At 40.8% G+C, this 66384-nt stretch overlaps 2 protein-coding genes across 3 annotated transcripts; one reads left to right on the forward strand and one right to left on the reverse strand.

Moving 5' to 3' along the window:
• Window positions 1-24930: 24930 nt before the first annotated feature.
• LOC104589809 (LRR receptor-like serine/threonine-protein kinase RGI3) lies at window positions 24931-29651 on the forward strand. The gene is made up of 2 exons (XM_010248249.3): window positions 24931-27892; window positions 29015-29651. Exons 1-2 carry the CDS (start codon window positions 25066-25068, stop codon window positions 29479-29481), a joined length of 3294 nt encoding a protein of 1097 aa, XP_010246551.1. The 5' UTR covers window positions 24931-25065; the 3' UTR covers window positions 29482-29651.
• Window positions 29652-30743: 1092 nt separating this feature from the next.
• Window positions 30744-50498, reverse strand: LOC104589810 (regulatory protein RecX family protein). 2 transcript variants are annotated; one of them, XM_010248250.3, is made up of 6 exons: window positions 50219-50498; window positions 49803-50068; window positions 47004-47229; window positions 45509-45601; window positions 31907-31994; window positions 30744-31477 (listed from the first exon to the last, which is right to left on the reverse strand). In XM_010248250.3, exons 1-6 carry the CDS (start codon window positions 50284-50286, stop codon window positions 31187-31189), a joined length of 1032 nt encoding a protein of 343 aa, XP_010246552.1. In that variant the 5' UTR covers window positions 50287-50498; the 3' UTR covers window positions 30744-31186. The 2 variants fall into 2 exon arrangements, with proteins under 2 accessions (XP_010246552.1, XP_088755630.1); XM_088899504.1 differs by having other exon boundaries at window positions 31405-31520.
• Between the last annotated feature and the right edge of the window lie 15886 nt (window positions 50499-66384).

Consider the following 66384-nt stretch of genomic DNA (forward strand, 5'->3'; position numbering starts at 1 on the left):
TGCTTTTCCATCATTTTGATGTTTCCTATTGTCACTCCCCCAAAAGCTTAACGTACTCTTTGAGGGGAGGTAGGTAGTCGAGTGAGCTCATAAGCGTGTAAAGGTTAAGCACGAGATCCCCTCGACACTGTACTGTGTGCTTTTGCTTACCACTGATTAATGCAATACAAATAGCCTTTTGCTAATTCGTGTGCCTTCTTGTTGCCTTTGTGTGTGTGTTTGCTTTGTTTCTTAGGCTTACTCGCCCATTTCGAGTGCCGCACGGGGCCAACGATTACCCCCGTGACAGTTGGTATCAGAGCAGGTGCTCCTACAAATACTCTGGACCGTCTTCGTCCTTACATCAATCCAATGAAGAGCAATCGGGGCGTTTCCGATGACACACCACATGGGCGGATTCAAGCCCACGACACTGACGAAGTTCCACTTGACGAACCTACCAAGACACAAGCCCCAAAGGGGCGTACAACCAAAGCTAGCAAGCACGACAAATCAGTCGACCAACTAGCTACCGTGGACATGCGCCTCCTACGTTGCGAGGTGACAGTGGGAGAAACCCGAGATCGGGTTGATGAACTCCACCTCAACCTAGAGACGGTTGAGAATGCAGTGGCGGAACTAGAAGGACGTTTCAATGGCGCCTTCAGAGACATGCACACCACCATACAGAATTCGGGAGCTGGGCCTTCCCAAAGCAGCCTACAGGGCTTGCTAGACAGATTCCAAGCGCAATTGGATGAGATGAGAGATGAGATGACTCTCCTAAAGAGGGCAGTGGCCAATACACCAAGCATTCCCTCCACCCTAGCTTCCATGAACATCAAGATCCGAGAGCCAACACCTTACTCGGGTGCCCGGGATGCTAGGGAGCTTGACAACTTCTTGTGGCAATTGGAGCAATATTTCTCTGCCACTGGCATCATTGACAACCATACTCAGGTACGTACAGCTGCTATGTATTTGACTGATATAGCAATGTTATGGTGGCGTAGGTGTTGCCAAGACATTGAATGTGGAACCCGTACCATCGACACTTGGGTTGGATTCAAGCGTGAGATCAAGCGGCAGTTCTACCCAGAAAACGTGGAGTACTTGGTGCGCCGAAGAATGAAGAATCTCAGACATCAAGAATCACTACATGACTATGTCAAGGAGTTTTCGGCCTTGACGCTGGAGATCACGGACATGTTAGACAAGGATCTTCTGTTCAATTTTATGGACGGTCTCAGGCCATGGGCTGAGCTCGAACTCCAACGACGCGGGGTTGAGGACCTCGCCACCGCCATGGCCATAGCTGAACAGCTTGTTGATCTGAGAACACCTAAAGAAGATGTGCAAAGACCATCCAGCCCAGGTACCATGAGTTTGAGTGGGGGAGATCCACAATCAACCCCTACAAAGGAGAAGCCAGTGCCTGTGAACAAGCCCTACACTTACCAACAAGGGAAGAAGCCACAAGGAGGCCCAAGCTACCAGGGCCACCAATCCACTAGAAGACCTCCTCCTGCGCCGTGTTACCTTTGCAACGGGAAGCATTGGACGAGTGATTGTCCAACCCGAAAGAAAATAACTGCCCTCATCGCCAAACTCAGCGATAGTGAAGAGAGTGATGAGGAGAAACCCACAGCGGTGCCCAGAGTAGGCACCCTCCAACTCATCAATGCCATGGTCAAGAAAGAGGCCACATCAAAGCGGCCCACCAAAGCCCACAAGGGGCTGAGTTATGTAGACATCACCCTCGGCGGGAAGCCGACCCAAGCCTTGGTGGACACTGGGGCCACCCATAACTTCATTTCGCTTGCGGAGGCAAAGCGACTCGGCTTGACCATCACCAAACAAACTGGGTGGGTCAAGGCTGTCAACTCTGGGGCCAAAGCAATAGAGGGCACGACCCGTGGAGTAGAACTCCGAGTTGGACCATGGAAAGGACCCATCAATCTATCTGTGGTTCCCTTGGATGATTTTCAGGTGGTTCTTGGAGTGGAATTCCTCAAGCAGGCGGAAGCAGCACTTATGCCACACATCAACAGTTTGCTTATTCTGGACGAACACTCCCCTTGCATGGTTCCTGTCTCATCAGCCTTGCAGATACTTGGGAAGCAGCTTTCAGCCTTGCAGTTGTACCAAGAAACTATCAACCATGAAGACAGCTTTGCGTCAGCAAGGAAGAACCCCTGTCAAGTACCTCTCATCGACACTAGAACTGGTTGGGAAGTCGTCACCAGGAAGAAGTCACCCCCAAGACAGTTCCATTTTCAGCGCCAACACCAATTTCAGCGCCCAAGTCAACACCAGCAGCAGCATCAACTTCAGCGCCAACCACATCAGCAGAAGTCGACTTCGCAGCAGAAGCCGCAAGTGCCCGCAACTGGTGGGCCCAACAGAAGAAGACCCAAGGCCGTGTCAAACCTTGCCCACATCTACTACCACAACCACCGGGGAGAGCGAGTGCCACCCAAGCCATTCAGGGACCACATTCACATCATCCCTAAGGCTAGTTCCCGTAGTAGCCCGGTGAGATACCCTTGGGGAAAAATGCATGGGAATCCACACCTTAATAATCCAAAACACCATTTTGATCCTTACCTGGCCCAAACCTACCCCTTAGCCAAATAGAACCAGCCACTAACATACCTTGAGGCTGCCAGGAAAGGACTTAGCCATAGGAAACCCCTACAGATTGAGCCAACCCGACCATGCCACCAAAATATACACCTCGGCCTTGGACGACAGCCGGTTCGAGGAGCAGCAGAAGAACCCTCCTTCTGCAACAGTGACTCTAAGGGACCAGTCGAAGCCGATCTCCGAGGACGTAGATCGAATTGAGTGGGGGAGAATGTCACAAGTGACTCCTTCGTCGCGCCATCAAGCACCTACAGTGAGCCATCCGAGTGCCAACCGCATGCCTTCATGGTGTCAACATGTGTGTCATGGGTGGGCTTTACTTATATTTTGTAAGGGGGACCGCTAATGGCGTTATTGTAATTACTTAGTATGTTTTTCCATCATTTTGATGTTTCCTATTGTCACTCCCCCAAAAGCTTAACGCACTCTTTGAGGGGAGGTAGATAGTCGAGTGAGCTCATAAGCGTGTAAAGGTTAAGCACGAGATCCCCTCGACACTGTACTGTGTGCTTGTGCTTACCACTGATTAATGCAATACAAATAGCCTTTTGCTAATTCGTGTGCCTTCTTGTTGCCTTTGTGTGTGTGTTTGCTTTGTTTCGTAGGCTTACTCGCCCATTTCGAGTGCCGCACGGAGCCCCAACGATTACCCCCGTGACAAGGTGGCAAGGCCGCCTCCAAAACCCAAACCAATTCCATCCACCATTCACTGACCAAAGAAAGAAAAAGACGGAACGAAAAGACAAGCTAACTTTTATAGAAAACTAAAGAGAAAAAAGTTACAATGCGACTAGATTCGAAATACAAGGATAAACCTACTAAATCTTAAACAAACATTAAGTTAAGGAAAAACCAAACTAAAATCTCAAGTAAGCACACTAAACCAGAGACAAGAAAAGAACCAGGATAGAAGATCTTGTAATTAATGAAGCATGAAAAAAGCAAATACTCCGTATAAATGAAAAGACAATGCATTGATGGTGTTGCTTTGGCATGATTTTGAATCTGGCAACTGAATTGTTACAGTCGTGTAGCTATGAACGGTAAACATAACCAACAACCCTTCAGGGTTATAGAGAAAACTTAAGTCAGTGATGTTTGCCACACATATATAGATGGAATCACATATCCATATTGAAAATCAACTTTATCAATATGGTGGAAACCAACTTTTTTTTCATCCTTTGAAACCTCAAGAGTAGAGGAAGACTATTCATGGTTTCCACCTCTTTCTTCAGGGACTGAACAATTGGATCAAATCCCCTCCATCTTTGCCCATAACAAAGAAGCCCAGAATCACAAAATAAGCCTCCATCTACTCCCTCACCCTTGACGAGTTCCAACACACACACTATGTAAGAATGAGAAGAAGCACAAGAAGACTCTAGAATTGCTTGCATCAATAACATTTGAGGGTAGTTGCTTCTATCAAATCCCTCGTGTACAACCCTTTTGTTAGAAACAAAAGAAGACTCTGGCATTGCTTCCATCAACAATATCTGAGGGCAATTGCTTCCATCAAATCCTTTGTATATAATCCTTCTATCAGAAATAGAAGAAGACTGGAATTGGTTCACCGATGTAGATGCAAAGCTTGAAGCAAAAACAGAAGCAACAGGGATTGGGGTCAAAGAGGGATGCTAGATTAGGGAGGTTTTCAGAAATTTTGAACTTGAAAATTTACCTAGCCTGGTCTACCCCTCCCTTTGATTCTTCTTCTTCTTCTTATTCGGTGTAGAAGTAACTATGCTTTGGGGTGTGATTAAGCTTTCACCGATTTTGCGTTCTTGGCTCCTTTAGGTGCTCACGTCCCTATATAGAGGTTTGAGTATTGGACATCTTGCTCCCAAGCTTCCATAACAGGCTAAATCGAGTTCGAAAGGTGCTACCTCTATCAACAACGACCTCCATCAAACATCTGTAAAGGCAAAGGTAAAAAAAAAAAATCTCCATCATTTCTTGTCCTATTATCGATTTATTTCAATCTATAACTCAATGAGATTGATGATAACTGTTGGTTCGGTCAACTGATGATGCCAGCTATAGTTCTACCACCTGCAACGACGAAACCACATATGGGTATTCTTACCACCAGAGCACCGAAAACTGCATAGAAGGCGGTGTCTCAATGTACCAAACATTTCCACAAAGTGGTCCAACACAACCTCAAATTATACAACAAACTATAACTATAAAAGGGTATTTTATGAATTTTCAATAATATATTAGTCACGTGATGTTACATGTGAACGGAGTGCGATGGAAAGTTAACCTTAGACAATTATCAGGAAACTTAAAAATACTTTAAGATAATATATAAATAATAAGGGTAGAATTAGTCAATTTCCTAACCCATAGGGGTACTTTAAGAAATTTATCCTTAAATAAAAGGCTAAACAACAACCATTTGATAGAGGTGTGCAATAGAGGTGTGCAATAGGCTAAACAACAACCCATTTAAGACTTACTGCCAATGAATTGGTATCATAAAAAATGATTGATCAATCCATCAAAATTCATGGGGTACTAGACTACTAGGTACCATGGACCAACAGACATTTCTTTAGGATCAATCTCTCTTATAAAACTGCTATGTAGAGTTGGGCATCATGGCTTTGCGCTCTCCTGTTTCCGTTAGGTACTAATCACTTATAAGTGTCACCACTGGTAAGTGATAACGAACAAATCTAAAATAATGCTTGTAATTCGTTTGGGAGGGCATTTGGGGGCATATAGAAAGGGATTTTCATGATGGCATGTTTTTCCAGCATTTTACGTTTGACAGAGTTTGAGGCATTGAAAACTTTGTTTCATTTTAAAATTTTACATTAAGGCCTTGTTCGTTTCCGCTTACATGGGTGTAAGGCAAGTTTATTTGGGTAAAAATCACCTAAGTAATTTTGGTGCTGGCGTTCTTCTACATATTCACTTATATTATCTCGATAAGAGAGGTGGGGGATTAGCATTTTTGGCAGGTGGCCCCACCCTCCAAGAGGGTATCCAATACTCTTTGGAAAAATCGCTTACCATGGGACCCATTATAGTGGTGTAAAAATGTGGAGAAATTGGTCAATTACTCGGTTGACCAACTTACCCCCCTCAAGATATTGGCAAACGAATGTGGTCTAAAAGGCAATAATGCCTTTGATTTTTTAGTTTTTATTCCGTTTCATTCAATTTTATTCTTGAAATTGCAGTTGATCTTTTCTTAATGATAGGAATATGCAAATGCTTAGAAGTTACAAAACACCTATGGATTTCTTTAGTTGTTATTGTTAAGGGGTCATTTGATTAGGAATGCGAACGGATTGGATTGTATATCCAAATCTGAATCCGAATCCAATACTATAAATCTTACATACACGATCTGATTAGACCCCCAAAAAGGTTGATTCAATTTGAATCTATTATGGGTGTGGGGTATCTAAATCTGATCCAATCTGATTTAATTTCTTTAAAATTTAATAAATCATTAAAAGTAAAAAAATAACAATTTATATAAAGAAAAACAAAATATATAAATATTTTTTCAAATATTTTTATCATATATATATACATGTCTTTTTGTAAAAAAAAAAATAAAGGGTAAATTGCTGAAACCTCCCCTGAAGTTTGGTAATTACAATCACCTCCCCTGAACTTTCTGACATAATTGCAAAGAGACCCCTCTGGTAGAATTTTCTAAAAAAGGCTTGAAAATGTCCAAAATACCCATGCAATTACTTTTAGCAAAAATATTTGTTTTCCAAATTTTCTCTTCGTATGAATCACTACCCCAAACCCTTCAAATCTCTTTTTTTTTTATTAAATTGATTTATTTTTTAAATTTGCCCTTCATATCAATCACTCAAAGCTAGAGCTGCAACTTTAAATTCTCTTTCTGTTTTTGTTGTTCATAAAGTTGTTTGTTTTTTTTTTTCCATAGAAGCCAGCTTTCAATAGTAATTACATGGGTATTTTGGACATTTTCATGCCTTTTTTCAGAAGATTCTGCTAGAGGGGGTCTACTTGCAACTGCATTAGAAAGTTCAAAGGAGGTGATTGCAATCACTAAACCTCAGCAAAGGTTTCAGCATCAGAAACTTCAGGAGAGCTTTCAGCAATTTACCCAAAAATAAATAATATAAAAAATTAGGAAAAGGCAATCCTATAAGGGTGGGTAATTCAAATACGATCTGATCGATCCAATGCAAAAAAAAAAAAAAAAAAAAAAAAAAAGATGGATAAGGGGATATCCAAATCCAACAAAATAGGATAAATTCAAATTCGAATCAGATCCATTTACACCCCTACATTTGATATGGGTTTTGCCTTGATGCAGGCATGTGGCTAGGGATGTCAATTGGATTGGATTTGGTCCAATCCGATTCAATTCAATGTGAGTCCATTATAAATGGACCAGGTCCAATCCAATCCAATGAATGTTTTGGAGAAATTTGGATCGGTCCAATTCAATGTTTGGACCGTCCAATCTGTTCAAATTCATTTTGATTTAGATTGGTTTCAACCCAAACCCGATCCATTGACACATATATTCTTATATTTTATTAATGGACCAGATATTGGCTTAACCCAACCCAATCCAATATAAATTTGTTACGAATGGACCAGGTCCAATCCAATCTAATAAATATTTTGGACTGGACTGGTCCAATCCAATATGTCTTGTTGGTCCGTCCAATCCATCAAAATTGATTTTGAACTGGATAGGGTCCAATCCAAAACTGGTCCATTGACACCCTTACATGTGGCTGAACTGAATAGCTCCAGCCTTTTCTTTTATTAAAATAAGTGGTTAAGTAGATGGTGAGCTCCTTAATGGTCAAAGAACATGTCAGGTTCGTAATTTCAGGCTAAATATTATGACTATTTTATCTACTAAAAGACAAGCTAAAAGGCATTCAGTTCAGCCAAACCAGCTATTAGAAAAGTGCAGTACAAGTTGTCCAAAAGAGGCCTTGACTCTACTTTGAGTTCTATGGTTTATTGTGTTAGTGCTACAAATGGATGCCCTTCCAGTTTTCTTTTTCTTCTTCTTCTTCTTTTTATTCTTTTTCAATCAAATTTTTCTTCTTCTTCTTTTTATTCTTTTTTGATCAATTTCTTCTTCTTCTTCTTCTTTTCTCTCTCTCTCTCTCTCTTACATATATAGGCATGTTCGCTTTTTAGGAGGGCATAAATTGGTCAATGGGAAAGTTGATCAACTTTCCTACATTCGTGTATCAATAATTGTGAGTCTCTTGGTAAATCAATTTGTTGATGACTTGCAGGTGGGTAAAAAACTTTCTCACTCGAGGAAGGTTGTCAAAATATTACAGGGCAAAATTGCTATTTATAATAATGAAATATATGGGAAAAATGGTCAATTGTGTAACTTGGATAAATTTTATGATCAAAAAAGAACATGAATAAATGGCTTCTGGAAAAATGAATATGCCCATAGATGAAGCTCAACTTTTTTATAAGACACGCATGGGGACTACTCACTTATCATTCCTTTCTTGAGGATGCTTTACAAAAACAAAAGTGAATCTCCAAGCCCCCTACCTAAAAGGATTTGAAGAATGAAACCAACTATATAGGGCTGTCAACGGATTTCAAAAGTCCAATATTAGATCTGACATCCAAATTGATTATCTCAGATTCAGATGATATGTTTATATAATCAGGTCAGATTTTTTGCATTTGATTAATAATTAAGTTAGATATAAATTTGATTACATTTGATCTGATTAAAATCTAAATTCGATTATATTAAAATATTTATTAATTTTAATATATAAAATTTATATAATTATATTTGAAATTTTAAAAATATAATTTTATATATTATACCATATGTGAATTATATAGAATAAGTTTATTATTTTATATTTATATTAACTTATTATATACAAAGGTTGAAAAGTAATGAACTTTTTAATTTTTTTTTGTATTTTAAAAAATTAAAGCGCAGTTAGATTAAATCCAAATCCAATCTATTTATAGCCCCACTTCTATATACAAATTAATAATTAAATAATGAATGACAAAAGAGGTACTAGGCCCATGTGTATGGAATATTGGTGTCTTCACTCTTGATTATAGGGATGCAAATGGATCGGATCGGATTTGAACTGGGATATATCTGAATTTGATCTGATTTGGAGATCTGATCAAATTTCACAAGTGTCGATTTGAATCCAAATCCGTTAAGGATATCAGATATTCGAATATGACCCAATATGATTTATTTTCTAAAACAACTTAATAAATTATTAAAAGAAAAATATAACAGTTTATATAAAGAAAAACAAAAAAACACAATTATTTTTTTCAAATAGTTTCATCATATATATACATGTCCTTTTATAAAAAAAATAAATAATACAAAAATTATAAAAAAATGCAATATAAATAGATAGATATAGAGAGAGAATCAAATTAGACCCAATTTTTAATGGAATCCTATTATACGATCCAAAAATCCGATAGGGGATATACAAATCCAACAAAATAGGATTGAATTCAAATTCATATCAGATCATGATCCGATCCATTTGCACCCCTATCTTTAGGTTAGCCATAAATTTCTGTTTACACTAATTTAAATAAATGGGATATCCAAATCCAACAAAATAGGATTGAGTTTGAATTCATATAAGATCATGACCCAATCCATTTGCACCTCTATCTTTAGGTTAGCCATAAAGTCGTGTTTACACCAACTTAAACAAGTTACCTTATGAATTTCCATACATCTTTTTATCACCAAAACTTAAATTTTGTGGCTTTCATGCTTCTTTATTCTTTACCAAATAGAACAGGAAAGATCATGACTCCTACTATCACACCACAAAGAGCCATCAGACCCAAACCTACTACAAAAATAGGGTTTTGGAATATATGGATCTATTTTGGGTTACTCACTCAACCTTAATTGGAAAAGGTTGTGTATAAATAGGAGATCTCATGTTGGTCTATTTGACAAGTTTATGTAAAAGTACCTTAATTTTTACTAATTTGTCACTGATGCTGCGCAATCCGGGCACTCCTAGCTGGCAGTTGACTGGCTCTTCGCTGGCGACGGACGGTACCTGAGAAGAAGACGGTGAAGGATTCCCGGGGGACTTGCCCGGTGGGAATACTCTGATGCTTAAGTTAGAACGCTGAAAGAAATAGTAAATAGTGCAAAGAAGGCTAAGAGTGCAGGTCGCGCTAGATCACTGAATTAGCTCGAGAGAAAGTTTGAATAAGTTCAAGATGTTCAAGATAAGATATATGATATATGATATAAGATACTTTTTCCCCTTCAACCATGGGACTCTTAAATATGACCGTTCTTGTCAAATCAGGCGTAACTGCCACTGGACCTCTACCGCAGCCGTTATCTGCCAGGACTGCGCAGGTGACCGTTGTAGAGTACTACCCAATCGGATGAGTGACATGTCCCGGAAGGACAGACACGCCACCATCTGTCAAGAGACGTGGGTGCAATCTATCGGGCTAGCAGGGACTGTGTCGCCAGTCAGGAGACGTGGTGTAATCTGACGGGTACAGTCTTGTTAGATAGAAGCTTCTTGAAAACATCGCGTCGCTTAGAAGCGAGCTGCTTTGTAGCGAGCTATCCCATAGCGAGTTGCCTTGTAGCGAGCTATTCTGTAGCGAGTTGCCTTGTAGCGAGCTATTCTGTAGCGAGTTTCCTTGTAGCGAGCTATTCTGTCGCGAACTACCTTGTAGCGAGCTCCCAGGGGTACTTCGAGGTGATTCCTCTTGAGGTTGCCCTTGAGACAGTTTTTCTGCCTAAGTATTGGAGCGAGCTGGTTATCCTAGCTCATGAGCTGGGATAGACTTGCCTTGGAGTATTCCCTTTCAATACATCAGGGGTCCTCGAGCTCGCACTGTAGCGAGCTGTGACGTAGCGAGCTGTCTTGCGGGCTCGTTACTTAGTCACGGTGAGGATGTTGTGCTGAGCTGTTACTTGTGCTGAGTCATGTCCACGTGTCACCATCCCAAGGGGTCGGGTCAAATCACCCTCCATCAATTGCCCCCCACTCCTCGGGCTAAGGGTGCTACCTTAGCGTGAGAAGTTCATGAAGCGTGATGGGTGGATTTGACCCGAAGTTCAAACTTGATTGACTACTCGCATTAAATGCGCGCACAGAAGTCAAGGGGTCTCTGGACCTTTTGAATGCCAAAAAGAACATGCAAAAGCGGCTCTCAGTTCTGGAAGACATGCAGCCGTCATTACCTCAATCATGGGAGACGTGCAGCCAGTCTCGTTTCAGCTTCAGGAGGCGTGCGGTCAACTTGATTGTGAACCGTCATATTCGTTTTAATTTGAGCCGTCGATTTGAGGGCACGATGGCTATAAATAGGAGGGCCTCAGGCCTCATTGCTTTTTACGCTAACTTGCCTTGCCTTCGGATTCTGAGGACGCGTCTTCATCTAGCTACCCGAGCTCTTCTTTTGTTTACACCATCTTTTTGGTTTTTCCCTAGTGAGTCTTATCATTTTGTCAGTATGTCTGGGTATCCGTACCACGTCTTTTTTCGGGGTGACGACCAAGATGACGCCCCCTCGAGCTCAGGGGGAGCTTGGGAGCAGGCCCCGGAAGCTCGGGAGGCTTCTGGCGAGACTACTTCTACCTCTCGGGGCAAGGAGCCCGACAGCTTTGGTCCTTCCTCCATCTCCATGGAGAGACTTAGGTCCTTAGTCCTTCAATTTAACCTCCCTAGAGACCTTGTCTATAGTCTCCCTTCCGGCAACTATCCCTGGGAGCTTAGTCCCAATGAGATCGTGATCTTCCAGGAACAGCTCGTGGCTAGCCTGCGTCTTCCTCTGCATCCTTTGATAGTGGGGGTTTTGAATCACTTCAACGTCACTATTGACCAGCTTCCCCCCAACTCCATCTGAAATGTAGTTAGGACTATCTCTTTGTTTTATGAGTACTGTCTTCCCCTTAATCTTGACATCCTTTCCACCATTCTGTGCATTAAGAATGCTTCTTCTGGAGTGCCTCCAGAAGGCGTTCCTACTATTTTTCTCCCCACCGCGCCTTCAAGCTCTTCTACGAGCAGCCGAACAGGATCCCGGCCTGGAAGCGGGACTCTTTTTTCTTAGTTCGCAACCCCGAAGGGTGGCCCTTCCCAACTCACTGGAGGGCCGCCATCCAGGATTCTGGGGTTGAGTTGGACCCCGAAGTTCAGAAAACGCTGCAGTCCTGGGCAGCAATTGGCTTCCATTGGTCGGACTACTTGACCGAGGAAAAGCTCGCGCAAGCTGGCTTGAGCCCGGGTAGGTTGCCTTTTAGGTCCTGTAGTGCCTGGTAAGATTTTTTTTTACTGGACTAATACCTTGTGACTTTTGGCAGCCATCATGTCTGGTGTAGACGCACGCCACCTTCTATCCAGCAACCAGAAGTGCAAGGTGAAGATGTCGCGTCCTGACTGAGCTTCCAATTCTGGGGGTGCTGAGTTCGAGTCTGCTGACCCGGCCTTCGCTTCTCCACCACCTGAGGTTCCACCGGTTCCATTTGAGGGAGTTGCCACAGAAGGTGGCACAAAAGAGCCCGAGCTCCTGGCGCAAGGGCAGTTTCCTTTGTCTGGGTCATCCAACCCCTTCCCTTTCCAGCAGTTCCCTACCAGGAACTAGGAGGGTGTTAATGACTACATCGTGGCTGTACGAAAGAGCCGAAGGGCGGTCTGCCATGAGGAGGTCACCAGCTGGGGAGAGATGGACCCCAAGGAGCTCACCAGGTTTGCCTCCGCTCACTGCATGGTGGTAAGTGTCCTTTCTCTTCCTTCTTCTTTTTTTCTTTTCTGAACTTAGTCTCCTGTTGGCAGGTGAACTCCACCATCCACGCCATGGCCCTCCAGACTAACATTCACTCCGGCGATGCTCGTGCTCAGAGGTCAACCGTGCAGAAGCTCCAGGGCAAGCTCGACTGGGCCCGAGGTGAAGTCCTTCAGGCTCAAAAGGGAGGAGGCCCAGGAACTGCTCGTCTGGGACCAGGAGGCGCAGATCGCCCTGCTATCTAAGGAGAGCGCTCGCTACCGGGAGGAGGAGTCGAGGGTGGCAACGGAGAGGGAGCTTCCTCGCTAGCAGGTTTGGGACTTGGAGTCCATGCTTCAGGACCGAACTCGGAACTTTGACACCATGGTGGAGGCCGAGCGGGCTAAGGCGGTGTGGGACTTCAAGGACTCCCAGGAGCATCACGACCTCCAAGTGAAGTATGGCTCGAGCTCCTATCGCTCTAGATTTAAGCTCTGCCGCTGGCTGGTCCGAAAGAAATTCTCCAGGCTCAGCCTCGACGGCATAACCATGAAGGGTCTGGATCTTGAGACGGCGGACCTGGCAGAGGAGGAGGAGCCTGACTCTCTGGAAGAAGATGACGAGGTGGAGGCGGTGGATCCCTGAGGCCGATTGCTCTTCTGCTTTTCTTCTCTGATGAATTCCGGTGGTTCCTGGGTGTCAGAACCCGGTTTTAAATATCTTTTTCTTGGACGGTTGGGCCCTTATTTGCTTTTGTTGAACTCTTCCCGGGCTGTTAAGCCTTGTTTTTTATTTATATAAACTAGTAATGGAATTTTTATCTTCTTCTACTAAGTATGGTGTGCTCTTTACTTTCTACCGAAGCGATTTTATCACCCGCCTATTAGAGCTACATACCCGAAGTAGGATTTTTCGGTAGTTGTTACCCCGAGCTATCCCTTGATGCTTGAGATATTTTTATAGTATACCCCGAAGTAGTTATCATGCATGCTCGAACTGTATCTTCACAGGTCATTCCTCATTGGGTTCAACTGGTATACTGAGACGAGCTACACTCCATAGGGTTCACCCCCGAGCTGCCCACGCCTCTGGTACCAATACTTAGCCTTTACCAGTGAAGTGGTTAGGTCTTTCACAGTGCTGAGGTCTTAGTTAGCTCGGTGTTTTACCCCTTAGGCCGAGGGAGTGACTTATAGTCCACTCTTGGAGTTTGCCCATGCCATGGAGGCAACTGGGTCTTATAGCGCCGAGGTCTACGTTAGCTCGGCATTTTGGCCCTTATGCTTTGAGAGCGACTCGTGGTCTACTCAGTAGTTCGCCCATGCCATGGAGGCGACTGGGTCTTATTGCGTTGAGGTCTACGTTAGCTCGACATTTTGGCCCTTAGGCTTTGAGAGCGACTCGTGGTCTACTCAGTAGTTCGCCCATGCCATAGAGGCGACTGGGTCTTATCGCGCCGAGGTCATTGTTAGCTCGGCATTTTGGACCTTAGGCTCTGAGAGTTACTCGTTGTCTACTCAGTTGTTCATAGGTAGTATTGCCTTAAGTTGACAATATTCCATGCCCGAGGTACTTGTTTCCCTTCTAGGATTTCGAGCTCGTATGTTCCTTCCCCGAGCACCCGTTTCACAAGGTAGGGTCCTTCCCAATTCGGTCCGAGCTTGCCAACCCCGGGCTCAGGTACCATAACTTTACGAAGGACCTAGTCGCCAATGTGGAAGTTTCTCTTCTTGACCCTAGCGTTATAGTACCGAGCTACTCTTTGCTGGTAGGCTGTGGTCCGGATATATGCAAGGTCCCTTACTTCGTCGAGTAGGTCGAGGTTGGTATGTATCTCGTCTTCCTTTGCCTTGTCGTCATACACTTCTAGTCGTAGCAAGGGAACCTCGATCTCGGCTGGGATAACTGCTTTTGTGCGGTAGGTGAGATACTTGAGGTCGGCAGTGGGCTGATGGTGGATGTTAGCATGCTTCTAGCACTTGTCACACTTTCTGACAAGCTCAATAGCATCTGATTTCATTGTTGGCTAGTAGTACCCCTGTCGTAGCGCATTTTGGGCGAGGGCCCTTCCCCCCAAGTGTTCGCCACACAGGCCCTCATGAGTGTCATGGAGCACGAGCCCGGTTTCGGAAGGTCGCAAGCAGCGCAGGTAGAGGAGCGTGTAGGATCTTCGGTACAGCCATTCGTCTATCATGACGTATTTGGCCGCCTGACGCTCTACCCTTCTGACAGCATTGCGATCTACAGGGAGGGTCTCGTGTAGCAGGAAGCTCGCAAGTGGGTCAATCCAGCTTGGCTCTGCTTGAACGACAGGAGCGACCTCCTTTGCCCCCCCGAGAATGCTAGGCTGAGGCATGTTTTCTACGTACACGGTTCTCATGGTATTATCACTAGTGCTGGCTAACCGGGACAAGGCGTCGGTCTCAACGTTCTCCGACCTCGGGATTTGCATGATGAAGTGTGACTGGAAGTTGAGCAGAGCCTCTCTTACTTTGGTTAAGTAGGTAATCATAGTTGGTTCGCGAGCTTCGTATTCGCCTGTGACTTGATTGACCACGAGCTGGGAATCGCTGCAGATGATGATATGCTTGACTTTCACTTCTTTGGCTAGAGCCAGCCCGGCTATCAACGCTTCGTACTCTGCTTCATTGTTGGATGCCGCGAACTCGAAGCATAGTGCGTACTCCAACTTTGTGCCACTTGGGCCGTACAGAACGATTCCTACTCCGCTGCCCTACTGGTTTGAGGAGCCATCTACGTTAAGGATCTAGGGCTCTTCATCCCAGTTCACTCTTGGCCTAACTAGGAGAGATGCCGCACTGGTTGCTACCTCACGATGCTCGGACTCAACCGGCCTGGGAGCTTCGGGCTCACCCGAACTGGGGGGCCTCATGCTCAACTGGCCTGGGGACTTCGGAGCTGAAAGTGCATTCCGCGACGAAGTCTGCTAAGGCTTGGGCCTTGATAGCAGTTCGTGGCTTGTATTGGAGGTCATACTCGCTGAGCTCAATGGCCCACTTCGTCAGTCGACCAGAGACCTCGGGCTTGAGCAGAACTTGCCTCAGAGGTTTGTTGGTGAGGACGACAACAGTATGAGCTTGGAAGTACGAATGGAGTTTTCGGGCTGCAATAACCAGTGCGTAGGCCAGGCCAGCTTTTCTATCTCTGGATATCTCGTCTCTGCACCCTACAACACCTTACTAACATATTAGATAGGTCGTTGGACCCGATCTACTTCTTTTATTAGTACCGAGCTGACCACTTCGTCACTTGCCCAGAGGTACAGCTCTAAAACATCGCCCTCCTCGGGCCGGGTTAAGACCGGTATGCTAGCGAGGTACTTTTTGAGCTCGTCAAACGCGAGCTGGCAATCTTGGGTCCATTCAAACCCTTTGCTTTTAATTGCTTTAAAGAAAGGTAGGCAGCGGTCTGCTGACTTGGACATGAAGCGGCTCAGAGCATCTATTCGGCCTCTGAACCTACTTCATTTTTCAGGGTGGTCTCATGTCTAGGATGGCCTTTACTTTGTCCGGGTTAGCCTCAATGCCGCGCCGGTTAATGATGTACCCTAGGAACTTACCCAAGGTGACACCAAAGACGCACTTATTTAGGTTCAACTTCATGTTAAATCTACGCAGAATTTCAAAAACTGAATTCAAGTCTTGTATTAATTCATGTGAAAACTGGGTTTTGATGACCATGTCGTCTACATAGCACTCTATTTTTTGGCTAATCAATGGCTCAAACAAATTATTTACAAGTCTTTGAAAGGTTGCCTCGGCATTTTTTAGCCCAAAGGGCATGACCTTTAGCAGTACAGGCCAAGCTCGGTTATGAAGGCAGTCTTTTCTTCATCGGCTGGGTCCATCCTGATCTGGTTGTAGCCCAAATAGGCGTCTAGGAAACTCAGCAACTCATGCCCCGAGGTCGCATCCACCAGACAGTCGATCCTAGGGAGTGGGAAGCAGTCCTTTGGGCAAGCTCGGTTTAGGTCAGTGTAGTCAACGCACATGCGGCATTTACCGTTAGCCTTTTTTACCCGAATGGGGTTGGCCACCCAGCTCGGGTAATGGACTTCCCTGATAAAATTGGCTGCAAGGAGCTTCCCGACCTCCTCATCGACTACCCTCCATCGCTCTAGGGCTAGGTTGCGTTTCTTCTGTCTAACGGGCCTAACTACAGGATTAGTATTAAGCTTATGAGTTATAATGCTGGGGTCTATTCCGGGCATTTCTGTTGCAGACCATGCAAAAACATCTAAATTTTTAAGTAAGAAGTGTACCAGTTTAGATCGTAGAGGCTCCTCAATGAAAGCACCGATCTGAAGTGTCTGGGTCGGGTCCTCTGCCGATGCCGGGTTGGAGACGGTCTCTTTCGTGGGTGCAGCTCGCTCCTTGCACTGCTCCGTAGGTCGCTCCAGCTCGAGGTCCTCGGCCACCTTGGCTTTCCCTTTGAGGGCGGCGACGTAGCATTTGCGAGACTCAAGTTGGTCACCTCGCGCTATCCCGATTCCGAAGTCCATGGGGAACTTCATAGCCAAGTAGTAGGTGGATACCACAGCTCGTAAGGCATGGATGATCGGCCGACCTACTATGGCATTGTACGGGGAGGGGGTTGCGAACACTAAGAAATCGTGGTTGAGCCTCACTATGCTAGGACAAGTGTCGACTTCGACAGGTACTGTAATCCTTCCCAGGGGCTTGACTTCCTCTCCGTTGAAGCCTACTAGGGGAGTGTTCGTGCGCTTCAGGTCATTCTCTTGGAGCTGAAGTTGGTCGAAGGCTGCTTTGAAGAGGATGTCTGCTGAGCTGCCTGAGTTGACGAGGACGCGCCTGACTTCAAAGTCATTGATCTTCATCTTTATGACGAGCACGTCATCATGGGGGTAGTGGACCCCGCGCGCGTCATCTTCTGTGAAGAAGATCGGGTCTTCCATCCTTGGCCGGTTCGGGGGGTTCTGTTCCTCCCTGGCAGCCTCACGAGCTGATGTCCGAGCTGCGGCTGAGGTGCAGCCCGCCACAATCGATCCTCCGACTATCATGTGGATGGTCCCCCGAACTGGTCTCTCTTCTGGGGGCTGCCTCTGAGGTTGTTCTGCCTGTCTACTGGATTCGGGAGCAACGCTATTATGCTCCCCCTGCCGACCTGCTTTATTATTATCATTATTTTGTACAAAATTTCTCAAATACCCGTGACGAATGAGCTCCTCTATCTCATCGCGGAGGTTTTTACAACTCTCGGTGTTGTGACTGTGATCTTTATGAAAACTACAATACAAATTTGTATTCCTTACATTAGGATCGGCCTTCAGCCGAAGTGGCCACTTTACATATGGGGCGTCCTTGATCGCCATGAGGATCTCGGCCCACTTCGCGTTGAGGGACGTGTAGTCCCTTTCTGCTGCTAGAGCTTGGAAAGGCTGATTTGGCTTTGCCCCCCGAGCTTGGTCCTTCTTCTTCTTGCTGTTGCCCTGAGTTGGGGGCTCTGGTTCCCTCTTTCTTTTCTCGAGGGCCTGCTCGCCCTTCTGGTTGATCTCTTCCTCCGTCCCTATAAACCGGTCCGTGAGCTTGAGGAACTCGGTCACGGTCTTGGGCTGATTGACGACCACGTGCCACTTGAACTCTTTGTGGGTAATACCTCGCTTGGCTGCGGTGAGGCAAACTGCGGGGTCCAAATCGGGTATCTGTAGATAAGCGTCATTAAACCGCTTGATGTAACTCCGAATGGACTCCCCTTCCTTTTGAACTATGTCGAGGAGGCTTTCATGAGTTATTGGGCACCTCTTGCTGGTGACAAAGTGGGAGGTGAAAACTTGCACAAACTACGCCCAACTTCTTATCGATCCGGGTGTGAGGTTTCGGAACCAAGTGCGGGCTACCCCTTTGAAGGTGGTGGAGAAAGCCACACACATACAGGATTCACTAGCTCTTGCCAGGTGCATCTGGGACTAAAAAGCATCCACATGATCATTCGGATCGAAGGATCCATCATACTTGTCTAGTGGAGGGAGTTTGAAGTCTCTTGGCATGGGGACAGCAAGAAGTTCTAGAGACAGTGGGGAAGGAACTGAGAGGAGAGGAGTAGCTTTTACTTCATCTGAGCTTACCTCTTCCTTGCCTCTGAGCTCGGGCAAAACGTGAGTAGTAGTTCGGCAAGCTCGTCGACGTCTCCGCTGCTGCTTCGTCGGCTCGGCGTTGGTGCTGCTTGCTTCAGTGTTACCGAGCTCGATGGGCTCAGCCTGTAGTCTGTGGCTAGGACCTCGAATGGGTTTTCTGCGAGCGGGAGCTCGAACTGAGAGTGTTGAAGCGATGCGGGCTTGACCGGCTGGGAGGCCCCCAACCTGCCCACAGGCTGCGAGGCGGGGGTGGCTAGCCTCTCCTTTCTACCATGGGACGAGACTTGGCTCTTGGAGAGATCCTGGGCCTGAGAGGTTTCTCCCCGGCGAGGTTGTTCGCTCCGGCGGGAGGGCTTGGTTCGCTTCGTGGCCGGGTGCCTAGGGGGAAGTGGCTACTGGGCCTGAGGCAAGGAAGGGAACTACTGCTGATAGTGGTACTGAGAGACCTGATTTAGCACTTGTTGCTGGTAGAGTTGGAACTGTTGCATTCGAGCTTGCATGGCTCACATGCACTGCACTAGGTCTTCCAACTGATTCTGGTTGGTCATTGGGGGCATAACCGAAGGTTCAGCAAAGGTCGCTCCAACCGTGGAAGGGAGTGGAGCGTTCATGGGTGCCACTATGAGAGGCACGTTCAAGCTAGGGATTCCGTCCACAGAGAGGGGAACGGTGAACTGTCCGATACAGACAGTGGGAAGTTGGGGTTGCTCCCCAGAAGCGTTCTGGTTGGCACCACGTTCGACGTTGTTGGAGGAGGCCATGAATGCTAAGTTCTCAAAAGGAAAATGTAGAAACTTAGAGGAAGGCTTTTTTGAAGCGTTTCCCACAGACAACGCCAAATGATGTTGTGCAATCCGGGCACTCATAGCTGGTAGCTGACTGGCTCCTCGCTGGCGACGGACATTACCTGAGAAGAAGACGGTGAAGGATTCCCGGGGGACTTGCCCGGTGGGAATACTCTAATGCTTAAGTTAGAACGCTGAAGGAAATAGTAAAGAGTGCAAAGAAGGCTAAGAGTGTAGGTCGCGCTAGATCACTGAATTAGCTCAAGAGAATGTTCGAGTAAGTTCAAGATGTTCAAGATAAGATATATGATATATGATATAAGATACCTTTTCCCCTTCGACCATGGGGATCTTAAATATGAGCGTTCTTGTCAAATCGGGCGTAACCGCCACTGGACCTCTGTCGCAGCCGTTATCTGCCAGGACTGCGCAAGTGACCGTTGCAGAGTACTACCCAATCGGATGAGTGACACGTCCCAGAAGGACAGACACGCAACCATCTGTCGAGAGATGTGGGTGCAGTCTATCGGGCTGGCAAGGACTGCACCGCCAGTTAGGAGACGTGGTGCAGTCTGACGGGTACAGTCTTGTCAGATAGAAGCTTCCTGAAAACATCGTGTCGCTTAGTAGTGAGCTGCTTTGTAGCGAGCGCAAGCTATTCTGTAGCAAGTTGCCTTGTAGCGAGCTATTCTGTCGCAAGCTCCTAGGGGTACTTCGAGGTGATTCCTCTTGAGGTTGCCCTTGAGGCAGTTTTTCTGCCTAAGTATTGGAGCGAGCTGGTTATCCTAGCTCGCGAGCTGGGATAGACTCTCCTTGGAGTATTCCCTTTCAATACATCGGGGGTCCTCGAGCTCGCGCTGTAGCGAGCTCACCCTATGGCGAGCTTTGACGTAGTGAGCTGTCCTTATGGACTCGTTACTTAGTCGCGGTGAGGCTGTTATGCTGAGTTGTTACTTGTGCTGAGTCATGTCCACATGTAACCGTCCCAAGGGGTCGGGTCAAATCACCCTCCATCATTCACAATTCACAATCTATCTGAAATGTTTTCTTTGATTTTAAGTTTTTCTTTTCACCTCTTCTTTTAATTAATGAATGTATACCTTTTCAAAAAAGGGAAAAAATCACCATAACAGTAACATACATATACTTTATCTATTCAAGACTCAGAGCCTAAACCCATATGCCCATTTTTGTCAGAAAATTATCCTAAGAATGCCACCAGCTCCACCATTAGCCACCTTCATGCATCAATAGGAGCTTACATAATTATTTTATCTTTGATTTGGTTATCAATGTGTTGTGCATGTGATAAAGAGCTGATTTCCAGATACCTATAAACAACATCATCAAAAAGAGGAGACTTTTATGGCAACATCCTTCATCACAAGGTTAGTGAATCCTATGGTTTGAGAAAATTCTCCAGAGAGTAGGAGACTACAAAACTGTATTGGGTAATCCAGTGTTCTGAGGGGTTTGGGGATTTGGACATCACATTTCAGGTATAGCAAGCCTACAGGAGACAAGAATTCCAAGGCATAAATCCTAACTTGACATCAAGGCTTGACACTATGCTAGTCTTTGAATCCAACAAGAGTGAAGTAGAGGGTGACTGAAAATTGGTGATATGGTGGACAACAGGAGACATTATTTATGGTGCCTTAAACTTGTAGACATTATTTCTGGGGAGCCAGATTTCGAGATAATAACCTAAAAACCTCATTTAGATGGATAAACCTTCTTTGTGGGATTTTCCAAATAAAAATTAGAAAGTTCATATGCAACAACATTGACAATAAAGGAGGTAAGAAAAATAAAAGATGTAGAGGAAAAAAAGAAAACAATGGCCAAGGTTAGTGTAGGGAGACATTGATAAAAAAAAGTTAGTGTAAAGAGTCTATACATTAATGGGTTATGATCTGGTCATCATTTTTTGATAATAAAAAATTATTAAAATAAGAAAGAAAGACACAAGGAGGCGAAGGTAACCATAGGTCACCTAAGGCTATGTTTGGTTTGAAGGAAAAGGTAGGGAAAGGAAGGGAAAGATAGGGAAACCAATACAAGGGTTGTAAAGGTTTCTCTATCTTTTCCTTCCTTTCCCTACCTATTCCTTCAAACCAAACATAGCCTAAGAAAGAAAAAGAGAATATCCAAACCCACTTACTTAACATCAAATCCCCACCTAACAATACAAAAGATTAGATGCCAAATAGCAGAGCTTTACCAACGAAAAAAAAGAAAGACGAGAACCAAACTAAAATCGTCCACCATGATCCAATTTGATAATAATAAAACTCAAAATAAACCCATCCATCCAAATATAAACAAACACACAAGCCAAAACAGAATTCTCGCATCCAAGATTCCAAGAGGAAAAGAACACATCTTGCTACTTCTTTTGGACATTCATGTATTTCATTACCTTCTTATTTGGTCCAATCCCAAATAATCCTCCTTGTAATCCAGCAAATATATTTGACACCAAAACAGGTTGATGCCTTTTTTGACTTTGAATCTTCTAACTGCAAGATTATCCTTACAGAGCTGGTGCCAACCAAATAAGGGGGAAAAAGACTCAGACTGAACCAGAACCACCCCTAATTCAACCACCCTGCTTTCTTTGATAATTAGCTCTTTGGCTTGTTCATTTAACTTCCATTAATTGCAAACATCTCCTCTGCAATCAAATATGAAATAGCAGGAGAGGTAGACCAGTTTTCACTGATTAGGTGAGTCATAACCATCCTTGCTAGAATAATCCAAAGTAAATATGCATCCTTTATTATCTAAAATGTATAGACTATAGAATAATCCTTCATAATCTGAATTTTGTTTTGAAAAATTCCATAAAAATGAACTAAACAAATGAAAAATAGTTTATAATCTAAATTTCATAATCTTTCATTATCTATAATTTGTGGGTAGTTATATTCTATCAAAGAAAGAAACAAAGTATACATTCAATCAAAGAAGGAGATAAAGCATACCGTATTGTGAGAAAATAAAAAGAAAAACATTGCATAAGAAAACCCAAAGAAAAAAAAAGGATAGATACAATGGTGGTAAACCCTAGACCGTTTTGGATGATCTTGAAGAAGAAGACCAAACACATACACACACACACACAAAAAGCAGAAAATAAAAAAAAAGGATACCACACACGCTCGAATAAAGCCCACAATAGAAGAAACCTTCGAATAGTTAAAATCTAAAAGCATAAATACCATGGTTTTCAAACCGTCGTTGACCCCGATGGAAGGACATTTCATCCCGGGAACTGTCCAAGTAATTGGTTCCATTTTACCCTAATCCCAGTCCTTGGCAAAAAACCGTTGAATTGGTCAATGACCCATTGACCCGGGCGGTCGAACCATCGACCCATTGACCCATTCAATGGTTTTTGGTCATTTTTTTATTTTTTAATTGGGAACCGTCCAAGCAACCAGTTCCATTTTATCCCAATCTCAGTCCCTGGAAAAAAACCATTGAATCGGTCAATGACCCATTGACTTGGGTAGTTGAACCGTCGACCCGTTGACCTATTCAATGGTTTTTGGTCATTTTTTTATTTTTTTAATTTTTGTTGTCAAAACAGGCCATCTGTTCAAACCGGACGGTTGAACCGTCGACCCAAAAACCGATGGCCAGAACGATTCCATTTTTGGGTCGTATGAGTCACACACTCGAATGACATAACACGTATAATACTACTTAATGGACCTCACACACTCAATTTTTTACCTGTAATTTTTGTTGTCAAAACAAATCGTTTGTTCGAACCGAATGGTTGAACCATCAGTTGTCAGAACGAACCATCCATTCAAACCAAATCGAATCTTATATATATATATATATATATATATATATATATATAAGATGTTGATATATTGATTATAGGAGTTCACATCTGCACTCCCTTGCAAGTTGCTACCTCCAATGAAACATGAACAGACCATAAAAAGAAATATATTCAAAACATATCACATTAACTTTTTTTATTTTAATCACCGAAGTGTCCGTATTTCATTGGCATTCACAAGGGAACGGTCGCAGCAAATATGCTCTGCTTTTATTATAGTAGCATTTTGTGATAGCATTAGCGAGTGTCGAAACTTTGTTGAGTTTTATAACTTTAATATCAGATTCAAGTGTATGTATCGGGAAATAAATCAGTTCACTGATTGCTTAAAGTTTTTAATAATCGAGAGGGTAGTAATGAGTTTAGGACATGTGATTTTAATTTTATTTGTAAAGTGGATGTAAGGGGAAGAGTTACCCTTAGACTTGTGTAGCTTATCTTTTTCCATAAAAAAAAAAGAGTAACAATTGCAAGCATGATTTTCAAACTATTGTTGACCCAAACGGACGAACCATTTGGCTTGGAAATCAGACAGGCAATTGATTTCGTTTCACCCTTAAACCGTTCTTTAGACAAAAAAACTGTTGATTTAGTTAATAATCTGTCAATCCATTTAACCCGAACAACAGTTTTTGACCATTTTATTTTTTGAATTTCAACAGGCCAATCCATTTGGACTGGGAGGTCGAACCGCTGACCTGAAAATCGGTGGCCAAAACGGTTCCGGTTACATGTAGGTTGGTTTTTAAAACATTGATTGCAACTTGTGAGTTCATGCTGGTGCAGATGTTCCTTGCACGTAAGTCCATCAATATTTTTTGCAGGTTTCTTCTTTCTTACATGAAAAGCAGCCGGACAACATGATCAGCTTTGCATTTTATGAAAGCTATTCTTTGGCTGTTTCTCGCTTCCATGTGCAGCACTTCACTGGATTCTGTAGACCCGAGACACTCTATAGTCTATCCTGGTCCATGCCATAAAGCAATAGAAAAAATCCAATTCTTTTATAGATTTACCCTAACAGATCCCTGACTTTGAGCTTTGTTCATATTATAATAAATCCTATCGGACCTGTCCTATGTTTTTCTTTTGCAATCTACAATCAAGACCCATTTAACTTAACTTCTCCAATCTCTTCAGTCTAACGAAAAGCTTATCTATTTTCTAAGAAGCATGTTCTTGTGGTTGATGCATGCTCTCTAGTATAGTTATTACCCTCCTGAACACATATAATGGAATCATGGATCATCAATCACCAATTGTTCCAATGTGGGGTCACCTCAGTCTTTCACTAGACAATATATAGCCTTCAAAAAGATGGTCTATTGATGAAAACAATCCCAATTTGTCTTGATAGAGAAACATCTTCCGGGTCTTGTTAGCTGAAGCCAAAAGTTTATCATCCTCTCCCTTTTTTTCTGTTGGTTCCAGCTCTTTCTTGCTTATTTAAATCATTCCATCACTAAAGTTCAAGAAGAAAGCATCCACCTTCAACTCAAAGATAAATTTTGCCTGCCCAACAACAAATAAAAATAAAATAAAAACAAATGCCTGCATCAATCATCGAGGCAAACAAATTTGACAAAACAAAAGAACCCAAACAGTGAAAAAGTAGAAAATAGAAGCCCTGTTTTTTTATAGAAAATCCAACTTCCCCATGTGACAATTACCCAATGGTGAACTTCCCACATTTCATACTTGCTCAATTGACAGGAGCAAACAAAGAACCCACAAGCACCTCCATAAACTAAACAGAAAATCTATCTGCATCACCAGTTCTCAATTGACAACAGCAATAGCAATAAAAATAATATTAGAAAATAAGTTGCTATTGGATCTAAATCTGCTGCTTTCTTCTATAAACAAAACATGGGGTTCACTCCTCTACAATCCCAAAACAGATCATCACCTGTTTTCTATCATCAGCAATGCCTGCAATTCCAAAGAATCTCCTTCTTTCTCCCAATATCTTGTCTATCACCTTTCTTGTTTCAATAAACTCCCTCTTCTTCTTTAGTTGTTTATCCATTGATGAACAGGGCCAAGCTCTTCTCACATGGAAAAACAGCTTAAACAGCTCTGTGGACGCGCTGGTAACATGGAATCCTTCAGACTCAAAACCCTGCAACTGGTTTGGGATCATTTGCAATGCCAATGGCGAAGTAGTCCAGCTTAATTTGAAGTCAGTCAATTTGCAAGGCCCATTACCTTCAAATTTCCACTCTCTCAAGTCTCTGAATACTCTTATCCTCTCAACAACCAATCTCACAGGCCCAATACCAAAAGAGTTTGGAGAATATCAAGAGTTGAATGGCATCGATATCAGCAACAATGCCATCTCTGGAGAAATCCCGGCTGAAATTTGTAAGCTGAGCAATCTGCAAAGTCTCTCTCTCAGTTCGAATTTTCTGGCAGGCAGTATCCCTCCCAACATTGGAAACCTTTCAAACCTTGTCTACCTTGCGCTCTATAACAATCAACTCAGTGGCGAAATTCCAAAATGTATTGGAAGGTTAAGTAAGCTGGAAGTCTTTCGAGCAGGCGGGAATCAAAATCTCAAAGGGATGCTGCCTTCAGAGATAGGAAATTGTACTAATTTGGTCATGTTGGGACTTGCAGAAACCAGCATTTCAGGAAGCCTGCCTCCTTCAATCGGTTCACTGAAGAAGATTCAAACCATAGCAATTTATACATCTCTTTTATCTGGTCCTATCCCGGAGGAGATTGGTAGCTGCAGCCAATTGCAAAACCTGTATTTGTATCAGAATTCTATCTCAGGTTCAATACCAAAACGAATTGGGGAGCTGAGAAGGCTTCAAAACTTACTGCTGTGGCAGAACAACCTGGTGAGTACGATCCCTGATGAGCTTGGACGTTGTAGAGAGCTCTTGGTTGTGGATTTTTCAGAGAATATGTTGTCAGGCAGCATACCAAGAAGTTTAGGGAACCTCTTGGAGCTTCAGGAGCTTCTGTTGAGCATTAATCAGTTGACAGGTACGTTCCCTACTGAAATCTCTAACTGCTCAAGTTTAACACACCTTGAGGTCGACAACAACAACATTTCTGGTGAGATCCCAGCTGTTGTAGGCAAACTAAAGAGCTTGACACTGTTCTTCGCCTGGCAGAATAAGCTTACAGGAAAAATCCCAGAGAGTCTAGCAGATTGTAAGAATCTTCAGGCTCTTGATCTATCATACAACCAACTAATCGGACCAATTCCGAAACATATTTTTGGATTGAGAAATCTCACCAAGCTGCTACTGGTATCTAATGATTTATCTGGTTTCATACCACCGGATATTGGAAACTGTACCGACTTATATCGGTTCAGAATAAATAACAACAGGCTCGCAGGAGTGATTCCAGTCGAGATTGGGAATTTGAAAAATTTGAATTTCCTTGACATGAGCAATAACCGGTTTCTTGGTGGAATTCCACTGTCACTGTCTGCCTGTGGGAATCTGGAGTTTCTAGATCTCCACTCCAATGGTCTTACTGGATCTATGCCGGAAAAACTTCCAAAAAGCCTTCGATTTCTTGACATTTCAGATAATAGACTAACAGGGCCATTGACTCCAAGCATTGGGTCCCTGACAGAGCTGACTAAACTCATTCTCGGCAAGAACGGATTTTCTGGTAGAATTCCACCGGAGTTGGCGTCTTGCTACAAGCTACAGTTATTGGATCTCAGTGACAACGGTTTGTCAGGCGAGATACCCAAGGAATTGGTCGATCTTCCTGCACTCGAGATATCTCTCAATCTCAGCTGCAACCGCCTGTCAGGTGAAATCCCAGCTCAACTCTCCAGTCTTCAGAAGCTCGGAATCCTTGACCTTTCCCACAATGCGCTCGTGGGGAAGGTTGACATGCTTGCTAGCCTTCAAAACCTCGTCGCCCTCAACATCTCCTACAACAGCTTCTCCGGCGAGTTACCCAACACGTCATTCTTCCGGAAACTCCCACTGAGCGATCTAACCGGGAACCGGGCACTCTACATTACCGGCGGGATCGTGACTCCCGCCGACCACCTGGGGTCCAATGGGCACACCAGATCGGCATCAAAGCTGGTGACGTCTGTGCTAGTCAGTGCCAGTGCAATGTTACTCTTACTTACAGCATACATCTTAGTACGTGCTCGTGTAGGCAGCCTTGGGGATACAGAAAACGATGCTTGGGAAATGACCCTTTTTCAGAAGCTCGACTTCTCGATCGATGATGTTGTTGGAAATCTTACGTTGGCCAACGTGATCGGAACTGGAAGCTCCGGTGTTGTCTACAGGGTGGAAATCCCAAATGGGGAGACGTTGGCAGTGAAGAAGATGTGGTCGACAGAGCAACCGGAGGCATTCAAGTCTGAGATTCGGACACTGGGCTCAATCCGACACCGGAACATTGTGAGGCTGCTGGGGTGGTGTTCGAACAAGAGCATGAAGCTATTGCTCTACGACTACCTCCCGAATGGGAGCTTGAGCGCGCTCCTTCATGGCTCCGGGAAGGGTGGAGCAGACTGGGATACAAGGTATGAAGTGGTGTTAGGAGTAGCGCATGCGCTTGCCTACTTGCACCATGACTGTGTCCCTGCTATCGTGCATGGGGATGTGAAGGCCATGAACGTGTTGCTGGGTCCAAGATTTGAGCCGTATTTGGCTGATTTTGGGTTAGCCAGACTTGTGGATGCATCTGATGCTGGTGATGAACTTTGCAAATTGAATTTGAAACCTCAGCTTGCTGGATCCTACGGGTACATGGCCCCAGGTAATCAAACTATTCATCTCCTTTCCTTTCAGAACTTTTTTTTTTATTTTTGCTTTAATTCGTGAAAAATACTTGGCTGCTCCCACGTTGGAAGGATATGCATCTTACCATAGTGTAGGATTTTGGGGTTTACAGTTTAGAATTTAGGTTTTAGATTTAGGGGCTTAGGGTTTAGGATTTTGGGGTTTGGGGACTTAAGGTTTAAATCTATAAATCAGGAGGTATAGTGTTGCCTGTAGTTGGTGAGCCTCAGTCTGGTGCATGAATAGTCTATTAGAATTAGGTGTTTTACTTGAAATAGGTTTAACTGAACACAACAGCTGTTGAAGTGGAATCATTACTAATACTCCACACTAGTCATAAAATGGAACGGGATCTGCTCCTCATACATGGGCACCTAACAGGCACATCCACCGTGCATTGGGAACATCTCCCATGAATGATAATTTATCCCAATGCATGGTAGGATGTGCCTGCGAGGTCGGTGTGAGGTGCCCTGTGTGAAGAGTAGATTCGGTCTCTCATAAAATACATGGAACCTACAACCATTTACCCTCTCAATGAAAGTCCCATGTATTTTTTCACTGGTGTGGATCCACAGCCTGCTACATAGTGGCATTCATGTGAAATGAAATCTGGTGTGGGGCATTATCATTGATCCCACACCAATCATAAAATCAAGGCCATTTTTTATTGGTGGGTACCACAGTAATAAATCTAAGGCCTTGATTTTCGATTTTACCCTTGAGCTAATGACAGTACCGTAGCAAAAGTGAACTCATTCAAAGTGGAACATCAGACCTGTTTCACCTAACCAGTTTGGGGAGAGTCGACATCTCTGCCCCATGACGTCCTACAACACATCCCCGCCGTGTATTGGAAACATCTCCTGATGATAGTACCAGAACCGATGATGTCATCATCAGGAGATGTTCCCATGTGAACTCAAGGAGGGCGGATTCAGTCCTCACACCATTCTGTCATTTCCAGTTGTGCATCGGGAATATTCATGGAGAGATACTCCCAATGCAGGGGCTGAAAAGGGCCGTAAACCTGATGTGAACACAACTTTGTGAGCATCAAATCCGATTTCACTTCTCTAACAATTTTGGGTTTGTACAGAGCATGCATCCGTGCAACCTATCACAGAGAAGAGTGATATCTACAGCTTTGGCGTACTATTGATGGAGGTCTTAACTGGAAGACATCCCCTAGATCCAGCCTTGCCCGGAGGGGCGCATTTGGTTGAATGGATCCGAGACCACTTGCAGAGTAAGCGTGACCCCATGGAAATCCTCGATCCAAAGCTTCAAGGGCAGACCAACATTCAGATACACGAGATGATTCAAACACTCGCAGTTTCATTTCTGTGTGTCAGCACTCGAGCACATGACCGCCCTATGATGAAGGATGTTGTAGCCATGCTCAAGGAGATCAGACATTTCGAGATTGCAAAGATTGAAATGGACCAATTCAAGGGTGGAAAGGGAGCTTTTTCATCAACAGCACTCGCATCCTCTCCTGCACAGACTAGGGTCTTGCAAGTATCTTCCAATTGTTCTTTTTCTTTCTCTGACTCCTCGATTTGAGGGAAGAGGAAGACAATCATGGGCTTGAATGCTTGCTGTAAGTTTTCCAAGTTGGCGGAAAAATTCCCCTAAAGGAAGCGCACGCCTCTGGATTTACTCCATTAAAAAGAATAAAAAAGAGAAGAAAGAAAAGAATTTGAATTTAGGGTTATACAAATCCTGTTTCACCAGTACATTGTATCAAGGGCTATATATCCTTCACCTTCTATCATTAAAGTTCCATCATATACATACACAGATTATAGCAACTAAGTTCAACCTCTTAATTTTTTCCACTCTAAGCTTACGCTTAAAACCAAAAAATCCTAATCAATTTGAAGATTCAAATGTTCATATAAGACCTCAAATTAGTGGGGTAATTCATACAATCACTCTCAAAACAACGGAAAAAAAAAAAGCATCCACTTCAAGAACATTTTTTTTGATGCACAATTACCTCTATCAAGTACTCACTTCAAATGATACGAGAACCCATATTAATAATGTCGAACCTTTCTCATTGAAATTTAATCAAAGCACAAAGAGTTAAACTGAAAATCAACCAATATCATAGAAGTGGTAACCAATCAACTGGTAGTCGTCAAAATTCACCCAGGGCAATCTAATTGGTCAACCTCATGTCATACGTTTCCAGCATCATTGACATTGAGAAGCACAACCCACAGTGTAGAACCCAACCAATTAAAATTTCGCTTAAGTTGAGATATCTTTCTTAACATCTAGTTTTTCAACTCAAATAAAAGCCCCAACCCCCAACAAAGGTTTTTTAGTCTTAACAAAAAATACACAAAAGCTTTCAATACCTGGCATGGGGATCACATTACTCTAGATAGAGTGTATTATTATTCACAAACAAAACCTGATTTAATCTCTTAAATCAAATAAAGAAAATCTAACATGAATTTATCATATGGATAATTGGTCCTAAACAGGTGGCCAACTGCCCATTAACTAGTATCCTAGATAGGGAGGAGTGGACTGCCAATACGATGATGGGTATGACCAAGAGAAATACTCTGTACCCAAGGGTCAACTTCCCTGGGATGAACCTCCTAAATGTATAGATCGACACAAAAATCTTGTGCATTTAGACTTCCAATCAAGCTGACCTTCACTATCTTGGTGAAACCGTCCCAATTCCAATTCACCAATTGGTAATCCCTCGGTCTTATTTAGATTTTAGAAACGCCTCAGTCACATAGCTGCTCATCATCCATAAATAATACAAGTATGGCTCATCAAAAAGCCGATGCCTACACAAATTGCAAGAAATGGTGTTTCCATTAGCAATATCAAAGATTACATAAAATAAAGAATTCTTCATTCATCAAGAAATGTGCAGCCAATCCAACTGCCAATAAACTCCAAAGGTGATGTCTGCTTGATATTACAGTTGACTCTGCAACCAGATCATTTTAAAAAGAGCTTGTCATACAAGATGGCAGCAGGTAGGTTGACATATAACGCAGCATGGAGAGCCATGTGTAGCTTTAGTCTTGGCTACTTATGCAACCTTTTATATGATGAACAGATTGCCAGAATGTAGGGCATTGCAATTATCCCTGATCCAGACTGTTGCATGGAATCCCTGGTCCACCAAATCAAATTTTAGGGAACTAAACATGGAGGTACCAAGATGGTCTCTCCTTTACATTGCAGGGAAAATGAATGTGCGAAGTTACATGAGAATCCCCTAGTGAGGTTGTCAATATACTTGGGGAGGATGCTTGGATTCCAACCTCTTTACAATGTAGCTGGTAACAGCCCAGTTAAACCCACGGTACTGTAGCCATCTAATGATCCTTGATTTCCGTGTCTCATGAGGAACATCTCGACCCTGCAACCACTGCTTTGAGGCCTTAGTAAATAGGCTTTCGAGTAAAGACTTTGACATACCAAGATTCAACTCCTGACTGCTCCCAGAATCATCCTGCTCGAAGACAAGTTTCATTGCCTTTTCTGCATCTGTTTCATTCACTCCCTTCTGGAGAAGTGCCTGATTCCACAGCATTGAATCATCCCCAGGTTTCATGTATTTTCTTAACAATTATACCAGAAATGAGGCATAAATAACTATAAAAAGTTGCTAGTTTTTTTAATCATTTATAAGTTTTAACTACTATAAACAAACAAGGATCTTCAACTTGTTAAATCTTTTCACCATGTAGTAATGAAAAGTACACCTTGATATGTCCATTTTATTGTGAAACAAACACTGCCTTAACATTATTATATATCTATCACCGCCATATTTCATCTATAAACTCAGGGAAAATACGCAAATTTAATTAAAAAAATAAAACCAGGCACCAAAAGGAAAGGTAAGTAAAGTTGTTCAGAAATCGGGAATGATAGATAAAGGTTATGCAGTAAAAACCTTTAAGAGAATAGAAATCAAACAACAGTTCAAAAAAGAATATCATACTTGCTTAATTCGCCTTGGCCCCCAGCAAAATGAAGACCATCTAGACCGAGAAAATGCTTCCGCATAAAAGAAATCATTAATCAATCCCCTACAAGAAACAAAAAGTGAAATGAAATTGATTAGAAAAAGGGGTAATAAAGAACAGTATCTGATATCACTTTTTTTTTGTTTCTTGTGCATCCGGATGCATGCAACTGTGTTCCTATGTGTCACCATAAGAGGAAATGCATTAGCATAAGAATGTCTCAAAACATTAGCCCAGTAAGTCTCACATAGGCAATCAACTTGTCTAGACAAGATCTTTACTAACTGAATTTAGGTCTAGGAAATTGGCGGGTGTAACGAAGTACCTGCACTGATGATAAACATATAATATTTAAATAGAAACCCTTATTAAACACAATTATTTAAATTATATTACTAATTCATTGATATCGTCATCATCATCATCTAAGCTTCGTCCCAACTATACAGGGTTGGCTACATGACTCCTATTCTGCCATTCTGCTCTGTTCAGTGTCAAATCTATTGTTAAATTATGGCCTTTAAATCATTGCTTACTACTTCAACCCATATCCTTTTTGGTTTGCCCCTAGTTCTTGCAGCCTCTTCAACTTGAAACTGATCACTTCTTCTTACTGGTGTGTCATAGATGATCTTCTCATTACTAATGCATTGATATGATAATTAAAATTTAGAAATATTGTTTAGTATAATTAACATGATTAAATAGACATCCCACCAGATAAGGGTTTCAATAATACAGGTATGATTGAGACATTGAGAGGGTGAAAAGAGTAAGGAGTGAAGAAAAAGGATATAGTGGCTCAATGCATTTGTACTTCAAAATTCTGATGTTCTAGTTACATGACCCTTTTATAGAGTGGAATTGCAATTTGCAAAAGAGGAACTGTGTGGATGATCCCATATGTTACCTAGGCAAGGACGTGCATTGACAAGCCACCACCTAGGTGTTGGGTGGGAGATTGGCTGCATCAAGGATTGTGTGCAAGAGAGATGAGATCATAGAGAAGTGCATGATCATAAATTGATAATAATAACAGATAGCCTTCAGAAAAGAGTAAGGAGTGAAGAAAAGGGATATAGTGGCTCAATGCATTTGTACTTCAAAATTCTGATGTTCTAGTTACATGACCCTTTTATAGAGTGGAATTGCAATTTGCAAAAGAGGAACTGTGTGGATGATCCCATATGTTACCTAGGCAAGGACGTGCATTGACAAGCCACCACCTAGGTGTTGGGTGGGAGATTGGCTGCATTAAGGATTGTGTGCAAGAGAGATGAGATCATAGAGAAGTGCATGATCATAAATTGATAATAATAACAGATAGCCTTCAGAAAACAAATCTACTACAGAAAAATAATAGAGAATTTGTTCACTTTTGGGATGCCCTTAAGTAGAAATTTAAGTTGGGTTTGAAGCTCATCCAAATTGGGCATACATGATAAAATAGTATCCTTCCAGATAAAAATACACTTATGAAATATTATATTCCATAGAGATAATATTATCTGTTCCCATCCATCAAGGGTTCATTTTAAAAAGCATAGCATGATAAATATGTTTATGATATAAAATACTTAAAAGGTCATCATTGCTTGGTAGTTAATGCAGTGGTAAAATCTTCGGCTGCAGCATAGAACATGGGTTCAGTTCTGGAAGTGACCACCACTTCATGCAAGAAAATGATGGTGGTTACCAAGACCCAGGATAGTTGGGACCAATATTGGGTAATGGCCCTTGTATATAATAACTAACCATGTAGAAACCCCATTTTCCGCACACTTTCTTGTAGAGACTGGGTCAAATGGGCCCTAGTCCTTTAGTGTCATTCTTATCAGTTCCTTCTTGTTATGTTTTCTTATTGGGCCTTCTTTCTTTATGGGCCTTTAGCTTCTGTTTTATTTTTTAAGTGTATTGCTGATGTGGACACCTACTTATTGTAAATTATGTAACTTAAATAAGTTTAATAAAACGATTAGAGTAGGGAAAAGAGGAGATTATCGAACTCCTTTCTTCTCCATTTTTCCTTCTTGCTGTCTTCCTCTTCTTCCTTCCCTCTTTCTGCTCTAATCTAAATATTTCTGCTAATTTTATTGGTCTGAATCACATCTTGGTATCAGAGCAGGTCCTCCTTCGCTTTCTCCTTTTTTTTTCCTTTTTTTCCCATACACCTTTTTCTAATCGAAAGGTGTATGGAGAGATAAATTGCTGATCAATCAGAGATCTTGTTTGCCTAGTTGGTAGAGGGTTTGGAGAGTCAGAAGCTGGCCGAAGATTGCCAAGAAAGTGGGACTGCAATTTTTTTTCCCAAAACCCTAGCCGACTAGACTATTTCCAGTTACGGGTTGAAGAGGCTGTTTGGGTGTGGCACTCAAGGCTTGGAGGGTTCTTTTTTTATCTCCAAAAGTGGGTGGCTGTAGTTGGAAGTGGTTTTGATCGCTCTGGTTTGAGTGGCTACCTCCTCTCTTTCTCCCCGGAGGCCAGGTACGGTGAAACCCTAGTTTTGGGACTTTTGAGTGTTTGATTGACCTTAGTTAGGTCTATAAAGGTTGAAAACATTGTTTTTTTATTTTCGTTTGATTGATGGAGCAATCTGGAAGTGAGATGAAGCAGATCCCGGTATCGGGGGTTGGTCCCATAGATTCCATTTTGACAAGAGTGACAACAATTAAACTTGACGGAACAAATTACCTTGCTTGGGAACAATCCATTAAGATCCATGTCTATAGTAGAGGTAAACTGGGGTTTCTCACGGGTAGTAAGGTGATGCCAGAAGAGACTGATCCTACATATGAGAAATGGATGTAGGATAACTACGCAGTTATTGGGTGGTTGGTAAATTCTATGCAACCCCACATAAGTCAACACTATTTGTGGATGACTTCAGCCAAGGAGAGTTGGGATAGTGTTACAGAAACATACTCTCAAAAATTAAACGTTGCAAGGACCTACAAACTGAAGAATGATGTGAAAAATTTAAAACAGGGGGAGAAGAGTGTGATTGTCTACTATTCGATGTTGAAGTCACTATGGCAGGAGATAAATGTTATGGAAGCATTTGTATGGGAAAGCACCAACAGTGTTTGAACTCTTTATAGGACTCGATCCTGAATTTGATATTACAAGGCAAAATATTCTGGCCAAGGATGAAGTGTCACTTGCTCAGGCATACTCTATGGTGAGCAGTGAAGAGAGCAGGAGACAGGTACAGCTACAGACCCCACCTCCACTAGAACATTTTGCACATGCTGGATTAAAACCAAAGGGGGTAAATGAAAAAAAGGTGATATGTGAATATTGCAAGAAGCCGAAACATACGAAGGATTCTTGTTGGAAACTTCATCCAGATCTTCTTCCAGAAAGGTTTTAGAACAACAACAATTTTAAGAAGGGTGTCAATCTGGAAAGACCAAGAATGCAAATGTTACAGTATCAGTTGTGGAATAACTGGCAGCAGTGAAGGCAGAATTTGAGAGAAATGGGAAGTTGATACATCACTTGGAGTCTACTATTGCATCTTCCACCTCAGGCACCCCCTCTACATCCGCCTTTGCCCATTCAGGCAAGGTTCAAAGTATCGACACGTATCGGCCGATACCATTCCGGGACCCCTCCGATACGCCCCTATAGTGGGTGTATCGGAGGTCTGACCGGTTCAGGGGGTAGAGGAGACCTAAATCGGCCCCCCTGAACCGGTTGCGGAAAAAAAATAAAAAAAAAGGCTCCAAAATGTGTATCGATCGCGTATCGGGCGTATCGATATTTTGAACATTGCGTTCAGGTATTCGTGCTTCTGTAAATCATGCTACAGCCTCAAGTAATCGTAGAATTCCTTGGATTATAGATCCTGGTGCATTAGACCATATGACTAGCTTACCCAACCTTTTTTGTTCATACCAGCTCCTCTCGGGTAGAGAGAAGATTTCTCTTGCCGATGGGTCTCTTGCTCCCATCTCTAGCAAGGGGGATGTTAGAGCCTCTGACTCACTTGTATTATCCTCTGTCCTTCATGCCAAACTTAGCACTAACCTTTTATCTATTAGTAGTTTAACAAAATCAATGAACTGCAGCATAACCTTCTTTCCTACTTATTGTGTTTTTCAGGACCTGAAGTCTCAGCGGACGATTGGGAGTGGCCATGAGGCGAATGGGATATACTTGTTGGATGTCTCTGATCAAAGTTTTGGATTACTTAGTGCAGTAGCTTTGGAGTCCATTTTATGAGTCAGTTGATAGAGTCATGATATGTCATTTCAGATTTGGTCATTTGTCTTTTTCTGCTTTGAGTCATTTGTTTCTAGAAATGTTTAGGGGAATATCCCTATTGAGTCTTCATTGTGAGTCATGTGAACTTGCAAAACATTGTAGACAATCTTTTTCAATGAGTAATAAAAGATTTGTTTCTCCTTTCCATATTGTGCACTCTGATGTGTGGGGGCCATATCATTTACCTGCTATGGGAGGGTTACAAATATTTCATTCTTTTCATTGATGATTTCTCTCATTACACCTAGATTTACCTCATGAAATCACAGGATGAAGTACCAAATATTGTACAAAAATTTCATGAACTTATACTTACCTAGTTTAACACTCGGATCCAAATATTCTAATCTGAATGCAAAGGAATATTTTGAGAAGAGTCATCCTACTTTGATACCTTCGGAGTTATTCATCAAAGTTCCTGTTCCTACGCTCCTCAACAAAATGGAGTGGCGGAAAGGAAGAACAGACATGTGGTTGAGGTTGCAAAGAGCCTCCTTTTTGCTTCCCATGTTCCTGTTAAGTTTTGGGGGGATGTTGTCCTTACAGCTACATACTTGATAAACTGAATGCCTTACCGGGTTTTGGGGTTTAAAACTCCCTTTAGCTTGCTTTTCCCAAATGAGGATCTCTTCTCTCTTCCTCTCAGAGTGTTTGAGTGCATTTGCCATGTTCTTGTTCACAATCATCAAAAACATAAGTTTGAGCCTAAAGCACACAAGTGTGTCTTTTTGGGATATGCCTCCACACAAAAGGGATACTGTTGTTTTGATCCGGTTCGTGGCACTCGCTTTGTTTCCAGAGATGTCACATTTACAGAGTCTATTCCTTTCTTTGGTACTTCTCCTGAGGGGGAGCATTCAGAGGAGTTGTTTGCATTGTCACCATCTGTTCCTCTATTGACTCTTCTTCTCATGTTCCTGCTCCCCCTCCTCCTCTTGCTCATCCTCCCACATTTCCTTCCCATCCTATTAGTCAAAGGTGGTACCAGAGACAAAGACTCAGAGACATGCAAGTTTTTTCCATGCCTTCAGATGTGCCTCTTGCTCCTCCCAACACTACTGAAGTAACAGGTCAGCCCTCTTCTACCACTTTGAATACCTTACTTGACCTTGATCTCCCTATTGCCCTTCGCAAAGGCAAACAGAAATGTACAACTCATTACATTTCCAAACACCTGTCCTACAGCCTTCTTTCCCCTTCCTTGCCTCTATTTCCACACATGTGACTCCTAGATCTGTCCCAGAAGCCTTGTCCAAACCAGAATAGAGGGATGCTATGATGACTGAACTAGATGCTTTGCATAAGAACAATACTTGGGAATTGTGGATTTGCTTTAGGGAAAGGAACCGGTTGGCTGTAAGTGGGTGTTCACTATTAAGTATCATTCTGATGGTACTATTGAAAGATATAAGGCCCGTTTGGTTGCTAAAGGGTATACTCAGATGTATGGTATTGACTACCTGGAAACTTTTGCCCCAGTAGCCAAGATGACTTCAGTTTGAGTTTTGCTCTCTTTAGCTATTGCTTTTGATTGGCCTCTTCATCAGTTTGATGTAAAGAATGCTTTCTTGAACGGGGACCTACATGAAGAGGTCTACATGTCTTTACCTCCAAGGGTGTATGGGAAGGAGATGCAAGGAAAGGTTTGTAAACTGAAGAAGTCCCTTTTTGGCCTTAAGCAATCTCCTCGAGCCTGGTTTGATAGATTTCGGGCTGCTCTTATTGCTTTTGGGTACACAGACTCAGTCGGATCATACCTTGTTTGTTAAGAGGAGAGATTCCTTAGTGACCCTTCTGATTGTCTATGTTGATGATATTGTGGTTATTGGTAATGACACCCAAGAAGTTGTTCATCTCAAAAGTTTTCTTAACACTGAGTTTGAAATTAAAGACTTGGGGGAACTTAGATATTTCTTGGGAATTGAAGTTGTCAGATCTAAGGATGGTCTCTTCATTTCTCAACGGAGGTATGTTCTTGATCTTATAGATACTGGTAAACTGGGTGCCCGACTTGCTTCTCCTCCTATAGATCTAAATCATAAGCTATCAGCTACTGAGGGTGAACTGTTGCCTGATAAGGGAGTGTTCCAGAGAGACTGGTTGGGAAGCTATTATACCTTTGTATGACTCGGCCAGATATTTCCTATGCAGTTAGTGTAATTAGCTAGTTTATGCATTCTCCCAGAGATACACATTTAGCAGCTTTTGAGAGGGTTCTGTGCTACCTAAATAGGACTCCAGGGAAAGGTATCTTGTTTGCTAAGCATGGACACATGAAGCTGGAAGCATACACTGATGCTGACTAGGCCGGATGTAGTGATGATAGGAGGTCCACTTCAGGTTATTGTGCTATGGTAGTAGGGAACATTGCATCATGGAGGAGTAAAAAGTAGTCTGTAGTGGCAAGATCCTTAGCTAAAGCGGAGTACAAGGCAATGGCACATGGAGTTTCTGAACTTTTGTGATTGAGATCAGTTTTAGAAGAATTAGGTATAGACTGTGAGAAGCCAATGTTATATTGTGACAACCAGGCTGCTATCAACCAGTGTTTTAATAGGCATGGGAGCCTCCAGGCGAGGCGCTCCCAAAACGCCCTAAGGCGTATGCCAGAGGCATTGATACCTTTGAGGCATACGCCTCAGGTGCAAGAGGTGTACGCCTCTTGCGCTTTTTTCATGAGGTGTGCTAGAGGTGTATGCCTCTTGCGCCTCATGCACACCTAATATGAAAATACAAGAAGAAAAAAAGAAAAAAGAAAGAAAGAAAGGAAAGGAAAAGAAAAGAAAGGGAAAGAAAAGGAAAGGAAAGGAAAGGAAAAGAAAAGAAAGGGAAAGGGAAAGGGAAAGAAAATGAAAGGAAAGAGAAGAAAAAAAAGAGAAAAGGAAAGAAAAGAAAAGGGAAGGGAAGGGAAGAAAAGATAAGGGAAAAGAAAATGGTTTGCCCCCTGCCCCTTCGGATGAGCCCCCCAGACCCCCCTGGCCCCTTTTCGATGCAGCCCCTTTGAACTACTGTTATGCATCTTTATTCTTCTTAATATAAAAGATTTTTATTAAAAATAAAGTAAAAATGAGATCCCCCCTTCCTCTTCATCCTCCTCATAACCCCCCTCCTCTTAATAAGACTTACGCCTCCTTGTGTTCGGAAGGCTTACGCCTCTTGCGTTCTGAATTATGCCTCACGCCTCTAGGCAGTGGAACGCCTTGCGTCACGCCTCCGTGTTTTAAAACATTGTTATCAACATTGCACATAATCCTGTTCAACATGACAGAACAAAAAACATTGAAGTTGGCAGGCATTTTATACAAGAGAGAGTTGCCTCAAGAGAAGTCTACCTACCATTTGTTGCTTCTAAAGAACAATTTGCTGATGTTTTGACAAAAGGTGTTCCTAAAGGAAAGCTGGTTCACTATATAAGCAAGCTGGGCATGATTGATATCTTTGCTCAGCTTGAGGGGGAGTGTAGAGAGACTGGGCCGAATGGGCCCTAGTCCTTTAGTGTCATTCTTATTAGTTCCTTCTTGTTATGTTTTCTTATTGGGCCTTCTTTCTTTATGGGCCTTTAGCTTCTGTTTTATTTTTTTTAAGTGTATTGCTGATGTGGACGCCTACTTAAGGACCTCCTTGTAAATTATGTAACTTAAGTAAGTTTAATACAAAGATTAGAGTAGGGGAAAGAGGAGATTATCGAACTCCTCCTTTCTTCTCCATTTTTCCTTCTTCTTCTTTCTGTCTTCCACTTCTTCCTTCCTTCTTTCTGCTCTAATCTAAATATTTCTACTAATTTTATTGGTCTGAATCACATCTTTTCTTTTATTGTGCTCCAGGCATTCTTCAGTCAACTTGCGATCTTCTCAGTTGCATGCATCTATTCAAGCAAGGTGAGAGATTGGTCATTTTGAGCCCTTTCATACCCCTCATGCCCAAATCTGAGCTAAAACTTCCATCTGATGAGAGACTGGTTAATTAAACTAATCACAAGTTGTCATTTAGAATTTTTCCACTACAAGCCAATCCGGGACACAATCAAGAGATCAAAGCCTAGTAAACAATAGAATTATTCATTTAAAGGCAATCAATCCAGTGATCTCATAGACCAGACCACAGATCAACGGTTGATCACACTTGAATGGATAGACACTGTCCGATTCAGGACTTCTTTAGTGAGATCAGGGAATCAAACTTGACCATCGAGAAGACCAACCCAATTGGATGCAATTCATATAAAGATCACAAATTCCAGACCCTGAGATCACGATCAAAGGCTTGTGCCAGTGATCCAATCACAAAATCCATATTGGAATCTTACGCTTAGAAGTTTAAGGGGGATGTTGCATTTAAATCCCACTTAGGATAGAAGTAGAACTTCTAGAAGCCTAATCCATGCCTAGGATTCTTCCTTGTGGTTAGGGAGGAAAAGTCCCCATCTCACAGGTTTCCCTAATCCCTATGACTAGTCTAAAGTAAATTGGCTATAGAGATACCCAGTTCAACCAACTCTCAAGGAAGAGCCTCATTTTTAAGGTTTTTCCAAAGGGCCAGTCTAAAGTTGACCAGTTATAGGGATCAGCCTAAAGTAGACCAATTGGTCTTAGATTTGATCTAGTAAGGTTTTGTGCATTCTGTCTAAAGTTGACCAACCAAAAAGTGACCCTTTGCACAGAAAACCTAAAATTGACTGGCTAAAATCCTCTGAGTAAGTGATCTTTCTTAAACCAGTCTAAAGTAGATTGACCCTGAGTAATTTCAAAATTTTGGAGAACTCTTCCCCACATTTGAGTTTCCCACAGTTCTAAGGCTTGTAGAACCTCTATTTCAAACCAAATAGACCAACCTAATCCCAAGAAGATCATCCTTAGTTGCAAATTGGACTAGGTAACTTCCAGCTCACTAGTTTGGGTGCAATGGGTCCTCTTCCCCCTTTACCTATAAAAAGAGAACGCCCCAATGGGATGAGAGAACTTTTGTTAAACAATCTAGGATACCTATAAGCTAGAGATATACTTTGGAGCATAGTTGTCAAGTCGCCTAGGCAACCACAGGGCGCTCAGTTGCCTAGGCGACGCCTAGGCCTAGGCAATGGAATTTGGAAGTATAAAATAAATTTCCCTACCCCTCTTAGGCTACTTTATTGGTTTTTTATACTAACAAGCATACCTGTATGCTAGCTATTAGCAATAAAATCATTCGAATAAAACATAAAATGCCATAGCTAGCATCCAGGCCAACAAAAATGGGGGAGTGCAAATAAGAAAAGAGAGAAAAATAAGGGGGCAGAGCCCCTGTTTCATTCCCAACATAAGTTGTCCAAGAGGATGATGTGGATTGTGTTTAAAGGGGTGGAGACCCTATTTCAGGCTAAAAAAAAATGGAGGAGGATTGTTAGAAGTAAGAATGAAGGAGTACCAATGTGATTTTAGGAAGGAGGAGGAGGAGGCGGAGCCCCTATTTCATCCCAAAAATATTTCAAAAAGAAGAAGAAGAAGAAGAAGAAGAAGAAGAAGAAATGTACCTAGAGGTCTTGGACTACTTGGACTGAACATGGAAACTTCGTAGTCATCGCTTTCTCTTCTCAGCTCTCAGTTCAAAACTCAAAGTCTCAAACCCAAAGAAACTTTCGTAGTTTTAATGTAAAAGAGAATTACTTTAATAAAAATTGATAACATACAACAAGGTGTATCATAGTTGTCAAGGCGACTAGGCGATTTTTAGAAGTTGCCTCGCCCAACGCCTAGGTGCTTTTGTATTAGGCGCTCACACACATATATGCTATACTATTTTTTTGAATGTGCATATGTATTATACCATTTTTATTGGTTTGTTTTATCTTATTACAATACACCCTGTTGTATATTATCTTTTTTTATTAAAGTAATTCTCTTTTACTTTAATTAAAGAGAAGAGAAAACGAGAGTTGAGAAGAGAAAACGATGACGGGAAGACCTCCTAGTACGTTCTTCTTCTTCTTCTTCTTTTGGGATGAAACAGGGGCTCCGCCTCCTCCTCCTTCTTCTTCTTCTTCTTAACAATCCTCCATTTTTTTTTAGCCTGAAACAGGGTCTCCACCCCCTTAAACACAGTCCACATCGTCCTCTTGGACAACTTATGTTGTGAACGAAACAGGGGCTCCGCCCCCTTATTTTTCACTCTTTTCTTATCTGCAATCCCCCTTTTTTTTGGCCTGGATGCTAGCTATGGCATTTTATGTTTTATTCAAATGATTTTATTGCTAATAGCTAGCATACAGGTATGTTTGTTAGTATAAAAAACCAATAACTTAGCTTAAGAGGAGTAAGGATATATATTTTATACTTTAAAATTCCATCGCCTAGGCGACTAAGCGCCCTGTGGTCGCTTAGGCTCGCCTAGGCGCCTTGACAACTATGGGGTGTATTCTAATAAGATAAAACAAACCAATAAATGACATAATACATGTGCACATTCAAAAAAATAATATAACATATATATGGGTGAGCGCCTAATACAAAAACACCTTGGCGTTGGGCGAGGCAACTTCTAAAAATCGCCTAGTCGCTAGACCTGTTCATGGGCCGGGTAGCCCAACGGCCCGGCCCGCACCCCGGCCAGGCTTGGTCATATAATTAGGCCCGCGGGCCTAACCTCGGGCTTAACACAATAAGCCCGACTGTGTTTCGGGCCGGGCTCGGGATTTGTCAAAAAAGCCCGGCCCGAGCCCGGCCCGGCCCGACTCAATATTATATATTTTATAAAATATATAATATGTATTTTATATATTATATAAAATATATAAATAATATAATATTTATTAAAATATATATTTATAATTTAATATATATATATATATTTTATTCTTTTCTTTATAATTTCAATCGATCTCTCTTTATTCAGCTGCTTCAACATTAATAATAATAATATAGGCTAAATTTCGAGCCCGGGCCCAGGCTCAGGCTTCGGGCTTTTTATGAGGGCCGAGCTCGGGCCCAAATTGTAGGCCCGATTAATACACAGTAAAAGCCCGGCCCGAGCCCGGCCCGGACTGGCCCATGAACAGGTCTACTAGTTGCCTAGGCGACGCCTAGGTGCCCGCCTAGGCATCGCCTTGACAACTATGCTTTGAAGGAGAAGTAGCTAGATGATCAAGAAAGGCTATTGAAACACCAAGGAGTTTTCAAGCCAAGCATTGAGGTGGTCACATACTCCACAAGGAATGCTCTCATTCCTTCTCATGTTTTGGCCAATTTTCTATCAAATGAATGCCGTGGGTCATGTAGATAGTAATTTAATTCACTAGATGCATGCTGGTTTCACATTTTGATTATATAGTGCTTTGTTTTGTTGTTACCATAGATTCCTCTCATCCACAGCATATAATTTAGCTCCCTAGCATTCTCTTAGTTTATTTTAGTTTAGTCTCACTTAAATTTGCATCTCATAATATTTTTTTTATCAGTAGCATCCCATAATAATTTTAAGTTGTGCATCTAGTACAAGTCTCAATATTCATATCATATTTGCAATATATTTAGCATCAACATTCTCTGTTGGTAGACTGCATACATTGTCTTATCATTTTTCAATTTGCTTCTTATTTTCTTTTGTTATCTTTAAAAAATCCCTCATTAAAATTGTTTTCACTGGCACTCATCCCCCTAGGTCGTGCATATAGAGATAGAGTGCATACATTTACATCATAGTAGCAATTAGCATCTAACTTACATCCAATCTTTTTGGTAGATTTTCCAATCTAGATATTAGCGCTTTCATTTTCTTTTTATTCCCATTCCCATATTAGATTTTCCTAGGCTTTTTCAGCATAAAATTCATCTTATCTCATTATTTATTTTCAGAAAATTCATTTAGCATTAAGGTTCTATTTACAGCTTTGCATATCTATCTTCATTTGCATAGTTTTCTTTTCCCAAAATTCTGTTTCACTTAATTTGGCATTTTTGGCATTTCCATACTCATTTAGATTTTAGAATCATCTTCTGTTAGATTTTTTTTAGCTACATCATTTTGCTTTTTAGAAATTAGAACATTCATCATAGATAGAGTTGGTAGTTCTTCAGTCTATATTCCATTGCTAGATTTTGCTTTGCCAGCTAATTCTTGTTCTTTAGTCTTCAAATTTGGAATTCTTGGCTCACACTTCATTTTCAGTATTCTCGTTAGTTTAGAATTTAGTTTATAATTGTTTTTATTTTCCATTTGGTACTTAGTTTAAATCTGATTTGTTTTGCTTCTAGATACAATTTAATTATTTTCCTTGCTTTAGAATTTCTGTCTAGGTTATTTGTTTTTTTAGTTAAGCTATTATTCTTGTTAATTTCGTTCTTTTCATATCTTGTTTCTTAATTGCATGCTAGAAGTTTTCTGCCCAAGATCAATAAGAGTTTAAGTTGAAAATCTATCAAAGGTCAGTTTTACAGTGGGTGTGTGTGGGGTTCTAACATCTTCCCACAACATACCTTGGCTCCCGAATCCAAGATTTCTAATTCAAATTGGGTGAGCCGTGAAAAAAAAGCTTTTTTGGTAAACTCCAGGTTTTCCTTGCCCTCAAATTTAAAGGATTAGGTGGTGAGTCCTTAATCAGCACAATCCCCTTTTTTTGGAGAAACCAAAGCAATTTCGGTCCAATCTCTTTCTCTCTCAAAAGGGGAAGAGAGTGTGGGGCTAACGCTTGCCTTTTGGAGTTCTAATACCAGTATTCTTAGAACTTGGTTATCCCCCCCCTGAAAAGAAAAAAAAGGAATTGTGCATGATATCTAATGTCAAGAAATGAGATTCAGATAGTTGACAAGAGAAATGAAAGTCTTTTTCAGTTGGATTAAGCAATTTGATAATTTGGTAGCTGATGCTTTAGCCAAACAAGGGGAGGGAAGAGAGACCTTATTGTGGGCACAACTGTATATTAGAGGTTTTGTTGTGGGGAGATAAGAGACCTTGTTCTCTCATTGACTTTTTATTTCTCTTCTGTGTGCAATCTTTTATCTATTTCTTTAATAAATTATGCAGTTATCGATCAAAAAAAAAGAAAAGAAATGAGATTCAATTTCTGAACACAATCTCCTAAGGATCACTAATGGAGTGTCTGTAAGTATGCAAGTCTTTGTAATTATTATTTTCTTGAAACTTCAAGGTCTATGCTTTGACTCTTGACATCAGATAACCAAAACAAGGGAAATTGCCTTTTAAACACTAGAGTCAAGACCATTATCAGTTAACAAACATAAAACAAGATGGAACATATTAGGCTGCTTGGTGTATAGCAAAGAATGCTCATCGGAATGGATGAGAGCATTCAGGATAGTTATTGAAAAGTCATTACATACCTGCTCTTGAAATCAGTTATTACTCCTTCAACTATATTGAGAGGAAATTTCTTCCCACAGAGTTTCTTTCTGAGCTCTACTGCTGTAAATGCTCTGCAGTGACATCAAATGTGCATTCAAACTATATAAAAAAAGAGTATGAGAAATGAGAATAGCATCTAAAGATGAAAAGAAATATCTAAGTATAACAAAAAGGTGATAATAATTAGGGTAAAATATAAAAACCTTCCCTGTGTTGTGTATTGACTAAAATAAAAAACTCCCTTGTAGTTTTGAATAAATTGACAATTACCACCCTTCCATTACCTGGCCAGATGGAAAATGCTGACATTTTGCATTTGTTTTTTCAAAATGCCAATTTTACCCTTAGGGCTATCCGTTAAGGTGTGAACTTACTAAAATACCCTGAAATAATTTTAACCTTTTTATTGCTCTTCTCTTCATTTCATTTCCCACCCCTGAAAAGTGTATACTCTAAAATCATCTGGCTGAGTGAAGTCTAATTTAGAATGATACCTTAACGTGTAATAGGGGATTTCGTAACTTCCTTGTCTCCATTACTGGCCAGATGTTGGAAGAGAGGTAACTGCCAATTTATTCAGAACTAAAGGAGAGGTTTTTTGTTTTAGTCAAAACACAGGGGAGGTTTTTATATTTTACGCTAATAATTAAAAGGTGCTTATCAAAAAATAATGATTAAAAGGTGAGCTTTCAGATGAAAGAAATACTATGAATGCCTGAAAGCTTTTATTAACAATAATTTAGAAATTTTATTAGAATGAATGAAGTAAAGGAATAGCACAGAAGAAAATGAAAACCAGAACACACACTAGAGAATGAGAAGAACCCAGCATCAGATGGAAAATCCCCCCAGGGAATGCCAATAACAACCATCCAACCCCAGAACAACTATGGGAAGGAGAAGCCCATAAAGCTTTGCTCTGTCCACGCTAGATTTTCTAAGGCTGTCTGCTAGGGAAGCAGTTCTCAACCGGCTGAATGAGACACTTGGTTTCCCAGACACGATGTTCCAGATCTGAAGCAAATGCCTAGAAAATTCATTTGAGAATTTAGAACAAGAAGCAACTTGAATCAACAGAAGAAACAAAATTAATGAAACAAGATCATGTCTTGTTATTGATGAAATCAAAGACAGTCTGAGACCAGCAAGAGGTACGGAATTGGGAAGATATGCTAAGCATTATTAAGATCCTAAAAGAATGAATTAGGTTGATGACTATTAAAGTTCACTTCTGATTGGCAGCCAAGCCACCAAAATAATAGGGTGTGACATTTTAGCCAACAGGTTACTTTAGTCTACAAGAATAGGTTCATTAGTTTGATGAAGATATCTCCTAACACTAGTTTGCTTTAGCTTGATATATCGACTTTAAGCTTAAGCTTAGAGAAAAGGTAACATCCTTCATGAAGGAACTTTCAAAATCATGACGGTCATGGTGGCAGTTTTAAAATCATGCAAGTAAGATTTAATAACCTTGTAGCAAGTGCTTCAATTGCAACCTTTTCAGCATCTTGTTTGGTTTTTCTAGAAGACATTGCACTCCCTTCATAAGTCTTCTCATGCAAGTTACCAAATTCATCAGTAACCTCTTCTTCAGGCTCTTCCACAAAATTTTGGTCTATGATCCCCATTTCATGATAATTGTAATTCTCCAATTCTGAGAACCCCCTGATATTTCTGACCGTAACATTTGATCTCGCTACATAAAACAGAGCATGGTCAAATCAATAAGAATGATCAAACGATGGTATAAAAAATTTACAACATATATCAGGATCAGAAAGAAGAACCAAGATAATTATATAAAAACAGTGAGTGACGTGGGCATCCAGGTGCAATGTGCACAGGCTGAGGAATAAAATATGTATGGTACAGACTCCCATGGGGATCAAGGCTCTTGTTAAGCTCAGATGTCAGATCTACATGCAACTGTTCAACTAAAGGATATCCAAATACTACTTCCTTGAGAGAAGCAACCTTCTTACTTTCATGGATTGAGGAAACACCTTCCAGCAAGGTGAATTTTGACAAGGATTACTCACACTTTCCTCCAGGAAACCTCTAAAAGGGACAAAAATGTCAAACAATTGTCTACGGGGTTAAACCATAGTTTTCAAGGCGCCAAGGCGAGGCTAGGCGACAGGGGGGGCACCTTGTCGCCTAGTCACCTAGGCAATGGATTTTTTTATGTTGAAACCATAGATCCTAGGGTAGTTCCCTAGGTACCGTAACCATATTTCCTTAATATTTATTCATAATTTTCATAAGGGGATGAACCCTTAAAGAAGAAGAAGAAGAACAAGAAGTGCTGACTAGATAAAATTTTAAATTCTTCCTTACTTATTGGTTCAGGTTTTGAAGTCTTTGAGGGTTCAATACAGAATTTAGCAATGTTTGTGTTGATTAAACCTTAATAAATAAGAAAACATTAAAAACAAATTAGTATATAAACACACAAAATGATTATTTTAGTTTAATAATGTCTATTTTATAATCATAATCTCAAAAAAGAATGAACAAAAAAGTATTTTATAGTAGGAAGTAAAAAACTGCTTGGCGATTAGGCGAGGCAAGCCTCAAAGGGCGCCTTGTCGCCTAGGCATCGCCTTGACAGCTATGGGTTAAACTAATTTTTCTGTACATACTTTACAGTTCTCCCTAAAAATTGTTATAAATACAATTAAAAGCATAAAGGTACAGCCTAACAATCATCCACATCCCTATCCTATACAGTTCCCTTACTGAAACTAGCTTACTCTTATGAAAAAAGAAAAGAAAAGAAAAGAAAAGAAAAGAAAAGAAATGAGTGAAACAAATAGGAATGGCATGAAGATGATCAAGGGTTGATTTCAGGATGTTGGTGAATTCAACTCAAAAGGTGAGATTTTAAATTACCATACTTCAAAACAAATAGCCACCTCTTTTTTTTTAATACAGAAGGAAAGAACAAGGACCCAACGAAACATTGGGCCTGTCCCACCTGTCCATAAAACAGATGTAAGCCAAGGCCCAAGGAACATTATTAACTAGATCTAAACTAACACTTTGAACCATATTCGCTAACCAATCTGCTGCTTGGTTTCCGTCTCTCCAAATGTGTGTGTAAGCTATGTGAAGCTGGTTTTGCTCCATGATCTTCCTGCATTCTTGGATTAAAGAATCACAGTGCCACAGCAGTTGGTCCTTTCCCAAGAGGCTGTCAATTTTGAGCTTCAAGTCCCCTTCAATCCAAATACTGCAGTATCCACTTTGAGCCGCTACTCAATGAGCTTCAACTGCAGCCCAGTACTCCACAACAATGGAAATGTGAGTCCTTTTTTTTTCTTTGCCATTTAACAAGTATGTTCACTCAAAGCTTTATGTGAGTTACCTAAGAAGCTAAGAAGTTCAATAATTGATTATGGGATTATTTACATGTAATACCTCTAAGATGGGGATTCTGGAATTTCTGGATAGAAAAAGCTGTTTTAACTACTATATTACCAGAGCCCTAAAACCTTGACAGAAAGACAAAACCCCATTGCAAGAAGATAGTGGGTATGATGCCCAAATTAATTATCATCTCCTACAAGGTCATCCCCCCACCCCACCCCCCCAGTACAGGCCTGCATTTGTTCTTGACAGCATCATTATTCATTTGATTGCAGAATTGATGATTTGTTGCAGGTTGAAAGGGCTAGAAGGGTTAGGAATAGACCAAAAAGGACATAGGTAGATGTAGTAAGAAATGATTTAAGTGCCAATAATTAGGGGTATGGAATCCCATTATCCTAAATGGCTACTAATAACACTACATGCTGACATCTGTAGTGGCTCAACTATCAATAAAGGGCACTAGCCATCTTTCCTAAAAAGTGGTCCTAAATTAAATTGTTTACTTACGGTCTTACTGTATTATTTGTATTATTTTATCAATTATAAGAAATTTTGACGTCATGGGGTTTAGAAATTTGGGAGTTCGTCTGGATGTAATTGTTCATTGTCTATATATGAGGTGCATAATTCCATACCTTAAATAGAAAAATAAAAATTTCCCCAAGTTTCATTACTGTTGATGAAATGCATATATTTAGGATATCCATGAATTACAATTCCATCTTGTTGTGACTGCACGTTGATTACCTGTGAAATTGTATTCTTAAGTGAAAAATGGTGTTTTAATTTCGTGGCAACCTGCAATACTGCATGTGCTTTTTGCTAGTTTATAAAAGGAAGAAATTTGTTTAACAGCATGAGATGTGCAGGAAATATGGATTGAAAAGGAAAGTATACCAGTTCCGGAGTTGAAGGCTCCTTTGGAATAGGAAGATTGATCTAAAGACTTCTCACGGAGACCTGATAGTGTAACTGGACCTCTCATACCCTTTGAAAATTTATCTCTTAAAAGCCTTGAATCCGAGATCTCTTCGTAGCAATTCTCTTCAGAAGACTTGGTAGGGGGTGAAGTCGGTTCTTCGTTGTTCTTGGAACATTTCTTAGGGACGGGACCTGAGGATTGGTAAGATCTGCAGCAGCTGATGACACTGGCTTTCTTCACCCTATTTTTGAAAATCAAACACGGCAACCACTACAAATTACATTTCCAATTACATTTCCAATGGTTGAAAATGTGAAATTAACGCACAATAATGAAATTAAACTCGAAACGTAGCATGTTGACGAATTAGAGTTGGATAATGAACTCCTACAATGGACCCGGGTGAACAAAAAGCTCGCTTGAGAATTTAATGCGGAGATTTCCCGCAAAAATCGCCATCACGTTTTCACTAGCTTTTCAGGCTCATGTAAAGAGGAAGCCCTAAAATGGAGTTCGATTGGCATTTATCTGCAACATCGCAGTGTCTGTTTGTTTCTCTTTGGTCATGGACTCATGGATGGAGAAATGTTCCCTTCGAGTTAGAGCCATCGGGCCTAAAGAAAACGGCTTTCTGGAAAAGCCAAAAAGCCATTTTTTTGGTGCCCATGCCCGTTTGGAAGGGCGTTCAGGACCTAGCTTCTAGCGTTCCAAGTTGGCCCAACAGGCCAACATGTGTGGACGAAAATCACAAAAACCAATATGTGTGTTTCCAACGCTAAAAGCATAGCTAAAATTGGAAGTTACTCCGGCTGGTGTTTGGCATCGATGTTGACACATATGACGTTTTATGGGGAAATTTTTACCCACAGGTGGAGGGAATTCATGGCCCCCCATAAAATCACAGAAATCTAAATTGCAGCCCCCTCCTACTCCTAGTCTACTAGTAGCCCCCCCGCTCCCTAAACTGCATCCTGTTCATGAATTTGGCATTTTTTCATAGGCAAGATTGAGTCCACCCTTAGAAATCCTAGCTCTACCTTTGGCCAGGGTGGCCTGAATTATAAAAACCCCTAAATTTTATTTAAGTTTCACTTATATTTTAGACCCCCTTATCCATGTTTCCTAGCTTTTGGCCCCCCTATCCAGGTTTTCTAGGTTTTGGCCCCCCTCAATAAAAAATCTTAACTCCCCTCAATAAAAACCATTAGTCTCCATTATCCAATGCTTCTCATGCCTATGTACTCTTTTGCACCCAATGGTGCAAAAAATCCCCACAATTATCATATGGTCCTAATTACAGAATAGCATATGAATAAAAAAAAATAGAAAATTATGGAAAAATAGCAAGGGAACAACATAAAATTAGAGGACATTTATAAAAAAAAATTGCAAAAAAAACACAAAATAATAGCAAAAGGATGCAAACTACCATAGAAAAATTAAAAAAAAATGTATATAGAAATAGTGACTTGCAGAAAATGGATAAACTTCAAGAAATTTGGTAGAAAAACGAATAAAAGGATGCATTAAATTACTAAAATTCATAGAATTTATAAAATTGTAGAAAATTAAAGGAAATTGCATGAAAATGCAAAAAAAAATATAGAAATTAACATAAAAACTTGTAGAAATATGTAGAAAATCATATTATAACTGTAATTAAAAGGAAAAATACAAAATGTTGTAGAAAAAACATAAAACAATGCAAATAAATGGAAAGTGCAGAAATCAATAGAAAATTATAGAAAAGTGAAGGAAATTGCAAGGAAGGTCCAGAAAAAAAAAAGCAAAAATTAATAAAAAAATTAGAATTTTTCAAAACAAAGTTGTGGAAATGTAAGAAAATGCAGAAAATGAAAGAAATTTTAGGAGAAATGCATAAATTAACATAAAATTACATAACTTTGTAGAAATCTACAAAAAATCATATGATAATTGTAGAGAATGGAAAATACATCATGTAGACCCCTAGTTTGCTATACAAATACCATCACATGATCATAGGAGTTATAGATCTAAACATAACATTAGGACTTAGTTCATACAAGTATTTGTCAAAATGATTTGATCTAAAACCAGAGATACATCACTTGAAGAATTTCAGTAGCAACATAATTATCACGAGCCACACCAATAACATCATATATATGATGTTACATCCACAACAATCAACAATTGCAATGAATTTTTGTGTTGGAGTTGTGATGTGGATGAGTTATGGTGACTAGTATTAGTCCTAAGTGATTTTGGGTGAACATTAAGGTATTGGTCTGCCCAAATGAATGACCCTTTGTGGTCTCCTCGAACTAGACAACAGAGAAACTGTCGCCCATAATTTTTTTAGTACTTTTTTTTTGGATCAATAACAACAGCTTCATTAATTTTAAAAGAAAAAAGGGATTATGGATACAAGAGAGGAAATAAAATATCTTAGCTCCCCAAAAACAGAATACAAAGGGAATACAAAGAGAATAAACTAAAACTAGCCCAAAAGACAGACTCCCTATTCACCCCTTGCTTGGCCAACCCATCTGCAAATGAGTTGGCACTCCTCTTCACCCAGTTGTATTGTATCTCAATGTCCCTGCATAGCCATAAGACCTGCTTCTTTTCATTGTTATAGTTCAACAATCCACTGTCATCTTTCTTCAGCCAGCTAACCACCACCTTTGAATCACCTTCCAGGATCAAACGGCTAATATTTAATTCATTTCCTCTTCGAATTCCTTCAAGCGCTACAAGGATCTTAGCCCTAAGAGAGTCACTTTCTCCAATAGGGCCAAAGAACAAAGCAATAACATTCCCTTCCTCATTCCTAAAAATCCTCTAATCCCAGAGGGCCCTGGATTCCCTACACTATTGCCATCGAAGTTCATCTTTATAACACCCAAGGGGAGAGGGGACCAAGAGGGACAAAGAGTCCTCTTGCACCTAGTAGTGGAAGCAATCTCTTTCCAATTTCTTAGTAAGTCATCCATAGGAAAGTCTGGAAACAACTCTAAAGATTTTAGCCAGTAGACAACCCTTAAAAGGATTAGATCTAATAGTTCTTCTAAGGTTCTTTCCTTGTCTAAAAAAAATACATGAGTTTCTTTCTTCCCACAATGACCAACACACAGCTGCCCTAATACTCCTCCACATAGTCTTCCCTTGCTTCTTAGGCCATTTGAAAAAAGGAGAGAACAAGCTTTGGACACTCTCTAGTGGATTCCAAGAACACCCAAAGTGGGAGAAAACCCACTCCCACACAGTTTTAGCAACCTTATAAGAGACCATGAGGTGGTAGTCGAATTTCCCATCAGCTTTACAAAGAGCACATCTATTAGGAAGTAGACAATAATTGGGTATCTTTCTCTGAAGTAAGTCAAATGTGTTTATTCTTTCTAGGAATATTTCCCAACAAAAAAAACCAACCCGAGGAAGAATAAGCTTGCTCCAAATTTCCTTAGCCAGAAAAGACAACCCAAAAGGGACAGAAGGCTGAGTTAAGATTTCAAAGAAATAAGCATAAGAGAAAGTACCAGTGGTAGAAGGGGTCCAAAATCTGGTGTCTTCCTTATCAAGATTTAAGAAGACATTCTTAAGGGTGGCTAACAAAGGTAATAAGCTTTCCAAGTCTGTATCCCAAATTGCCCTCCGGAGGCTTAGGTTCCACCCAAAACCAGAAGTGGAGTCTAAAGGAACTAAGAAGGAAGAAATAGGTTCATTTTTCAAGTATGACAGTGCATATAAGGATGGAAAGTGGTCCTTTAGAGGTGAAACCCCTACCCAAAGTTGTTCCTAGAATTTTATTCTGTTACCAGAGTTTAGACCATACCTGATCCAAGGGGAAAAGATTAGAAGCAGATTGTGAATGGATTTCCAAGGACAAGCAGTTGTAGCCCTTGCCAAGATTCCAGGATCCCAACCATTGTCTTCCAGCCCATGTATGCTTGCCACAATCTCAGTCCACAATTTATCCCTTTCCAATGTAAACCTCTACAACCATTTCTCCAATAGAGCCATATTCCTTTTCTTGATGTTACCAATCCCAAGACCTCATAGTTTTTTGCACCTAATTACCACCTCCCAATTCACCCTATGATCTCTTTTCTCCTCTCCAAGCACCTAATTACCACACTCACTGCCTGAGCAATGTCATGACAAGTGCACAGCATGGCATACATGATGCTCCATATGGCTGAGGCATAGGGAACGTCCTTCATGCCCTCAATATCCTCAGAAGTCTAGGGAGACATCTTCTTGGAGAGAGTGACTTCGTGAATGAAAGGAACATTTCTCTTCTTGGAGTTCTCCATGTTGTATCTCTTGACAATTTTGTCAATGTAAACAAATTGGGATAATCCTATTATCCGCTTCGATCTATCTCTATAGAGTCGAAGACCCAGTATATTGGAGGCTTCTCCAAGATCTTTCATGGAGAATTGCTGTGAAAGCCATACTTTCACCGTAGTTAACATTCCTACATCATTCCCGATGAGTAGAATGTCGTCTACATATAGAACAAAAAACGTAACATTGTCCCCACTGGACTTCCTGTAAACATAGGGCTCATCTGGATTCTGCTCAAAGTCAAACTTTTTGACAGTAGAATCAAACCGGATGTTCCAACTTCTAGAAGATTGCTTAAGTCCATATATGGATCTATTTAAATTACATACCATGTGTTCCTGACCCGCAGCTATGAAACCTTACGGTTGCTGCATATAGATATCTTCAGTAAGATCTCCATTCAGGAGCACGGTTTTGACATCCATTTGCCAAATCTCGTAGTCATGGTATGCTACTATAGCTAGCAGGATCCTAATGGATTTAAGCATGGCCACGGGCGAAAAGGTTTCCTCATAATCGATGCCCTCTTTCTGAGTATACCCTTTCGCCACCAGACGAGCCTTGTAGGTCTCAACCTTACCATCGGGGCCTTTCTTCCTCTTATAGATCCATTTGCAACCAATTGCTTTTACCCCGGGGGGCGGATCTACTAGAGTCCAGACTCCATTGGTCTCCATCGAGTCCATCTCAGCTCTCATGGCATCTACCCACTTCAAGGAATCTATGTCCAACATAGCTTCCGCATAAGTCACGGGATCCTCCTCACTAGTCAAGGCTTCCACCAGGTAACTATCCTGATCATAGCCAAAACGGACTGGTGGCCTGGAAACCCGGGTAGATCTTCTAGGTTGGTCACTACCTGGAACTTGTGGGACATCTCCCACTACTCCTATGCTCTCCTCATCAAGAACTATTTCCTGATGATGAGTGTCCAAGATGTAATCATTTTCCAAGAATTGTGCATTTCGACTACATAACACCTTCTGCTCACTTGGGTCATAGAATAAGTAACCCACAGAGCTTTTTGGGTAGCCCTGATTTTGGATTCCAACTTGTCCGCACTCGTTCTTTTAACGTGCGTTGGAAAACCCCAAATCTTCAAGTGTTTGACACTTGGTTTCTTTCCAGTCCAAAGTTTGTATGGAGTATTCGGAACCGATTTGGTTGGAACCCGATTCAGCACATATATCGTAGTCTCTAATGCGTAACCCCAAAATGATGTAGGTAACTCTGAGTGTACGAGAAGTGACCGGACCATATCCAATAAGGTCATGTTCCTCCTCTCTAAAACACCGTTAAGCTGTGGTGTAGCAGGAGGAGATAACTGTGATATTATCCCGTTGACCTTCAAGTAGTCCTTGAATTCATTAGAGAGATACTCGCCACCTCGATCCGATCGAAGGGTCTTAATTTCTCTCCCTAACTGTTTCTCTCCCTCTTGTTTGAACTCCTTGAACTTTTCAAAGGATTCGGACTTGTCTCATCAGTGAATGTAATTATATACACGTGCTGGTTACGAGTCCTAACACTCAGGGGACCACATACATCAGTATGTACAAGGTCAAGCGTGCCCGTACATCTTTCAGGCTTATCGTTAAATGGTCGTTTCATCATCTTGCCCTGAAGGCAAGGCTCACAAGTGGGAAGATCTTCTACAGTTAGAAAATCTAAAGGACCATCCTTTACCAACCTTGTGATACGACCAATACTGATATGGCCAAGTCGGTAATGCCACAGGCACGTGGGATTAACTGTATCACGGGTTCTTTTCTTAGGGATATCAATTGACGTAGTTTCGGCTATGTTAGTTTCTAGAGAAGGATGTAGAACATAGAGACCGTTCTCCAGTTCCCCGTATGTGATGAATTGTTGTTTCTTTTGATAGTAATCGTATTACTAAAGAAGACAGAATATCCATCCGCACATAGTTGCAACACTTGCAGAAGTCCCCAAGTAAAGTGTCACATCTCCTTCACTCAGCCTTCTGCTTACCTTGAACCCCTGTAGTGAGTTACACGCATGAGTTGAAGCCCTAGAGTCAATACACCAGGACGCAGAAGGTACCAACAAATTGGTTTCTATGACACAAGATTCGAAATTACCTTTCTTCGATTCTAGGTATTGGGGACAATTCCTCTTCTAGTGGCTGATCTGCTTACAAAAGTGATAGGCATCTGATGCCTTGTCTTTCCTCTGTTTCTTGGGTTTGGTGGCCTTCTTCTGTGGCTTTCTCTTTGCCCTCATCTTCTTGCTCGATTTGCCTGCTTCAACAAGCATGGCTATGGGCTCATCCTTCTTGATCAGTTCCTCGGCCCTCTACAACATATTGCTGAGTTCCTGGATGCTAACATTCAGCTTATTCATGTTGTAGTTCATGATGAACGGATTGAAGGACGGAGGCAAAGAGTTGAGAATGACATCTATCTGGGTTACCAAATACAGCCCAAATCCAAGAGCCTCAAGTTCGTTGATGTAACCCATCATCCGAAGACAATGGTCGTGAACTTGTTGGCCCTTAGACATTTGAGCAGTCATGAACTTTTTCAGGACCTTTTGCCGAGTAGAACGATTATGCTCTTCGTACATTGTCTTAAGACTGTCCAATATGTCATTGGCAAGTTTGATCTGATTGAATTGCCTCTGTATTGGATTGTCTAGAGAGACAATGATATAGCACCGGGCGAGGGAGTTTTTCTCCTCCCATTCTTGGAAGTCCCTTCTCTGGGCCTCAGAAGCCCTATCTCCCGGATGTTCCGGGGCAGGATTCTTTTCCCATTTATTCATCTCTGAGATTTCCCTCCCATCTCAGTGGCGGAGACTGCGAATTGTCTCTGGAAATGTGGGAAACCACATAGGGTGCATGGAGCCAACTGTTTCAGCTGCATGACCCCATCACCTTTCTGTGAAGGATCATATCCACTCATCATATGAACTTTCCCTTTGGCCTCTATTAGACAAGGTTTAGAGCCATTTTAGGTTAAACATTTCTGTCCAGTGAGTGCTCACCCATCATATTCGTGAATGTCAAGGTACTGTGAGAGTCTCCCATTTTCTGGTGAGGTCCTCCCACATCGGTCTATGATGCCCCTATCATCTTATGAAACACTTCGACAGATCCAACAGCAAATGGATAGCCTGTGCATTTCTTCATTACCGAATGACCCATCTTCATGCTAATAATGGAAGGCCTTTAGAGAGTTCATCATATGAATCTCCCTATCACATGCACTCATATTTTAAAAGGGAACAAAAGTTACGCCCTAGTTTAATTTAGGTCAAATCAAAGTGGCTCCCACTGACTTTCATAAAGCCAGATTTCTGGTGGGGCCCACCACTGAGGGAGATTATCCAATGATCTATAGGAACACCATGGCAATGATGTGCATTCAGCCAAGGTGTGCGTAAGAGCCACTGTCGTATCAGCATGGGCCAAGTACTTATGGCTCATGCACGTAGCACATCACACATCCATACATCACATGCAAGGATAGAATTGATCCAATCAATTAATATTTGTAAATCCCATTATTAAAGCCCATTTTAATCCATAATATTACTAATTAATATTATCTAGGTATATGGGCCGGATAGGGTTAGTAGTTCGGCCCATATAGCTTTCCTGCAATTAGTGGGCTTTAGTAGTTTTAACTCTGTAAAACTGAGCCTTACAGGTGTGCGCTGAATTAAGTCTCTTAATTAACCATCAATCCCTTGACCCAAAAGTGGGAAATTAGGGTTGACAATCAACCTCCATCGAACCATAGATTCGATCCAACCAGTTTGGTCCAATCTAGTTCGAATGGGTCTAGGGCTTGATTTTTAATTAAAGATTTAATTCAAGAAACGATCTGAAATTAAAATTACTGATTAAAGAACTAACAAGAATCAGTCACAAGGATGTTCGCACAACTCCAATCTGCAAAACAAATGTCAGATCTCAGTTTGTAGTTTCATAAACTACAAATCGCAGATACCAATTTTCATATCTGTGAAATCTCCTCCTTTGCGCCGCCAACTTCGATCATGAATATAATAAAATAGAAAACCCTAGTTTTTCTATTAATATTACATCAGATCGAATATCTATACATTCAGTCTAAAAATTAAAAAAAAAATTAATTACAGACCAGAATGAATAGTAACTACGAAATTGCAAATTTACTACGCCAATCAAAATTTCGATATCCATTTGTACGAACAACCCATAAATCAAGAAAATAATAACGAACAGTTCTAAATAAATTTCAGATTTATAAAAATTAATTTCAGATCATTTGCCCTTTAACTGGGAACCGATTTCCCAGAAAAACCCTAATCTGCACAAATCGGGTAGAACGCCTTCTACCCATTCGCGCAGGTTCAGATCTAGTCAATTTCGGTTCAAGATTTGAACCATGGCTCTTATACCACTGAAGGGATGAGAGATCCATCATATGGATGGCCGAACCCTACAGGAAGGTAGGGCGAAATTTCAAAAATTTTCTCTCTCCCATCTGATAATCACATTCCCTGTTTTAGAAAACTGTTTTTCAAGGATCAATCTTGAACCAAGAACCAAACCAGATCTAAAAAAATTCAGTAGGAGAGGGATATACCTGATACGAAGATGCAGTATCTCCCAACGAAGGTGTTCACGCCCAAAGAAAAAAACTCCAAAGACTGCTCCCACTGAAGATGACACAACGAATGGTGGAGCAGAATCAACAGGGTCCATCCAATGAACCGAATTCTTCAGCAAGAATTCGATGGAGGCAGTGAGCACGACTTCTAATCAGCATTTCTCCAAAGACTGATATCAAGACTCTTCTTGATCGCTCCTACAATGGAGATCGAACTGGCAGTATGGCGGCAACTAGAAGAGAACACAAGAGCAGAAGATGGCGTAGCTGTCTTCTCTCTTGGTGATCTGAGATATGATCTCTGAATTCTTGGATGGGTTTGGGATGAACAGAATGGTTCGCCTCCCTCCTCCTTTTATAGCCTTAAAGAGAGCTCATAATCTCATTAGGAGTTTCCTAATCCAAATTTGTATTTGGATAAGGAGTTCTCTTTAAAAGATAAGGATAAGTCCTTATCTTATCTACAGATTAGATCAGCTCTCTCCTAATCTTATCAGGAGGTTTCCAGATTCAAATAAGGATTTGAATCTAAACTCTCTGAGTGGATAGAGATAAGACCCTATCCTATTTGCTGATTTAATCCCAGATCCACCCCCAATAAGTCTAAGTGCTCAGAATGCTTCCAAACTGCTGCCCAGTTGGGCTTCTTTGTATGGCGTGGAACCCAAACATTGATCTACACATCAGCCACATGGGTTCAGCCCAGCCTCTGTAACAAGGCCTAGCCGAATTCACTGAAAAGACAGTGAACCCCTTGAAGCCCATCATATGGGCTCCTAATGGGCCCAACACTTACACTATGTGGTCCTTGGGCCAAGCCACCTTATAAAAACCTAGGGACTGTGGGCAGATGCAAGATTAGCCCATCAGGTATAAGGGTATTACACAGAAACACACCACAATAAGGGTATTAAAAGATTAGCCCAACACTTACACTACGAGTCTCATTATGTGTCCAGTTTAAGGGTATTACACAGAAACACACCACAATAACATGAATCAAATATGTACTTTATTCATTTATAATAAATGTCATAATGTACATCAATCTGATTGGAGGAGCTAAGGGCATACATTGTCTAACAGAAACCCCTACCCAAAGTTGTTCCTAGAGTTTAGACCATACCTGATCCAAGGAGAAAAGATTGGAAGTAGATTGTGAATGGATTTCCAAGGACAAGCAGTTGTAGCCCTTGCCAAGATTCCAGGATCCCAGCCATTGTCTTCTAGCTCATGTATGCTTGCCACAATCTCAGTCCATAATTTATCCCTTTTCAATATAAACCTCTACAACCATTTCTCTAGTAGAGCCATATTCCTTTTCTTAATGTTACCAATCCCAAGACCTCCTAGTTTTTTGCACCTAGTTACTACCTCCCAACTCACCCTATGATCTCTTTTCTCCTCTCTAGGCTCCCATAGAAAATTCCTAATTATTTTTTTCAATAGATTGGAGACCTTTGAAGGGATCTTAAACACTAATAGGTAGTAGACAGGTAGGTTAGCTAGGGTAGACCTAATGAGAGTGACTCCCCCTCCTAAAGAAAGATAATTTCTCTTCCAAGCCATCGGTTTCTTCTCAAACCTCTCCACCACCAGATTCCAGAAACATACATTCTTAGGGTTGTCTTCTAAAGGGAGGCCCAAGTATGTCAAGGGCTAATATGAAATTGTGCAACCTAGTTCACCTGCAAATTCCCTTAGGTCCCTCTCATCTACATTCACTCCCACCATACAATTCTTATCAAAGTTCACATTGAGGTTAGATATTTGCTCAAAGAGTTGTATTGCCAACTTTAGATTCCGGATCCAATTAATTTCCCCTACTTCATAGAACAAGATTGTGTCATCTGCAAACTGTAAATGTGTTAGAGGAACCTCCTCCCTTCCTAATCTCCACATTTTTGTCAGATTCCTCAAGTTTGCTCTATGGATCAATCTCCCAAGTACATCAGCAATTAGGGTGAAAAGAAAAAGGGAGAGAGGATCACCTTGTCTTAGACCTCTCAAAGCAGGAAAGAAGTCAACCATAATTTTGTTCACTAAGATAGAATAATGACAAGTCCAAACATAACCCAATATCCATTTACACCACCTGTTTCCAAAACCAAAACTCCTTAAAATCTCCAACAAGAAAGACCAATCAACAAGGTCATAAGCATTCTCCAAATCCAATTTGCAAACCACTCCCTTCTTCTTAGACTTCCTAAAGCTCTTATTTGCAATGAGGATCTAATCAGTGATCTATCTTCTCTCCAACAAAGCACTTTGGTTGGGGGCAATAATAGAGGGAAGCACATTTTTTTTATCCTGAGAGACAACACTTTTGCAATAATTTTGTATAAGATAGTCACTAGATTGATAGGTCTAAAATCCTTTGGTTGTGATGCCTCTTTCTTCTTTGGGACCAAAACAATGAAAGTTGAGTTTAAGCCCGGATTTATTATTCCCCTTCTATGGAACTCCTCAAAAATTGATCTAAGATCATTCTCCAAAATATCCCAGCAATCCTGGTAGAAAGCCATTATGAAGCCATTTGGACATATGCAAGGTCATATCCATATCCACACGAGCATTGCAAGAAAATCTCTTCAACTATTTGTATCTACACCATGCAATGTTAATAAACATAAAATAGTCAAAATTGTACTATAATTAAAGCAACATGATAATTTGTATGAGATATCCTAACAGATACTTTGCATTGTCATAATTATAAGTCCAATAGTCTTCACTCAAAAAATATTAAAACGAAATATATCCAGTTACAAAATGTGACAAGTGTTAATATTAACACACTAAAAACTAATAATTATAACTAAAACACTAGCTAAGTTGTCGATGATTCCATTGGTATTGCTCCCATAAAGCATTTGAAATATTGTCCTTGATAGCATTCGTTTTGGTACTAGAGTTAGAAGAACTCGCAACTTGAATGATCAATATGTGCATTTTTATGTGCTTCTTTCTTTATGAAAATATTTGTTATAAAATACACTCGCTATGGTGTATTTTTGGAAATTTACCCTTTAGTATCCCAAAGCACCATTCAATGACATTGCACAAAAGAGTGAGTGTAATTAAAATGATACTCCTTGCATCTAAACCTACCACTGTTACCTTGAAACTCACTAACATGATACCATTCCCTAGCATATGGAGTTAGGAATCCTAGTGTACTAAGAAAGTGAACATCAATAAGGTAATATTTACCTATGAGGAAAATGGAGTAAATGGATTCAACATTATATTTTGAATCATCTAGAGGAGGTACTGGAAACCCAACATTCGATTTGGTCATGGCTTTTGCAATAGACCCATTCATTTTTCCCAATCTAAGCCCTACTTGGACCATATGTCATTTTCTAATTGACAACTAAGTGTTCAAATAGAGTGAATAAAAATTAATTTTAGAGGAAAAGGTATACAAGTATAAATCATAAATGTAGTTCATGCAAAGGATGAAGAAAATTGCATGTTGAAGTGGGTTTATCATTCCGAAGCCCAACATCGTTGATGTTGGATGATCAATGGATCACAGTTTTGTTGGATGATAAATAAGAGGCAACAAAAAGCAACAAATGTCTATTTGATTTGAGAAAAAAATTTTGAGGATTAATAAAAATAGTAAAGCAATTACAAGTGGGGTTGTTGTAGAGGTGCCAAAAACCTTTTGAAATCAACCCCTCAATTAAAACCTCAATGTAGGTCAGTTGATTCAGCAAAAGTGAAACAATGAAATCAAAACCTCTAAAACTAATGTGTGTCTCTCCTCCTTAGGGGTGAACATGGGTTGATTCGGTTCAGTTTCATGGCAGAACCTAGAATCTACCTTGTAGGGGTCGGTTCCAGGTTTTTGGAACTAGAACCTACCCTATGAATGTTGGTTCCAGGGTCGGTTTTGGCCTTAGTAGTTTTAGGGTCGGTTCTAGGGTCTACCCGTATAAACTATTCTTTCTTTACTCCTCCCCCTTCAAAAACTTATCATTATATGGTTCAAAACTTATAATTTAAATTTTGTAAATATTACCTTCTACATTACTTATTGTACAGATTCAAATATTAAAATGAAAACAAATGATTAAAAAATTTAAGTAATTCAGCGGTCAAGTTAGACCATAGCCTTTCTAACCATCAGTTCTTGGGTTCAAATCTTCACATCCCCAAAAGTATTTTGGGGTTTATTTTAAGGAAAATTCGGTTCAAAGGCAGGTTCCACCAAGGCCAACCAATGTCAGTTCATCGGGTTGGTTCGGATAGGATAAACCCTTAGACCTTGGAACCTGCCTGTGTGGGGGTTGGTTCCAAAAATGAGGGGTGGATTGCAAAATGACAATGTCTAATGCTCCTGAACAAAACCCAAGGAAATCCAGATTTTCTACTTTGCCATTGTGTTCACTTGTCTTAAAGGTGAGACCCAATAAACATAGGCCTTGATCATCTTGTTTACATTCATCAAAAACAGTTTCTACTTCTCCAGGTTAGAAGCACCTAATTGAGGTAAATTTTGGTTGGACACAACTACTTTTCTACAGTCTAGATTGAAGTTATTATCTACTAGAAGCCATTTATTACCATGGTTATGATAGTACTAAGACACATCTAAATGCTATTTATAAAATTTACCTAGATTGAAATAAGCCTCAAGAATACTAAAGCACAACTATGGAGGCTTGGACCCACTACAAAAGCAAGGACTAAATTCCAAGCCCTACACATGGGGTGGATTTCATCACATTCACTGCACTAGATCAAATATATATGAAAATGTTTCTCATGTCATGTCAATGACTCATTAATTAATGTACTGGGTATGCAAGCACCCAGTACTTGGCAAATCTATTAGTTATGTTAATTAATGTATTGGTACCTTGCCAGATCTGTCAGTAATGTTAATCATCCATTCTTTACTCTGCTGTTGTTATTTCTGTTCTTGTCATCTTCATTAACCTGGTCTTTTTTGTTTGGCATTGTTCTTCCACCCAATTTGTATTACTAGTTTGTGTCAGAAGACTCGTAAGTTAGAAGAAATTGATTGGTCCTGCTAAACTGATATTACATGTCCAAATTTTAGTTTATCATCTTTTTTTCTTGTTTTAGATCATGGTTTTCAAATCGTTATTGACTCGGACGGTCAGACCATTCGGCCCAAGAACTGTCCAAGCAACCAGTTTGTTTTTACTCCAAATCCGGTCCTTGGAAAAAAACTGTTGAATCAGTCAACGACCCATTAACCCGAGTGGTCAAACTGTCGACCCGTTCAACAGTTTTTGGCCATTTTTATTTTTAAAATTTTTTTGTTAGAACAAGCCATCCTTTTGAACCATCAACCTAGGTGGTCAAACCGTTGACCCATTTTTTATTTTTAATTATTTTTTATTTTTTTATTTTTTTTGTCAAAACGGACTGTCTGTTCAAACCAAATGGTCCTCAGAAACCGGTGGCCAAAATAGTTTTGTTTCTAGGTCATTTTTTAAAACCATGTTTTAGATTCGACAGTGCGCTATTAATTGTTTAATTCTAGTTTTTTTTTATCAACTTAATTCTAGTCATTATTGTAGTCATCCAGTTTCGCTTTTAAGCTTCTCTTTTTCCAGCCATTGTTTTTTTTCTCCTTTTTTTTTAATCATCCTACCTTGCACTTGTTAAAGGAGTTGCAAGAATCTACCTCTATGCCCCCCAAGAAGAGAGAATGGATTCTTTCTTCTTTTCAATGGTTATTTTGGGTGTCTTTTGAAGGAGTAAGAATTTCTAGGAACCCATTTGAATAGTCGAAAACAAAAGATTTAATTCTAAAAGTTTCTCTAAGCCACAACTTCAATCAATTCTCCTCCTCTACAAATCATATCAGAATGTGCTTTGAATCTAATATAGTCACCCAAATTTCACTTATTAAGAGCAAAATATTTGCAGATAAAATCCTTCAACAAAGGAAGCAACGACCTACCATGCATACACTTGCCAATCAATGACCACTTGAAGATATCATAAAATTGTCGTGAAGTATCTTTTCTAGAAAGACAATTGTTGGTTCTCCTTGTTTCAGCGTGGTTGGAATCACTGGCACTTGGAGAGAAGATGTGGAAATTGGTGAAAGTTTGGAAAGAACAATAGCAAACGAAGGCTTCTGGGGAGGCAGATCAACATTGGGATTTGCCATGGGAGGGAGACGACGCCTAGGGTTTCAATTATATAAAAAAAAAAGAAGATAAAAGGCTTAAACCTTCCTTTGAAATTTCACCTAGCTAAATAATAATACTGGAACCTCCCCTTATCATTAAAGGACTTAAATTACCCCTAATGACTCGTATAACAAGACAAAAACTAACCCCTGTTAAAACTATCATTAATTGCCATTAGAACATGATCATTTGTACCATTAAGGTGGCGTTCTTTTTGGGATTCTGAGAGGGGGAAAGTTGGTCAATGGGATTGGTTCCCATTGACCAAGAATCCCATGTTCTTTTTTCAGAGTTATTTGGGGACCAGGGAATGTTTATTTTCCTAGGTATCCATCTCCTAGGTGGGTAAATAACTTTCCCACCTAGGGGAAAGTTGGCAACACTTAAATGGGACAAAAATGCCCTTTTCAATAATGGATTTTTATAGCTAAAATGGTCATTGACTTATTTATATGAGAAATAAATGAACATGGGTAAATGCATTTACCGGGGTCCTAGGAAAAATTTACCCAGATAACTACATTTACCTAGGTAAGTAACTTACCGAAAAGTGAATGGGGCCTAAATTTTTATCAAAAAACCAGTTGTAAGCCTATTTAACTCAATAATGCTTTCTTCAATGGAAACAAAGCAGACTCTTCTTATATATCGAACTTCCAAGTTATCTCAACAACACCTTTTTGACTTGTTGCTCCCTTCATTTGTCTCCCTAACTCGTTCCAAGCCACTATTGGTTGGAACTGCTATTCTTGTGAATATTGTGTAGCAAGGTTTTTTAAAACCAAATCGGTCAGCGAACCAGTCAGGGGTCCGGTTTCTAGGTAAAACGATCTGATCATTCGAATTGAATAGAAGGCTCATTCTGACAAAAAATTAAAAAAATAAAAAATAGCCAAAACTATTGGACGGTTTGAATGTCCGAGTCAACAATTTACTGTCCAAATCAACAATTTTTGGCGAAATAACGGTTATGGGGTAAAATGGACCGGTTCTCAGTTTTTTCTGGTCCAACCGTCCGGTCCAATCCGGTTTTGAAAACCATGCCGTGCATAGTCTAGATTCGGTACCACACTAAATTCTTGGAAAAACAAATCAATTCATCTTTCATCACAACAAGCCTAGCTCTCATTCATTATATTTCGTTTATTTTTCTTCATGACAATGAGCAAAACCAGGATTAAAAACATATATTCATTTGTGAAGATAAAATGCACAACCAATTAGTTTCTTTTTTTAATTGTTTGTTATAACCATGAACTCAAAGATCCGATTTTAGCTTTCAAGATGATAGTTGCAATAGTAGGGAAACCGAATTAATATGTCCTAATTACAAGTCAAGTGACTAAATTTCAATAATTTGAATATACCCAATTTATCATAATATGGAATTTCACCAACTTCTTTTTAACTGTAATAGAAGAAAA

The sequence above is a fragment of the Nelumbo nucifera genome, chromosome 1 (genome assembly GCF_055504915.1).
Source record: "Nelumbo nucifera cultivar China Antique chromosome 1, China Antique-T2T, whole genome shotgun sequence".
In the NCBI taxonomy this organism is placed as follows: domain Eukaryota; kingdom Viridiplantae; phylum Streptophyta; class Magnoliopsida; order Proteales; family Nelumbonaceae; genus Nelumbo; species Nelumbo nucifera.

Coding starts and splice junctions, on each gene's coding strand:
- LOC104589809 (XM_010248249.3), top strand. CDS start 25,066: ATGCCTGCAATTCCAAAGAATCTCCTTCTTTCTCCCAATATCTTGTCT. Junction 27,893..29,014: donor CTACGGGTACATGGCCCCAG/GTAATCAAACTA, acceptor GGGTTTGTACAG/AGCATGCATCCGTGCAACCT.
- LOC104589810 (XM_010248250.3), bottom strand. CDS start 50,286: ATGGCGATTTTTGCGGGAAATCTCCGCATTAAATTCTCAAGCGAGCTT. Junction 47,230..49,802: donor AGCCTTCAACTCCGGAACTG/GTATACTTTCCT, acceptor TGTTTTATGTAG/CGAGATCAAATGTTACGGTC. Junction 45,602..47,003: donor ATTGAAGCACTTGCTACAAG/GTTATTAAATCT, acceptor ATGTCACTGCAG/AGCATTTACAGCAGTAGAGC.